Below are 72089 nucleotides of genomic sequence, written 5' to 3' on the forward strand. Positions count from 1 at the left end.
ACAGAAAACAGGCCTTCCCAAGACCCATGGGAATGAAAAGTGGCCAAGAAAAGCCAGATTTGGGCTCCCAGAACGCAATGAGAAAAATAGAGAGAGGGCTGTAAAGGATTCTAGGTGCATGCTGAGCTGATGGCGCCTGCTCTCCATGACTCTGATCCTGACATTGGTTTGGAGGCAGAGACAGCCCTTCCCTGATCTTCCAAAGCCCCGGGAGATAAAGGGACCAGGTGAAGGATGGGCTTTGGGGCATCCAAGGGCACAAGTAGGTGATGGCCACCCCTATGGAACTCAGCAGGGACCACAAAGTTCCAGCCTCAGTTTGTTCTCAGAGCAACAAGCACGGCACGGGGTCTGGGGGGGCTTCAGTTTTGGAGACAAGGGCAGGGTTGCAGGTCTGTCTTCTTGGCCTGGGAATATTTGGGATTCCCCAGCTGAGCCATCCAGATCACCCTTCTGGAATTGCCAGCTCTCTCCTCTCTCCTCAGTGGACAGGAGAGTGGGTGGGAGGGCAGCTTCACCAAGCGGGAGCCACCACCCCCTCTCCACAGGACCCCCAGCCCCTCTCCTGGGCAGGACCCCTGGGCCGCACAGGCGTGTCTAGATCTCCATGTCCACGGGGCGAATGTTGCCCGTTTTGTGCTCTCTGACCCACAGCTCTGTCTTTGGCCGGGTCCACTTTTTGAAGCAGTTGGTCCACAGGCTCGACTGTGCTTTGGTTGAACATGTCTGTCTCATGCCACAGCTGTGTGTACTGACACAGATGTTGCCGGATCATCTCCACCCTCTCCACCTCCAGCTGCTCCAGCTCCAAAGTGGTGGTCACCATCTCTTCAAACCACTTGGACTGGGCCTGGTTGTAGAGGTCCACACAGCGCATGAGGTCATCACCAGCCTGTGTGGACTTTCTCCGTGCCTTCTTGATGTCCTCCTCTGTCTTGTTGCTCAGCTTGATCTCAAGCTGCTGAGTCTTCATCTCCAGGTCTCTCTGCCGCTCTGTGAGGGCTTTCCGGGCCTTCTCCACTGACGTGTAGCGGCTGGCGAGCTGCTTGTGGAGGTCAGCGATAGGGTGGTCACACTTTTTCATGTCTTTCTTGAAGTTCTCACGAAAGTTCATTAGGGGCTTCTCTACCTCGCTGTGAAGCTTGGCTGAGAACTTGAGATGAACCTCTGCTTCATCTGCCAGACTCTTCTTCACCTGGGCCCAGGCTTCTCCCAAGGAGCCTTCCTCCTGTGCAGCCAAGGAGTTCTGAGAGAGCTTAGCCAAGTTCTTTGCATATTCTTCTTCAATCTTTTTTTTTTTTTTATTGGTTGTTCACAACATTACAAAGCTCTTGACATATCATATTTCATACATTAGATTGAAGTGGGTTATGAACCCCCAATTTTACCCCAAATGCAGATTGCAGAATCACGTCGGTTACACATCCACAATTTTACATAATGCCCTATTAGTAATTGTTGTATTCTGCTACCTTTCCTATCCCCTACTATCCCCCCTCCCCTCCCCTCCCAACTTCTCTCTCTACCCCATCTACTGTAATTCATTTCTCTCCTTGTTTATTTTCCCATTCCCCTCACAACCTCTTATATGTAATTTTGTATAGCAATGAGGGTCTCCCTTCATTTCCATGCAATTTCCCTTTTCTCTCCCTTTCCCTCCCATCTCATGTCTCTGTTTGATGTTAATCTTTTCTTCCTACTCTTCCTCCCTGCTCTGTTCATAGTTGCTCTCATTATATCAAAGAAGACATTTGGTATTTGTTTTTTAGGGATTGGCTAGCTTCACTAAGCATAATCTGCTCTAGTGCCATCCATTTCCCTGCAAATTCTATGATTTTGTCATTTTTTATTGCTGCATAGTACTCCATTGTGTATAGATGCCACATTTTTTTTATCCATTCCTCTATTGAAGGGCATCTGGGTTGGTTCCACAGTCTAGCTATTGTGAATTGTGCTGCTATGAACATCGATGTGGCAGTATCCCTGTAGCATGCTCTTTTAAGGTCTTCAGGGAATAGTCCGAGAAGGGCAATAGCAGGGTCAAATGGTGTTTCCATTCCCAGCTTTCCCAGGAATCTCCAAACTGCTTTCCAAATTGGCCGCACCAATTTGCAGTCCCACCAGCAATGTACAAGTGTACCCTTTTCTCCACATCCTCCCCAGCACTTGTTGTTGTTTGATTTCATAGTGGCTGCCAATCTTACTGGAGTGAGATGGTATCTTAGGGTGGTTTTGATTTGCATTTCTCTGACTGCTAGAGATGGTGAGCATTTTTTCATGTACTTGTTGATTGATTGTATATCCTCCTCTGAGAAGTGTCTGTTCAGGTCCTTGGCCCATTTGTTGATTGGGTTATTTGTTATCTTATTGTCTAATTTTTTGAGTTCTTTGTATACTCTGGATATTAGGGCTCTATCTGAAGTGTGAGGAGTAAAAATTTGTTCCCAGGATGTAGGCTCCCTATTTACCTCTTATTTTTTCTTTTGCTGAGAAAAAACTTTCAAGTTTAATTAAATCCCATTTGTTGATTCTTGTTATTAACTCTTGTGCTATGGGTGTCCTATTAAGGAATTTGGAGCCCGACCCCACAATCTGTAGATCGGAGCCAACTTTTTCTTCTATCAGACGTAGAGTTTCTGATTTGATATCAAGCTCCTTGATCCATTTTGAGTTAACTTTTGTGCATGGCGAGAGAAAGGGATTCAGTTTCATTTTGTTGCATATGGATTTCCAGTTTTCCCAACACCATTTGTTGAAGATGCTATCTTTCCTCCATTGCATGCTTTTAGCCCCTTTATCAAATATAAGATAGTTGTAACTTTGTGGATTAGTCTCTGTGTCCTCTATTCTGTACCATTGGTCCACCCGCCTGTTTTGGTACCAGTACCATGCTGTTTTTGTCACTATTGCTCTGTAATATAGTTTCAAATCTGGTATCGCTATACCGTCTGATTCACACTTCCTGCTTAGAATTGCTTTTGCTATTCTGGGTCTTTTATTTTTCCATATGAATTTCATGATTGCTTTATCTATTTCTACAAGAAATGCCGTTGGGATTTTGATTGGCATTGCATTAAATCTATAGAGAACTTTTGGTAATATCGCCATTTTGATGATGTTAGTTCTGCCTATCCATGAACAGGGTATATTTTTCCATCTTCTAAGATCTTCTACTTCTCTCTTTAGGGTTCTGTAGTTTTCATTGTATAGGTCTTTCACCTCTTTTGTTAGGTTAATTCCCAAGTATTTTATTTTTTTTGAGGATATTGTGAATGGAGTGTTTTTCCTCATTTCCGTTTCAGAAGTTTTGTCGCTGATATACAGAAATGCCTTTGATTTATGCGTGTTGATTTTATATCCTGCCACTTTGCTGAATTCATTTATTAGTTCTAGTAGTTTCTTTGTAGACCCTTTTGGGTCTTCTAGGTATAGAATCATGTCATCTGCAAATAGTGATAATTTAAGTTCTTTTCCGATTTTTATGCCTTTAATTTCTTTCGTCTGTCTAATTGCTCTGGCCAGTGTTTCGAGAACTATATTGAGCAGAAGTGGAGATAGAGGGCATCCCTGTCTTGTTCCGGATGAAGTGAATTTTCATCACTAACAATCTTTCAATTAGTTCTCTTGAGTTTTAAAAGTAGAGAGTGTTGAAATAGAAATTGTTTTTCACCCTCTTATATCCAGGTTTCCTGAGTTTTTTTTTTAATGTAATTAGTCAGAACATCTAGAAAAACAAAGAGTGGTCACAGTGAGCATCCTTTCTGGTGCTGGTTGAGTGAGAATTTCTCTGACTGCCACATTAAGCAGGAAGGAGTGGGGGATTTTTATCCATTGCTTTTTCTGTGTTCCGAGAGGCGATGATGTATTTAAGCCATCTTTTAGGTTGACTTAATTATTTGTACACTTTTATTTGTCCATGTAAATTTTAGAATCTGTTTTATAATTTTTAAAAGTTTTAAGTAGAATTGTTATGGTAGTCCAGAGAGTTTATAGATTTAATTAGGAAAAATTTATAACATTATAAGTAAACTCATCCAAGAGCACAGAATATATCCCCACTTGTTCAGAAAATTGCCTACATATTTTACCAACATCCAACATTTTTTTTTCTTTTTTTTATTGATTATTTAAAACATTACATAGCTCGTGATATATCATCTTTCATACATTTGACTCAAATTGTGTTTTGAACTCCCATTTTCACCCCAAATACAGATTGCAGAATCACATCTGTTACATATTCACACTTTTACATAATGTCATATTACTGACTGTTGTATTCTGCTACCTTTCCTATCCCCTACTATCCCCCTTCCCCTCCCATCTTCCCTCTCTACCTCCCCTGCTGTTGTTCAATTCTCTCCCTTTTTTTCCCTCCCCCTTGCCCCTCATAACCTCTTATAATTTTATGTATCATTGAAGGTCTCCTACTATTTCCATGTGCTTTCCCTTCTCTCTCCGTTTCTCTCCCCCCATTCGTCTTTGTTTACTGTAGTCTTTTCCTCATGCTCTTCCTTCCTGTTCTGTTCTTAGTTGTTCTCTTTATATCAAAGCAGACATTTGGCATTTGTTTTTTAGGGCTTGGCTAGCTTCGCTTAGCATAATCTGCTCTAATGCCATCCATTTCCCTGCAAATTCTATGATTTTGTCATTTCTTAGTGCTGCATAATACTCCATTGTGTATAGATGCCACATTTTTTTTTATCTATTCATCTATTGAGGGGCATCTAGATTGGTTCCACAGTCTAGCTATTGTGAATTGTGCCGCTATAATCATTGATGCAGCCATATCGCTATAGAGCACTTTTTTAAGGTCCTCAGGGAATAGTCCGAGAAGTGAGATAGCTGGGTCAAATGGTGGATCCATTCCCAGCTTTCCCAGGAATCTCCATACTGCTTTCCAAATTGGCCTCACCATTTTGCAGTCCCACCAGCAGTGTACAAGTGCACCCTTTTCCCCACATCCCCGCCAACACTTATTGTTGTTTGACTTCATAATGGCTGCCAATCTTACTGGAGTGAGATGGTATCTTAGGGTGGTTTTGATTTGCATTTCTCTGATTGCTAGAGATGGTGAGCATTTTTTCATGTACTTGTTGATTGATTGTATGTCCTCCTCTGAGAAGTGTCTGTTCAGGTCCTTGGCCCATTTGTTAATCGGGTTATTTGTTATCTTATTGTCTAATTTTTTGAGTTCTTTGTACATTCTGGATATTAGGGCTCTATCGGAGGTGTGGGGGGTAAAAATTTGTTCCCAGGATGTAGGCTCTCTATTTACCTCTTTTATTGTTTCTCTTGCTGAGAAAAAACTTTTTAGTTTAAGTAAGTCCCATTTGTTTATTCTTGTTAACTCTTGGGCTATGGGTGTCCTATTAAGGAATTTGGAGCCCGACCCCACAATATGTAGATCGGAGCCAACTTTTTCTTCTATCAGACGCAGTGTCTCTGATTTGATATCTAGCTCCCTGATCCATTTTGAGTTAATTTTTGTGGATGGCGAGAGAGAGGGATTCAATTTCATTTTGTTGCATATGGATTTCCAATTTTCCCAGCACCATTTGTTGAAGATGCTATCCTTCCTCCATTGCATGCTTTTAGCCCCTTTATCAAATATAAGATAGTTGTAACTTTGTGGATTAGTCTCTGTGTCTTCTATTCTGTACCATTGGTCCACCTGCCTGTTTTGGTACCAGTACCATGCTGTTTTTGTTACTATTGCTTTGTAGTACAGTTTGACCTCTGGTATCGCTATACCTCCAGATTCACACTTCCTGCTTAGAATTGCTTTTGCTATTCTGGGTCTTTTGTTTTTCCATATGAATTTCATGATTGCTTTGCTTTGTCTATTTCTACAAGAAATGCCGTTGGGATTTTGATTGGCATCACATTAAACCTGTAGAGAACTTTTGGTAATATCACCATTTTGATGATGTTAGTTCTGCCTATCCATGAACAGGGTACATTTTTCCATCTTCTGAGATCTTCTATCTCTCTCTTTAGGGTTCTGTAGTTTTCTTTGTATAAATCTTTCACCTCTTTTGTTAGGTTGATTCCCAAGTATCTTATTTTCTTTGAGGATATAAGTGGAATTTTGTGTTCTTAATAAAGATAATTCCCCAAATACCTTAAATCTGGTTGTGATGGGAAAGATATCTTTTTTATTGTGTTTTCTGGTTGTCTTTTTTTACTGGTGTAGAGAATGCCTTTAATTTTTGTAAATGGATTTTTTTTTCCCGGACAATCTTGCTATACTCCTATTTTCTTTAACTCAGATGATTTTTCTAGGTAGATAACATTATCTAGAAGCAACAATATTTTTATGCCATTTTCTTACAAGACTTCCACCTTATATCATCATTATAATGGAATGTCTTAATTTTTTTTCATTAAGTATTCTATTAATCATAGTTGTGTTTTTTCTGTATTAAATGTAAACTAGTAAGTTTCCTTCCATTTCTAATTTGCAATCAGCTTTTTTTTTTAATCTATTAAAGAGATCATATTATTTTCCTTCTTGTGTTTTGGTGCTAGGGATTGAACCCAGGGCCTCACACATGCTAGGCAAGTGTTCTACCACCAAGCTACACTTGAGCCCATTTTCCCTTCTTTATGTAGCAAATTAAATTGATCAATTTTCATGATATCTACTTCATGTACCATAAAAATATGATTGAATGTTTCTAGGATATTAAAAAATCTGTGACGTCATGGCCTAGGTCTAGTTACATAATATTTCTATTACCCAAAGTTAAACCTTTCCCATCCGGTACCCTCCCAGCCCCTGGAAACTCCAATCTGCTTTCTATCTCCTTGCATCTGCCTCTTCTGGACATTTTATATAATGAAATGGAGTAATACATGGTCTGTCTTTTCTGGTTTCTACCCCGTAGTGTACTGTCTTCAGGGTTCATTCATGTTGTAGCATGTTTCAGTACTTCATTCACTTTTATAATTGAACAATAATCTGTTGAATAGATATAATACTTTATTTTCTTTTTTTCAAATTTAATTAGTTATACATGATGGTTTTCCACACCTTTGCTAAACTCACTTGTGGTCTTTTACATTATAGCCATCTTACTAGGTGGAATGTAGTACTTCACTGTGGTTTTGTTTCCTAATGACTAATGCTGTTAAGCATCTTTTCATGTGATTATTAGTCATTTGTGTACTTCTTTGGAGGAATGTGTAAGCCTTTGCCCATGTTTAATTGAGTCATGTCATTTTTAAAGTATACAAGTCCTTGCCAATATGGATGCCTTTAATATTCTCTTCTTGCCGAATTGCTCTGGCTGCAACCTACAATGTAATGTTAAATAGAAATAGGGAAAAAGGACAATTTTTCTTGCTCCTAATCTTGGGAGAAACTCTTTCATTCACCATTAATTTGTGAAGTTAGCTGTGTGGTTTCAAAAGATGTGTTTTATCTGGTTTAGAAAATTCCTTTCTCTCTGTAATTTGTTGAGCATTTTCATGATAAAAGATGCTGAATTTTCAAACTCCTTGTCTCTACCTATTGAAATAATCATTTTTGTCATTTATTAATACAGTGTATTACCTAGATAGCTTTCCAAGCATGCATTCTTAACATAATTTCCACTTGACCCTGGTGAACCACACATCTTATATATTGTTAGTTTGGTTTGTTTATTGAGAATTTCTATGTCTATTTATAAATGATATGTATCTGTTTTCTTTTTTGATATCTGTCTGGTTTGGGGTTCAGAATAATATTGGCTTCACACTATGAGTTTGGAAACGCTCTTTTCCCTTTTAGTTTTTGGAGGAGTTTAAGAAGCATTGGTTATTCTTTCATAATCATTCAGATGTTTGTCTTGTGGGTTGTTAAGTGTTCTGAGGTTCGCCACCTGGAAACATCTGGCTTTGCTCCCTGATACAGGCAATGCCTCCGTTCCTGTTCCTCCCCAGCCAGTTTCTGCGCGCCTCCCCCCCCCCCCCCCCCCCCCGTGGGAAGCCTCCCCTTCTTTCTAGTAGAACCTTTGTACTTGAGCTCCACAAGACTGGCACCAAGCTCTTCAGTGGCTTCTTACAGCCTCTCCAGGTCATAAGGGGACTTGCCCCCTTTTTTTCCCTTCTATAGGGCATAGGAAAGAAAATGCTATAGTACCCCTAAACTGTTTAACTATGGAAATTTTCTCTCCTGGCCTCTCTAACCTTCATGTATTTGTCCTTCAGGGAGTGACTGTGTCCTCTCACCAGCTAGTCAGCAATTCCTTCAAAGATACTTAGCCCATCACTTTAACATAGATGCTTCCATTTTATTCTTGACTTCAGAGACTCTGCCAAAACAGACCTATTTTAACATGCGGTTACAGAGTCAGAAGGGTATTAATCATGTTTTCTAATGATAATGCAGTGAAATTAAAAATTAAGAAAATGATCCTAAATTTAAAATTAGAAAAAAAAACTATGGGAAGGGTTATTACACAGCTATGATAATTTAAACATTATAGTATTGGAACAGGATTAGACAAATAGACACATGGAATAGAACAGAGCGTGGAAAGCCATCACACACACGTGTGGGAACATGGACTATGAAAGAAGTGGTAGTTCAGAGTAATGAACCAAAAAATGAGAATTACAAATAGTGCTTGGACAGCTGAGAATCCAAATGGATAAAACAATAAATTTCTTTCACATTCCACATAAAATTCAAATCTAGGTGACTTAAAAAACAAATTGTGAAAAGCAAGACTTTAGAAGAATTAGAAGATATTTATGACAGGGTTGGAAACATCTTCAGTCATGATAGAGAGAACCCATTTCATTGTTCAATACTTCAAATTATTTATATAAAAAAAACCAAAATTTGGAAGTAAAACACTTAGTAGACAAAACATGTAAAGATCAGTCTTTAATACCCAAATAACTAATATATATGCTCAGTATCATTAGTGAAAGAAAATAAAAATTAAAACTAAGATTATACTATTATTATAGCCATCAGATTGGCAAATATTTTAAAAGACAGTAACATGTGTATTGGTTGGTTTTCTAGGATGGCCACAACAAATCATAGGAAATTGGGTAGTTCAAACAACAGAAATGTATTCATTCACACATTCTGGGACCTAGAAATCTGAGACCAGGATGTTAGCAGAATGGGTTCTCTGAGGACCGTGAGAGAGAATCTGTTCCATACCTCTCCCCTTGCCTCTGGGGGTGCACTGCGGCCTCTAGGACTCAAGTTCTGTGTCATCTCCAGTCTCTGTCTTCTTCAATAGTATTCTCCTTCTGCACATGTCTCTGTCCAAATTTTCCTTTTCAATTAGACACTGGCATCTGGATTAGAGAACAACACTTACAATAGAACCTCATCTTAATTTCATCTGCAATGACTGTTTCTAAATAAGTTCATATTGTGAGGCAATGGGAGTTGACTTCCACATATGAATTTTGAGGAGTGTACAATTCAATCCATAATACCAAGTATTTCTAGGGATGTAGATTAAAGCAAGCTCCCATATACTGTTGCTGGGAACATAAATCAGTACTATTGTTTTGAAAAGCAATATGATAAATATCTATTAAAATGATACATAACTATAACTCAGAAATCTTGCTTCTAGATGTTTGCCCTGGGGATACTTTTACACATGGACTTAAGATGATGTGTGTAAGGACACTTGCTGCACCATTTTTTGAAGTGGACAAAATAGATGTTGAAACATGAAATAACGGGTACTTTTCACACAAGGATTTGCATCAGAAACAAAAGCTGAATAAATTTTTTTTGGGAGAAAATCTACAGAATGATTCTTATGTTACAGCATTTTAAAAAGTTGTTATACTACATACAGTCTATGAATATTTGAATATGTAGGATTAGGTAATTAAACCTGGGATGATAAAGATGACACAGCACTTTTAAAATAAAGGTTTTACAGGAAGAAAGGTAAAGGCATGGGATTTGAGTTGCCAGTATGGCAGCAACTACATTTAGTGTTTGCTTTTCTGAAAAAGAAAAATAAGGGTGTAATGTTAATATGTATTAAATCTGGCTTGGGCACAAGGATTTTCATTAGTCTAATTTTCCATGTGTTTGAAATATTTTGTAAGACAAATATTTTTTAAAATCTCAGCAGGGTGGGACAAAGTACTGACAATAATAAGATAAAATTTAAGAGGGAGGAATTTTTTTAAAATCCCAGTCTTGAATCAAATGGAAATACCACCAATTGCCCCTACTGTGTAAGCATTCAATGTGGGTTAAAACAAGAATTTGTTTAAATATCTAGATTTGATATGACTATAATTTCATGTGTCAATATTACTAAGGCCTGCCAACAAATCTAATTTATCCTATAGTGGTACATTATAAATGAAAGGTTTAAAACAGAAAAATGATAGCACTATTCAATGCTTCAGTGGTCAGAAAATTTTTGTTCACACACTATTTAGATGACAATAGCCAGAATGACAAGAGGAGCTCTGAGTTGTGTCATGTGTAGCACTAGGGAATGCTTTTCTGGAGAAGATGGTGTCCAGAAAGGCCATGGCTTAGTGCTGTCCTGTAGGAGTGGGATTTGACTCATTTGACTTAAAAGTAGAGGAGATACCAAGAGAGGAAAATTGCAAGATGCTTGCAAACATTATATTATACCTAAATATAAAAAAGTCCTTGCCAATAGGACCAGCCAGATGCAACATTGTCTTCTTCAGAAAGCATGGTTTCCTAACCACTAGAGTTGCTTAAACAAAAGCCTTCACTATTTTCCTGTAAGAGGACCATTGTTATAGAACAGGGATTCTGGGATTTTGGATTTCATGAACCACAAAAATTTCAAGTGAATAACTGGAGAACCAACAGTTTCCAACTTGTTACTCTGCTAAAAAAAAAAAAAGTCACAATAAAGCAGGCAAAAAAACAGACACTACCTATTTCTATGATTGATTAGAAAAATAACATTTCACAACTAACATAATGAAATATACTATCCCAGAGTTTTATTGCTTTTCATTCCTAAGACCAGAAAGTTCATCACTTTGCACTGAAATTTTTGAAAAGTACATATTTCAATGCTTTAAAGAAATGAAAAATTTTTAATTGTTATAATTGCTTTCTTATTTAAATGTATTAGTTTGGAAATTCATGCACAGAATAATATAAAATTTGAATGTTCAAGCTATTCTTGAAATGTTTTTAGTGTCATTCAAAACACTGGTTGGACAGGGTAGAAGCAAATTCCGAATATTATTTTCATTTGATTTAGAATATTCCAGGTGGGCTGAGAAAAGCCCCAAATAACTGACAGAGCCCAAACTATCTTTCTTTCTCTTATGTTTTAGGACATAGCAGGTTAGGTTGTGAAAGTCAGGTTTACTAGGATAGGGGAGCTGGGCCAGGAGCTTTAAATATTTGCTTACATATAGGACTTCCCGGCTCAAAACTGGGAAGATTATACAGCATTCATAAACCAATTGGAACAGATATTGTAGAAAGAATGTGGCTCCAAAGAGATGTTTGTAATGAATGCACTTTAGGTCAGAAATTAATGTGTCAGGAAGACCATCCTCTAGCATATACAGCTGATCCAGGGGGGGATTGTTCTAGAACATTTCTCAACCTCTACATTTGGTTTTTGGGCCAAGATTCTTCGTCAGGATCTCTTATGCATCCTAGGATGCTTTGCACCATTTCTGCCCTCTCCTTATTAGATGCCAGAAACACTTTCCCCAATCCAATCATAACCATGAAAAATGTGCCTGGGTATGTCAACTGTATCCTGGGATGAAATTGCTCCTGCTGAAGAACCATTTCTGGAAGATCTTTAGTCTGATTCTAACATCTCCAGTGTTTAAACAATCTATCTGAAGTGCACTGAATCGTATAGAAGAGGGTTCCATCACTCATTTGTCTTCACTCCTTTGAAGCCTAAATGAATTTTAGAAGGGGAGGAGGGTGGAAAGTTCTACAGGACTCCTCCTCTTTAGTCAAAAATTCTTTGGGACATGGATAAAAATATCTGGGAACAAACTTCAGCTACACTTGAGTGTAGGGAAACTGGTGAACCTTTAAATACCATGGCTGCCCTCTTTGCATTAATCTGTTTTGATGAATGCCCTGCTTCTTTTATCTTGCTATTTTTTTTTCCAAAAGTTACCTCAAGGTATTTGAAAAATATTTTTCAAATTTTGTACTCTGGCCATTACATTTCCATCATCTACGAACAGCCATCAAAATGTTAACTTCATTATTTGAGGAAAATCCTTACTTATGTAGACTACATTCTCTCAAATGCATACATATGACTTCTCTTATTTTAGGTTTGGCTTTCTGCCTGGATGAAAAGTGGGAACTGCTTTGTATTTTCGACCCTTTTGTTTTCTAGTGTAGTTTTACAAATATCTACGATCACACACTACATAGCTGTAAATAGCCTGTTTGGTTCATCTTAATAACAAATTATTCTTTGTATGAAGGAACTAGAACTGTCTTCATGACACCTGTAGGAACAGTGAAAACTGAAGTGAACTATGTATCAATAAGTGACTACTTTGAAAGATTTGTTTTATGAACAGAAAAACAAAGGATAAGAAACGGACCTCGAGGCAAAGTACAATTTGCTTAAAGATGGTACAAGAATAAGTAGGTGTTATGGTTTTAGGTGTATTCCCAGGAATTCATGCATTAGAAACTTAATCCTCCAAGTCATATATTAATAGTATTTGGCTGGTAATTAGGAATGGATGAGGTCATGCTGGTAGGACTCCCACGACTTTAAAAGAGGAGGAAAGACGCCAAGCTAGAAAGCTGTTCTGTCTTACCATGTGATGTCCTTGGCTGCCTTGGGAATTTGCAGCATCCATACCAGAAAAAAGGCTCTCAACAGATATGGTCCCTTGACCTTGGATTCCCAGGATTCTGAATCCATAAGAAATTTTTTTTAATAAATGATCTAGACTATAGTATTCAGTTATAGCAACAGAAAAAAAGACTAAATAGTAAATCGTACAAATAAAATTCCAGTAGGCTAAAATATATCTTCATGTCTTAGTAGAGCTCTTTATGGGTTTCTGGATCTTAGGCTTGCCAAAATATTGTCTTTGCTTATACTTCAAACCCCATTTATTTTAGTAGGAGAAAGAAATACAAGGTTCCAATTATGATAACAGAGTGTGCATTCATCTCCTTAATGAACACTGAGAGGTAACTCAAAGAGAATGCAGCTGGTAGCCCTAGTTATTCTAGGATCTCCTGTTCCATAGGTTTGAAATCATTAAATGCTTAGAAAAGTAGAGCCCAGAGTGGGGCCCCCTCCACTTATGTGTTTTATTGGTAAACAGGATAAGAATTGTTTCAGATACAGATATTGCCAGAGGCAAAACGAAATAAAAACTCAAATAAGCATGCTGATCCATATTGGGGATGGGCATAGAAAAGATGGTGGAATGAGGTGGACATCATTACCCTAAGTACACATATGAAGATACAAATGGTGTGACTCTACTGTGTGCACAACCAGAGAGACATGAAAAATTGTGCTCTGTATGTGTACTATGAATTGAAATGCATTCTGCTGTCATGTATAACAAATTAGAATAAATCAATAAATTTAAAGTAGAACAACAGAAACCTTTAATACAGTTTCCTCCACTATCTGATTACCTAGCTCATTTCAACCACTTCAGAATTACAAGTGCTCTTTTAAAGAAGGTCAGTGTCAACACCTGAGATTTGGGTTGACAGAATTCTGTGTCTTATTCCCTACTCCTAGGAATTTAATGATTGTAATTTCATCTTTTGCTTTTCTGTCCACCCTTTGTCCTCAGTAATGATCTGAATACACCCCAAAGCTCATTTTGTTGCTTTACTCATATAGGCAGAAAATTTCCCAAATACTTCTTTGTGCAAGATGTCTTTGCTTTATATTTAATTCTTTCATAGTTCTTTTCAGATGCTGTGAATTTAATGATCTGTAATTGTTTTATATTTGTATGTACTTCAGTCAAGTTGCTCTTGCCCAGAAATTTAATATTGGTGTCCAGCAAGCTGTTTTTGTGACATATAAACTGCCCTTTTGCATTCCAATAAATGTCATATACCCTAATTTCATTTTTTAGTAACCATAGTATTATCATTGTATTTTTTTCTTAGGCTCATTGTAGATGAGGATAAAGACCTTTTCTGTCCTCAAGTTGGCCATGTGCTCCTTTGGAGCAAATGTTCTTCAGGCTAGAAGGTCATTGATAAGCCCAATGATATCAATGATGGTAGCCCAGAACCAATTGAATGTTTAAGAACCCAGTGTGAGTGTAGCAATAAGAGAACAGGATCACCAAGGAGAGCTGTGATCTTAATGCCTGTGAAAGTGAGATGAGAGAAAGAAAATCTTTGTGCTGACACTGGAGAAGGTTCAAGGAAGTGATAAAAATATATAGGTGAGGCCATGGAATAATCTATTCTGTGGCTATGCTTTAATCAATTTTACTACATTCAAGCATTCATTAATTTATGCTTAAATCAATGTTACTACATTCAGCTACCTTCTTATGCACTCATAAAATTTCAATTTATTTTCACCAATGTTACCTAACTTTACTATTATTTCTATTGCTATCATTGACAACACTTATTTCTATAAATAATCTAATTCTTGTGCATATTGTTTAGGTCTCACATGTAAGTTCTTGTAGGTTTTGCTTTGAGGAGTAAAATTCCTGGGTTATAGAGAAATTAGTGTCCAGATTTACATATTTGTTTTCTAAATAAGATGTTCCAAACTATATACTATATTAGAGCTATGTATGATTTTCATTATTTCCTTATCCACAGTGAATAGCATCAGAACTTTTAATTTTAGTATAATATAAATAAAATTATATCTTGGTGTGATCTCAACTTATGATTATCTGATTACTAATGACACTGAGTCAGTGGTATTCTTCATTTGAAATGCCCATTTGGTCATTTATTAGTCTTATTTGGGAAAAGGGAAGGATGTTTCTAATCTTTTTCTTGTTATTGCACAGGAATTAATTATACTAAATACATTTAGATTCAACAAGTTAGAATTTAACAAATAGCTTGTGGTTCATATTTTCACTTATGTTTTTTGATAAGTAGGTGTTGTTTCTAGTTCAGCCTTTTCTTTTTATTTAAACTTTCTCTATTCTAAGATCATAATGATTACCTTTTGTAATTTCCACTAAAAGTTTTTGCATTACAATTTTTGTCTACCTGGAATTGATGTTTACTACATGAGCAAAGAATAAATTTTGCTATTTTTCCATGTAATTAGCTTAGCTTCTCTATATCATCTTGTCATGTTGAGTGTAATATGCATTTTTCTGTTTCTGGGCTCTATTTTATTGATTATTTGATCACAATGCTTAATTGGTCTTTAAGTTAATATCTATTTTTATTGAGATAGCATTATAATCTTGTTTTTTTTTTGATGGTACAATTTTGCCCACCTATTTTTTTGTGCTTACCCATTATTGGACCTTTGCTTTTCCAAATGAATTTTAGCATTAGTTTGTGAAGTTTTTCAGAAACCCTGTTAGAATTTTTATTGGAAAACATTAAATCTTATAGTCTAACTTAAGGAAAATGTCTATTTGGAAGATCCAATAGTGAGAACATACTAAACCTACAGTCAGATTGAGAGATATTTTTACCGTAATGAGTATCCATGAGCATAATATATTTCTTTGTAGTTTTGTTTTTTAATAGTAACTATCAAACTGGTCGTGGTGGCACACACCTATAATTCCAGCAGTTAAGTTTGAGGCCAGCCTCAGCAACTTACCAATGCCCTAAGCAACTTACTTAGAACCTGTCTTAAAAAGGGCTGGGGATGTAGCTCAATAGTAAAGTGTCGCTGGTTTCAATTATCAGTACCTCTCCCCCCCAAAAAATAATTTCTTTCTTCCTGAACTTCTGTGTTACTTTAAAAAACATTGAACTCATACTATTTTTGCTATTATAAAATAATTTAAAAATATATTGTTTGTAACTTCATAGCTATTATTTATGCATTAATTTTTGAATGTTATTACATTCAGCTACCTTATGCTCTCAAATTCTAAGATATTGTTGGTAGATTGTGTTTTTATATAGAAAACAATATTTTCTTTCAACACTGGCAGTTAAATATTCATAGCATTTCTCTTTCAAATGGTTAGCACCTCCAGCACAATATAAAAGTGGTGATCTCCCCAGATCCATTTCTTGCTCATGAGGTTTAAATGAACACCTTAAATGTTCTACAGTAATATTTATTATAAGCTTTTTTTTTTACTTTTCAATACTCTATCAGATAAGCTTTAACATTTTTTCTTTACCAAGAATTGTGTTTACTTTTGTTGCAAAAGGGTGTTAGATTATAGCAAATGCTTTTTCCACATCTGTTAATGATCATATAATTTTTTCATTTGCCCTGAAAATGTTGCAGTTGACATTTATAAATACCAGTATTAAACCACTTTTGGTTATTGAGGTACATTCAACTTCTTCATGATATATTTTATTTTTAATATCTGCTACATTTAGATTACTATTTTTTAAAATTAATTGACTAATACAAATTTTACATATACAACATAACATTCTGAAATAGGCCTATGTTGCAGAATGACTAAACAAAGCTAAATAACATGCAATGCCTCATATATTATTGTGAGAACATTTGAAATTTATCAGTTTTCAAGACTATAACACACTATTACTAATTATAGTCGCTATGCTGTCCAATAGATCTCTTGGACTTCCTTTTAACTGAAATTTTGTATTTTTTTACCATCAACTTTTCAACCTCTTTCCATCCCCACCCCTGGTAACTATGGTTTTATTCCATTTTTTTTGAGTTCAACTTTTGTAGATTCCACCTAAAAGTGAGATGTCATGGTGGTTGTCTAAGTCTGGTTTATTTTACTTAATATAATGTGCCCCAGTTAAAAAAAATAATAACTATTATTTTTATGTGGTGCTACGGATAGAACCCAGCACCTTGCACGTGCCAGGTGAGTGCTCTACCACTGAGCCACAACCCCAGCCACCAGATTGATCTTTGTTGTCAAAAATGTCAGCATTTCCTTTAGTAAGATTGAATAGTATTCAATTGTGTATAAGTAATACATGTTCTTTCCTCATTCATTAATTGGTGAAAACTTAGGTTAATTCTATTCCTTGGCTTTTGAACATAGTGCTACAATAAACATGAGAGTATAAATGTCTTTCTAACACATCACTTTCATTTCCTTTGGATATTATTCCAAATTTGTTTTATTTTTAAATTATGTTTATAAATTCAGTTGGCCTATACTTTTACTATATTTATATAGGTTTTTTTTTGGGGGGGGTGAAGGTAAAACTAGACTCAAAGATTAAGAAGGTATGTCTTATTTTCTGTTGAATTTTGTAAATTGTTGATACTTGTGGCTAATTTTATTTTCCAAAAATGGTCACAGAAATGTTTCAGCCTCATAACTTCTTCCAGAATATTTTTAGCCCCGTATAAGAGGTGAATTATATTTCTCTTTCCTTTAAAACTTGATGCATTCACAAGGTTACATCAACAAATAGCATGAGATAAGGAATGATGTGTCAGACTTTTAAGGCCAACTAATAAATGCCTTAAGTAACTTTCGTCTGTCTCTTTTGGGATGCTTCCTTGTAACTTCACCACCATAATGCTTTGAGGAAGCTTAAGCCACATCAGGAGGTTGTAGATGGGTGTTCTGCCAGCCAGGCCAAGGTCTCTTCAAGTAGCCCAGCCTTAAGCAACTAGTGATTGAGCTTCCAGAGGGTTGGAGCCTCCACTCAGCTGCCCCAGGTGGTGAGCAGATCAGAGAGCAGCTATCTCCACTGAACCCTGCTCAAACTAGAGTCATCAGCAACATAAATGTTGCTATGTTAAGCCAGTAAGAATTGAGGTAACTTGTAAGTTGGAAAAAAAAAAATCTGTAAATACTTCTCCATTCCATTTGCTTCTGTTTTTCTTCACATTTTTAACCATTTATTGATTTGGGGTTTATTTTTTCCTTGTTTCTCCTCATCTTGCCCTTCTAACCTTAGTGATTATCATTTAAAAATTTACCAGGCGTACTTAGCAATTTGAAAGTCTAAAGATGGTTAGTTTCTTAGCTATTCTTATAAAGAATACAGGGGCCCTAGAGCAACTTTAAGTATAAATATAAATTGTTTAGTAGTGCATCATCTACTATAACATATGAAGAATATTCTATATCACTTTTGCTCTAAACAGTGGGCTCTATCCATGTGTAGCTATTGATCACAACAAATAAAAATGTGGTTAAAAAAGACAATTTTATTGAAATTTAAGTAGCACCTTGTAGCTAGTAGATACTGTATTTAGTATAAATGTTGAAATTGTTGTCTTTCAGAACCCAGAAGTTGGTTATTGTTGGGTTTATTATTGTACATAATTTGTCTTTAATCTACAGGTTTCAACAATTTCCTTAACATGTCTTCTTGCACTTTAGAACTGTCTGGAATCTTTTTCTTTCAGAATGCATATTAGTAAAGGTCTGTTGGTGGTAAACTCAGTTTTTATTTTAGGAAATGTGTTACTCAATAGTGTCATTTAAAAAATCTTTGTAACAGGGCAATTCTAGGCTAATAGTTATTTCACCTCATATCTTGGAGATATTAATCTAGAGTCCTCTCAGTGAAGCCACTGAGAAGTTTGCAGTTAGACTAAATCATCTTTCTTTTGGGGGTTCTGTTTTATTCCCTGCCTTTCAGTTATTTTGTGTTCTGAAGTTTTGGCATGTTTTACTTGTATATTTTTATTTGCTTAATCTGTCTGTAGATTTGTTTATCATGAGTGCCAGGAAAATCTCAGCCTAATTCTCAACTTTCCCATTATTACCTCTTTTCCATCTTTGTGTATTGCTTTTAAGGATTTACAACTAGCTGTAAGTTTGATGTTTTCATCTTAATTCCGTTTTCAAATAGGTCTTAATGTCTCATATTTTCATGTCCTTCTTTCATTGTGGCAAATTCTTCTGCTCTTGCTTCCCATTATTTATTATTATTATTTTTTCTTGTACCAGGAATTGAACTCGGGGGCACTCAACCATTGAGCCACATTCACAGCCCTAATTTTTATTTAGAGACAGGGTTTCACTGAGTTGCATAGCATCTCACTTTTGCAGAGGCTGGCTTTGAACTTGCTATCCTCCTGCTTCAGCCTCCTGAGCTGCTGGGATTACAGGTGTGTGTCACTGTGCCGGCTCTCATTGTCTCTTCAGCCATGTCTAATGTTGTCGCTATGTTCATAAAGCTTGGAATTCAATCCATTTGTTTATCACTTCTAACCTTCTACTTGATCTTTTTAAAACCAATCCACTTGGCCATACTCTTATTGGTTTTTCTTTATTAATGTGTGTTTAAAGTTCCTTAGACATTTCATAATGTGGTCATTTTCTATTTCCCACTAGGTAGTTCCAATATCTCCAGGTTTTGGTAGTTTAATTTGTTATTTCTGGTAATTCTTACTTGTGATGACCTATTCACTTATTGTTAGGTGATTTTTTTTTTTAGAAATGTGAGCTTATTTTAATTATACTTAATCTTTGATAATTATAAATGTCTTCCCTCCATATAGGATTTACATTTTCCTCTACTGGAGCCAAAGGCACAGAGACCTACAATCATTTCAGTTCCTATGGAGGATTTGTCTTAATGTTGGGCATTCTGACCTTGAAGAATGGTCTATGTGTATCTTGGCTCCAAGATAGTTATTAAAATCGGGAAACCTTGGCTTTTGTGTTTGCTTACTAGCAAAATTCCAGATTCAGATGATAAGTTCTATTTTTGTTTTGTTCTTCCACTTTCTTTTTATTTATCTTCTCCCAAACATCCTTTATTTGTCTTCATCTTTGGATATTTCCTACAACATTTTTGAGTCCAATGATGCTTTTAAAAGTAAGCTTTTTATAGGTGGGCATGGTGGCACATGCCTGTAATTCCAAAGGCTTAGGAACCTGAGGCAGGAGGATCATGAGTTCAAAGCCATCCTCAGCAAAAGTGAGATGCTAAGCAACTCGGTGAGACCCTGTTTCTAAATAAAATACAAAATAGGGCTGGGGATGTGGCACAATTTTTTTTTTTTTGAGTGCCCCTGTGTTCAATCCCAGGTACCTCCATCCCCCCTACCAAAAAAAAAGTAAGTTTGCTATAGATATGCAGGATGAAGTTGTGTTGTCAGAGCTGGGCCATATGGAACTACTATCCCATAGTCCCACAAACATCATAAGTCAGCCCATGGCATTTATTGATAGCACTGTTTGCTTCCAGGGTTTTGTACCACCTCTGAAATATGAAGTACATATTATGGAGCTTCCAGCATTGGAATTATATTGATTTGATTTATTTTTCTCATGTGCCAGATTTTTGGGGGCCTCATGAAAATTCAATTATGTTATCAGATAGCTATATTAACTTTTAATGATGTGCACAAAAATACAAAATTACATTTGAAAAGGAGAACTAGGCTTTACATTTACAAACTTCCTTGGAAAACATGGTTTCCAAGCAGGTTTGTGGGTATTTTTTCTTTTTTTCCAAATTCATTCTTCTGCCCCATATGGTCTGATATTGCAGGGAAAAGCTGCATATGGAAAGAATACTGAATTTGGGGTCAGAAAAACTAGACTATAATCTCAGTTTAGACACTAAGCATATGATTTTCAACAAGGTAATTAAACTTCTATGGGCCTGTATTTCTTCATTTGTATAATGGAGATAATTTCTATTTCACAGTTATTATGAGAATTAAACCAGTTAAACAAGATAATACATATGTAATTACCCATCATGCAGTCCAATATATAGTGGACACTTGCATAGTATAAACTAACTTTCTTATGACATCTTTGAGTTAACGTCACTAAATGAATGATTTCCCAAGAATATATCTTGAATTTTCATCAATTCACTTCTAGGGCAATGTATCAGCCTTAGATCTATATTAGGAGTTAATTTTTAAAAAAATAATGAAAAGTGTAACTCCTACCTATACAAATTAAGCTCCTTTCAAGATAAGGGAAGTTAGGTCTGACTGTAGCTAAAAATTTAAGCAATGCTTGTGTAACTTTAGTTAGTCAACATCTGGAATTGATCTCCAGAACTTTGATTAACAGAACCAGCATGATGAATCCCAGATGTTTAAACATGGCCATGTTTCCTAGACTCACTGGATCATGAGAGTGAATACATGGAAGGAGGGTAAACATTTAAAAGAACTAGGTGTCAAAATGGCTGAGGGGGGATTTGGACATTGGTGCCGTTTTGGAGAGGAGAAGTCTCTCTCAGTGAAACATCTCCTTTTAAGTTTCATACATATTACTAAAACAAAGGTTCAATCTTTGACCTAGATAGTATGTCTTAATAATTTCATTCACATTTGTTCCTGTAGAAATATATTTTTGAACATCTATATGCAAGGTCATGTAGTTAGATAAACAATGAACAGTCCCTGCTCTTGAGGCAATGGGTTTAGTGAGGGAGGCAGCATAAAACAATACCTACAATCAATTATAAATGCTATAATGAAAGGCTGAGTACAGAAAATAACCAGATCTTCCAGGGAAGATGGGCAGGTTTCATAGAAGAGACACAGGGCTCAAGATTTCTACATGCTGCTTCTGAAGGCTGAATTCAGCTGTGCTAATACGATATGCATTGTGAGTTCTGCAAATCATGGGATAATTTGTCGTGTCATAAAGCTGTGTTTAAAACGGCAAATTCTGATATCGTAAAACTATTTTTATAAACCCAACATAGAGTCACAAGGTAAAAATTTGATTAGTAATAATATGGACCTTCCATCCTTTGGTCGAGCTTCTAGAAAAATAATATTTTAGTCTTTCCCACAAATTATGCTTACAAGAACCCACTTGCTTTCTTTGACCTTTTCCTTGCTCTCATGAATGTTTTTTGTTGCAGCAAGGAGAAGAAAATCAGAAATGTTCTGAATTCAGAATTACTTCAAAAGCTTTGGAGAGGAGAAGGATATAGAGTTGTTTTGTGACATACTTTAGTTCCCATAAAATCTCCATTTCTTTCCCCCAAGGAAATCAATTCAGAGTGAAAATAAACAAAATGTGTACCCTAAGGAAAAGTATCCAAATACTCTATTTCTGGCAATTTTAGCAAGAATTAAAATATATCATCAACAACACACTTTCAGAGGTAGGAGAGGGATAAAGTATAAAATAGTAACTTAACAAGAGTTGAAAAGCCAACTGATTGTTGCACAGTGATTTTTCAGGTTCAAATGTACTTCTTTATTTTTTTTTTTGTATTCAATGTCTCAATACCTCCTTTTCTATCACTCAATTAAAACTGCCTGTCAATTCCTGTAAGTCATTTCCTTGAAATAACAGTTATACCCATTCCCGCAATCAGAGAAGACCCAACCGTTCCTTGTTCTCAATCTCCTGCGTCTCTAACCCTTCTTATCCAGTGAGTACCTACTTTCAATTATTGGATTGAATATCAGTTCTGCTAAAAGAACTCCCCTAGTTTTTTTTTTAAATTTGGCAAAATCCAGCTGCTACCTGCATTGTCATTACACTTGACCCTCATCACTTGGAATTTCATGCTCAGTGTCTGTCTTACCTGATTTAATTGTAAATTCCAGGATAATAGGAATGTTTTAGATCTTTATTTACCACTTTGACTCCAGCTCATTGTATTTATTCAGTAAATAACTTGTCAAAAAGAATATATTCAAATATCTTCATCACTGTTAACAACTCAAGCCTTTACATTGTCTTGCTGGGTCTGTTTAGAAGCTATTTCTTCCTTTGAACATTCCATAGACTATTCTGTCTGAACCAAGATTGTCATGAATAATTATTCCTTAATCTTCAGGTCTCAGCTGAAACTTCACCTCTTCATGAAGAGCTTCCCTGTCCTATCTTAGTGGAAAATTTTCTAAAACTGTACCTCATTTGTTGTCTTCATAGTGTCTATCAATTGAATATTTTTCAATAGTTAAGGGCAGTACTGCCCCAAGGGCTAAGCCAGATGTTGAATAGACAGGCATTCACCAAATATTCACATATGCAATCTCTATTTTTCTTAAAAAAAATGAGTAATCATCTACCTGTCTGAATGTATTGCAGGTTTTTTAAGGGAATTTATTTCCCTCTGGGCTTGAAATCTTTTTAAGTCTACTGAAACGAACAACAGAAAGATTAACAGGAGATGAAGAGAGAGAGCACCAATGAGGCTAAGAAGCTTATGTGTTCTTCATGAGGAGGATAAGGATGAATGTACAAATTTTAGAGGGTGTTCAGTAATTTTTAGGGGAGATGAATGGTCCTAAAGAACAAAAAATGGGACAAAATTCCTCTAGGGTTTAGATGTGGCATTTAATTTTCAGTCTCTTCCTCAGTGATATCTAATCTTCCTTGAATGCAGTTTCCTTCAACACCCCCACCCCACACCTTTTGTTTATGTGTGTGTGTGTGAGAGGGATTGAACCTGGGACCTCAAATGTGCTAAATAAGCACGCTACCACTGAGCTCCATCCTTAGCTCTTTTATTTCCAGGCAGGGTCTTGCTGAAGCTGCCCTCAACTTTGAATTCCCATGTAACTAGGGTTCTAGGTGTGTACCACTGCACCCGACATGGAATTTCAATAAGACCGAAGGCAATTGAGTGCCACTTTGGTAGATCTGGTCTTTAGGGAGATAAGAGAAGTTCAGAGAAAAGTCTCATCCCAGCATCTGCTAATCTCCAAGTGCCTTTAAAATAATCAGCGTAATAGGCACCTTACTTTGAAGTGACATTCTCTGGATTCCTTCAGTGTCTTGGGTATAGGAGCTGTCCATCTCCATTACTCTTACATCTAGCATGCTTCCTGTACATATTAGGAATATATGCTTTTCTTATATTGAGGGAATGTAAATAATTTAGTCAAATGTCACATTTCAAATCTTATATAAAACCTATCATTTGTACTCTATTAGAAAAAAACAAGTGAAATACATTTCTTATTAAAAATATAAAACATAAATTTTAAGATGTAACTACAGTGAGCCCTTTGTATCTCTGGGTTTCACATCTGAGGAGTGAGCTACACAAAAACTGAAAATATTCGGAAAAAAATGGTGTCTGTGTGGAACATGTGCAGGGTATTTTTTTATTTCCCAAATAATACAGTATGACAACTATTTACATTGTGTTAGGTACTGTAGATAATCTAAAGTATTCAAGAGAATGTGATAGAAATACCAATGACTATTTAAAATGGCATAGTATTTCCATATAAAGGATTTGAGCCTCTGCAGAAAGTTTTGGGCTTTTATATTTCTTAGTTTAAAATAAGAGCAACTGAGGCACAACAGTATAACTTTTTGTCAATAAATATTAATGTTTGATGTGCAAGGTGCTATTCTCACTGGAGGAGGGAACCTCAATTCAGGTCCACAGGGATCTTGATGTGACAGAAAATAATTTTCAGTACATCTCAACTATGAAGGAACAGATGGAATTACATTCTTAAGGGGAAAGTGCAAAATAATACTCCCTTGATCTGGGATGTTTAATATTGATGTAGGGACAGTAGCTGAGAGCTGGACTAAGGTGGAGCCGGGGCAGATTTCCTTGTGCCTGCATGTTTTCCTTGCATCATGCTGCTTTCTATGGGCAAGGGTGCAGGCACCAGGACATAGGCTGGGCCTGGGTTGTGCAGGAGTTGCTGGTTTAGCATTCAACGCCCTTGGGCATTCCCTACATTCTATCACTTCGTGGGCACTTCTCTTGATACTCAGTACATCGTTCTCTCTCTCCATCCCCCAATTCCTGTCTCATTATCAAACCTTTCTACGAGATCAATTATTAAAATGGTGTCACTGTTGTAACTGAGGTGGCTCTTTCCCTAACAATTTAGGTATGGCTGTAGATTCCAGTCCATGAACAGGACAAGATGATTGATAGATGTGTCTTCATTCATCAGCAGTAGCAGCAAGTTTGAAATCCCTTTTGAGAGGTCTCCCAGGGCTAAGGATGCAGAGCCAGATACCCAGTATCTGAAACCCAGTAGGTGTCTCAGATAATTCTAAGGTACAGAACTCAAGGACCTTCGGGCTGCCCAAGTTTACTTCCTCTTGAAGATCCTGGGCAGGGTCCCTTGAGATTTGTGAGCCCAGAGACTGAACTGGGTCTTCCCTTGAGGCATTGGGATAATGCCTCTTTGTGGCAGTTCTGTCACTTTCTTCCCGGGGAGGTTAGAATTGGAATGAACTTTTGCCGACTCCCAGGCTCCCGTCTAATGCATCCAATCTTGGAGTTGCTCATTTTAAACTAAGAAATATAAAAGCCTTTGTTTTTTCTTTCTTTCCCTGGACAATGGGGCCACTCAGTACCAATTTTTGTTAGATAAAACAGTTGTTAGTGATTGAAGTGCTTTTCTCCCTGGAGGGTGTAAATGATGAGTGGGTGCTTCCAGGATCCCCTTGTTAGGGGGTGGACCTCATTTGTTTTATATTCTTTTCCTCCTTTTAACACATTTTTTGACTGAAGCAGAAAGATCTAAAGTTTAATCTACATTAAGACAATTCAAATACAGACATCAGGCAAGACTAGATGTTTTTAGACACAAAGTAATGAGTTGTAGTGCTGAAAGGTACCAAAATATGCCACCCTCAAATGTGCCTCTGTGCCATAAGGATTATTTTGAGCTAAAAGCTAAAAACTAAGACCCATAAGAGAAAAAAGCTCTGAAAATACTGCACAAATCTTCCCCGTGTAAAGGAAATTTCATAGATTAATAAACATGTCTTTCTCCTAACAATTTTTATGAAGCACCTGATTTAAATTTGCACAACAAACCTAACTAAACAACCCTTGTTTACCAAATTTATCTGTGCCAGTTTCTACATGTTGGGTGTTTTTCCAGCTTAGACAATTTCCTCCAGATTGACAAGTTTTCTGACTGCAGGAAGGATGTCCCTGGGGTTTGTAATGGCCGGTTGGGTGCTGTCTACTGGAAGAGAATGAATTTCTTATTCCCACCTCCCTTGCTCATATCTATCTAGCCATCTACTCCAACAAGTCCAATTTGTAGATTTCCAAGCTCAAGAACCTAAGATGGGCAGGTTTTTCTTATTGCTGTGGCATAAAATTATTATATTTAATATATTAGTAGCATGTGGCATGAATTCATGGCTATAAAAATCAGGAAAGCTGGAGAGAAGCTGACCTTGGAACTCCACTTTGAGAGCAGGAATGGACTTACACATGTGGAAGGATGGCAGAGAACTCTAGGGAGATATAACAAGATGGGCAAAAGCACAATCTAAAGAAAGCATGGGGGCCAGGCTTATTGGCACACATCTATAATCCCATCGACTTGGAGGGTTGAGGCAGAAGGATTGAGGCCCCATCTCAAAATAGGAAGGACTGAGAATGTAGCAAAGTGGTTAAGTATTCTTTGAGTTCAATCCCCAGTTAAAAACAACAAAAAAGGAAAGCAGAGGGCACGAGCAGGGTAAAGAAATGGAGTTATTGCTAGAATCGGCTCATAGGCATTCTTGACTGGCAAACTATGGAGATATTAGTTAGAAAAAACATTTTTAATCAGGGCTATACACAGATGTGGCAGAGTGTATAAATGAATTCAGAAGCATGATATGAAGCTATTAAAATGTTATAGGAGAAAAGTAAAATCTTAGAGGAAAAGTGGTAGAACAAAAGATGCAAAAAGCAGGTTAGATCAAAAAAGGTTCAGCAGGGCAGGTACCTAATACTGGGTATGAGGAGGGAGCAGAGTCAAACAAGCTGCTGGAAAGATTGGCTGGGGCCACAGTGTCACCCCCCAGGTGTTGAGTTTTCTTTTCATATCCCAGGGAGCAACTATGTTTCCAACATCTCAAAAATAAAATTCCAGAATTTTTTCCAGAGTTAGAATATAACAACTCAAAACAGGTTCAGCTGTACAAGGGGCCACCATGAGTGTCCATCCCATCTGGTGCAATGTTTTTGACCCCCAAATCAAGAACTCCTTTGAGACATGTATATGTAAGAATCATATTTACCCATTTTCTTATTAATTAGGAAAATAGTTCTTCATATGCAGCAGGTGCTAGGAGCCCAACACTTTATAAGTGGCTTTCACATACTTGTTCTCATGTCATTCTCATCAGAACACCATGAGAAAAGCTTTGCTGCTTATGCAAGTGAGAGGCAGTGTGCATTGTTTATTTGTTTTATAGGTAATTTTGATTCATCTAATGATGAAAAGCCATCCATGAGCAGCAGGGATGACTGTGAAAACCCATGGGCACACAGGTGCATCTGTAGTTTTAAAGACCATGAGGCAGGAACCATCAGTGCACCACTGCTTGAGAACCCGAGTTCTATTTATAGTTTATTTCTAGAAATAAAGCTCTTTGCAGCAATTTCCAGGCTTTTGATCTTGGGAAAATTCCTTAGCTTTTTGAGCCTTCCTCATCTATATAGTAGGTTTGGATGATCTTTTTCCTTCTATGAAAAAAAAATATACACACACACATCAGTAAGGTCTAATACACTGCATTGCTTGCTTGTTAGTGAATGTCTGGCACTTAATAGTTTTACATGTATTCTCAAAATAGCCCTGGGGTAGATGCTGGTAGTACTTTTATCTTAAAGAGAAAATTGAAGGCCTGTAATATTAATTTGCTTTGAATACAAAGCTAGTAAATGCCCAAACTGGGATTTGAATCTGTTGGCTGATACTAAATGGATGCTTTTAAGCATTATTCCATTCTGTCTTTGTGTATGTAAATTACTTAATATGGTATCTGGAATGTAGTAAATACCAAACAAAATGTTACTATGAGATTTTTTTTTTGTCCTAAATCAAATTACAGCTTCAGCGGTATAATAGATAGACTTTGAACTCTGTTTTATGAACCTAAAAATGTGGAGCAGAGCAGAATCAGAATGAAAGCAAGTTTTTGCAGTTTTAGTCTAATATTAAGATCCAAAATGGACTTCAGAATAGATTGGATGTTTAAATGAGGAAACTGAAGAAGATCAGAAAAGGAGCATTGTCATGTTAGCTTTTTTTTTGTTTTGGCCACCTTTCCCAAATGCACTGGGGATGAAATGTTTGCAGCAGACTGTCCATAGGTGTAGGAGTGTATGCCACAGGCAAGAAGTGATGAGGCTACCATCAGAGGAATTACATCCACCTTTGCTACCAGAATCCTGGCAGGAGGCCAGTATATTATGATTAATTTTATGAAAATGATTAATTTTTATAATTGATATGTGTTAATAAAAGAACAAACAAAAAAAAAAAAGCCTGGGGTTAGGGAGAATGGTCGATTGTTTTGCTTAAAATAGCCACCGCAGGTACTGTAGGATTCTTGCTGATGTGATCCATGCTCCAAGGCTCTGTGCAGCAGGCTGTGGTTTGAAGGGCATAGTGGACTACAACTGCTATTATACTGCTGGGTGAGAGAAACCTTGGCTTGGGAAAGGACTACTGTTGCTACAAGAGGCAAATGGAAATTGGGGGCTTGCAGTTGATATTGATTAACAGAGCAGGACTACAGGAAGCTGGCATCCAAGAGCAAAGGTTTTATAGCACCTCCATGTTGTCTAAAGAGACCACTGGTCTGAAGGGTGCCTCTAGTCAGGTACTTAATGCCAGATGGTTCAACATTAGTGCCGTATTTCCTGATTCCAACTATGTTCAAACATCTGCATGGAATCACCTTCAAAACTAAGCCAGATTTCCAAGTTATATTCATTTTCTTGTATGACTTGCTGTTATCTCCTGAAATGTCTGGAGCTCATGGCTTCCCAGGAAAAAACCATGCTTCTGAGCCAACTTCAAGACAGTTGTAATGTTCAGACCTACCTTTGTCTGACCAAACCCAGCTTCCTTAAAGAAAAATGGCACCAGATGAAACTTAAACTTTATTGAAAGTGATTAGTCATTCTCAAAAGTATAGCTAAATCCATACTCAAGAGTTTATGATAACGATGCTTGCTCTGTGCTACTTTGCCATGGTCTTTAAGATGATAAAAATTAAATTACCTGGGAGATTGTAGATTTGTCTGTTTATAAACAAGTTTGATTTGCATGGTAAAACAATTGTTTCACTAACCTGACCAAAAGTTTGACTAATTTAACTGAATGGACCAGTAATTTTCATGCTATGTTGTCTGTGGAAATTGTGCACATAGGCTGTGGACACAATTAGTGTGCCTTAAGTGATGCTGGCACAAACAAGCAGAGAATATGGCTGTTCCACTAGTGGAATTCACATTATTGTATGTGTTCATCAGTATTATCCATATTCAGAACTTTTAAAGCAGAGTAAACACCCTCATTGGAAAAACCCTTTTGCATGCTAAATTTCAATTAAAAATGCAATTACTTTTTAATGATTCCTATGGGCAATCTAATATGGTTAACTTTTTACAAAGGTCTTCCTATGACTCTGGGTCTCCCATCTCCTTGCTTTCTAACAACAAGTGTGTCTGAGTGCCACCTCAAATAATCAATTTGAGCTGTAGAAAATACTGGAAAATTTCAACTCGAAAGAAAATTTGGGGCAAGTTTTGAGTGAAAACAGAATTATAATAGAAACCATTATGCATACCTCTGCTGCTGAGAACAGATCTCAGATTTTCACAGTGTTAATGCAGCAGGAGGGCCTGCCTCAGATTCTTTGTGTCTCCAGACCACTTTATTTTTTTTCTTCTCACAGTAGGAAAATGTTTGTTTTTCCCTATGTCTCAGTGCCCATGAGACAATATTAGTCCGTCTAGCTCTATTTATTGCTATTTATCTTTTTGCTTTCTTGTATCAAGCCTCATGTTGTATTCTTTGTGCTTCTCTGTAAACAAATAATCAAATGAAAATCCAAGGGAATAGTTAATTACCATTTCCAACCGCAGGTTATGACATAGAAACAAAGTGTGCAAATCATCTAATAAAATAACACTGTGTGCATTGTGTTGACATGCACATTTTAAAATTGTGTAAATGGAAGTCTCAGAGAAAGGAAAACCTTGAAGGTCATGCAATCAGTTTGCAGCACAGTTGATGGACGACCTCAGGACTGTCGCCTTTCAAAGTTGTTGCTATTAACTGTGCTGTGTTCTGTCCACCTGGTCTAGTTTATTATGGATTACCTGCCTCATCAAGGGATACCGATGTTTCAGTGACAACCATGAAACTTTGATCTTTATCTTGGAATAGATTTCTTTATCTCAGTATAGGTTGTTTCTTTGATTTTGCTACCTCTTGCCAGCCTGTCTGGAAACTATAGCTGTAAATGGGAGCCCATTAGGCTGCACACTCCTGTCTGACTTCAAAGATTCTACTCTATTGCACTGCTTATCAGCATAATTAATCAGTTATTGCCTCTCTACCAGGTGCTGGAGGCTACAACAAACTTTGATTCTCAGTGGCCGAGTTTCTTGGAAATCATTTCAAACTTATAACTGTTTTTTGAATTTACTTCAAATACACCTCAGGGCTCTTTTCTGCCTCAGTGTTGGTGGAGAGGTAGCTATCAGTCAGAATATAGTTGTAAGAAATTCACCCATGTGAAGCAGAAAAGGATTCAAAACAAGGAAAATGTAGCTGCTTAGGTAAGTCTTCCAGGAACTGACAACTAGAGTGAGCCCCAAGGTGCTGATGCTGATGGATCACCAAGGTGGGTTCCTCTGCCAAGTCAAGAGCCAGGAATCACACCTATTGCTGGGTATTCCTAGGGCAGAGATCGGGCTCTAGAGCATCATTTCAGAAAGAGTCAGCATCCCTGACTGTAATTGCCCATAGAATGCAGAAGTAATGTGTTGACCTCCAGTCCATGTCCATCTTTTAGATCTGGAATGGGGTGATCTCATTGGTAGAACCTGCTGGGCAACTAGAATCTTAGCTTCAAGGGAGTTTGTAATTTTTCACTTTTTAAGTACCGGTCACACAGAACTTCACTTTAGAAAGCAGAGGGAATAGAGGACCAGTTAGCCCCTTTTTATTTAACATAGGGGGCTATGGTGAATATTATTGTTATTTTTGAGGTACTGGGGGCATTGAACTCAGGAGGATTCTATCTCTGAGCTAAATACCCAGCTCCCCCACCCTGTTTGTTTTCAACATTTTGTTTCAAGAACTTCCTAAGTTGCTGAGGCTGACCTTGAACTTGTAATCCTCCTGCCTCAGCCTTTTGAGTAGCTGGGATTTCAGGAGAGTACCATGAAGAGAAAAAATGAAGAAATTTTGGCAAATCTTAATACAATAACATGAGCAACAACAATAAAACAAAGCATGAGTTTCCCTATCATCTTGATATCTTCCCTACTGGATAGGTACTAATATTCATGTGTTAATGATGATAAGTTCGATAAAGGAAAACCTTTTGTCAGTTATTAAGAATGCTCTTAAAAGGAACTTTTTATTCATTCAAACTTTATGTAGAGTGACTGAAAATGAAGAATTTAAGGTCTACAATCCTTATTGCCTACAAAAACTGAAAGAAAATGAAGAATATTATGGTTTGCATGTGAGGAGTCCCCCAAAAGCTCACATGTGAAACAATGCTAAAATGTTCAGAGGAGAAATGATTGGGTTGTGAGAACTTTAACTTATTCATTGAATGGATTCCCTGATGTGGGGTGTGGCTGGAGAAGGTGGGAATTTGGGTGTGGTTTGGGGGTATATATTTGTAACTGGAGAATGGAGACCTCTCCATTTCCCTCTGTCACATTCTCTGTCACGGTGTTCAGTCTCACTTTGAGCCCTGAGGAATGGAGCCAGCTTTCTATGGACTAAGACATTGAAACTGTCAGCCCTCAAATAAACTTTTCCTCCTTTATCATAATTCTGGTTGGGTCTTTTAGTCACAGCAGCAAAATAGCTGACTGAAACAAATAACTTATTGGAAAATGCTAGATTTATGCAACATTATAAGAAATCATCAGTATTACAGGGAATCCAAAAATTCAAAACAAACTAATCCATTCTAGAGAAGTCAAATTAATTGTGGAATCGTTGAGCAAAAACAAAAGGCTAAGGTTATGTATTTAAAAGCAAAAATCTTTTCTAAGGTTTTAGAAATAGTAACATTAATAACCTCAATGGCAATGGTATTAAAATTTACATATAAACATTTCATGTCTTCAAATGAATTGTGAAACTGGATGTCCCGTAATAGAAGTTAGTAATAGAATAATGAGACATTTACCACAAAAGTGAGATTTTGTTTTTCCTCTTGGAATTATATTTGGCAGTATTGGAGATTAAACTTGGGGAGTGCTTTACTGCTGAGCCATATAGCCAAGCACCCCTGCTTCATTATTATTTTTAATTTTTAGACAGGGTCTTGCTAACTTGCCACGTCTGTCCTCAAACTTACAATCCTTCTGCCTGAGCTCTCAGGTAGCTGGTGTTACAGGCATACTGGGCTCCTAGAATTATTTTTAATCGAGTTCTTAAATTGGTCATCTCAAACAGCTTTATTAAAAACATATACTGAGGCATAAAACAGATAAATTATTAATCTTTCAAGAACAACCTAGATTTTAACTGAAGTCTAATTACAACTTTTTCTTATCTATACTGTATAATATAAACTTCTAATGTTGGTTCCTTTTTCTACCTTTTTAGAGGAAGATTCCTAGTGGCAAATATTCTGCTTTATTTTATAAAAGCACTTTTTAAGAAGGCTTTCATATTGAGTTCTTAAATGTGAATGGTTTTATTTACCACCAGCGTAGTGAGTTTAAGAATTTGAGTCTTAAATTTGATTTTTTTTAAAATGTGGTCTATATAAATACAATTGCTAAGCTGGTTATAGTTGATTTCATCACGAAAAGTTTGTGGTAAAGTTGTTTCGTCAGGAGTATTATGCAGTTATATGTCTGAGTGGCACTAATGTCTGAAAATACCATAGAATCTACCTTCTGGACTTTTAAACATGCAATTATTACTGCCACAAATAATTGGAAGAATTATTTCCAATAGAGTTACAAGGGAACATGGCTCTAACAGGTTTAAGTTGTATTCCCCAGAAAGAGCCTCAGACAAAGTTTCCAATACAGATTTATTGAAGCAGCGCTCTTCAGCAAAAAAATTGAGGCAGAAGAAGGAAGGTGGATTAAGGGGAAAGAACAGTAAACTGTGGGGTGAGACAGCTCCAGTCAACCAAGGACAGTTCCTCAGGTGGGAAGACAGTGGAAAGTCTCTAGTGGCCACACTCACAGGGAGTTATGAGAAGGGTCCAGTGGCCTGCATGGGGTTCTGGGTGAAGGCCACCCACCGTTGCAAAAGGGAATAAGGATCTATAGGAAGCTGCTAAGCATTCAGAAATGGCTGCAGAAGGGGTAAGTCTAGGTCTTTTCATGCCATGGAATCATGTACGACCTCCATAAAGCTAGGGGACCAGGGGTAGGCCTCAAAGAGCTGGGCTGCTCAGATTCCTCCATTTGGATATTTGAAATAGGCAGTAGTGGGAGAAGGTGAAAGGTCAGAGGCCACCATGATCTCATGGATCAAATGTACAGGCTGATGTTGTAAGGGAGGCCAACCCCGAGTAACAGCACCCATGAGGTGGGAAAATGGTAGACAGTAAGCAACCCTTTTGGCTGGAGAAATGGTGGATGGTGAAGAAAGCAGAGATAGAGTACTTGAATCACACTGGTAGAAACTTGGACCAAAGAACTTTTTATGTGTGTGTGGCGGGGGGGCTGGGGTGGAATGAGTTTTCAAAGAGCATACTGAGGAAACTCTGAACTAGATTAGTGTTAAATTGCTCTGTAGATGCTTTGATTTGCGTGACCTTATTTTATGGAACACTATTGTGTCTGTTTATGCCTGAAAGTACAATTGTTCTGTGTTAATAGAATTGAGAGAATCCTGAAGGCCAGATGTTTCTGGAAGGAGAATGGTAGAGAAAACTTTGAAAAAGATACGAGAAAGTAGAATTTATATGTTAGCAATAGTGTAGTGTGTGACATAAACGTATTTTGACCACTTCCTCCATCAGCCAGTTGAACTATAAAGATGAGGGAATAGTGGATATCTAAACCACATGGTGTTACTTGGCAAATGCTTTGAGAGAGGGACAGCCAGGAGCTATACTCAGGCCATTGTTCTAGACTCTAGGGAGAAAGCAAGCCCCTTGAAGTGACAGGCCAACCTAACTCTGAGTACATGAGTCCTGTAGTGCCCGTCTTGAATACAAGATCTTAGATTTCTCATCACCCTCCGTCATGGGAGAGAGCATTTTAGTGGTGCTTCTCAGGGTTTAATGAGGAGTCATTTCCATTATGCTACAGCAATTCTGAAACAGTGATAAGGTTGGGAGGGCAAGAACCCAGTTATCCCAACTCATCCTTTATCACCTCTAAGAACCTTCTGTGACAGATACTCAATGTATAAAACTTGAGGTTGAGCAGAATGGCAAACTCTCTAGCACTTCTTATATCTTCCTTAGCAATCTTTCATTTGACCCAAGAAAACACTGTGTGCATAAATGAACACCCATAAACAATTAGGTTTATGAGAACATAGTTATAAATCCACTTTCATGTAGTGGAAAAGATTGGAGGCAGATTATTGGTTTTGCATTTGTTCTTTGCACTTCAGGTTTGGTCAGTTGTTTTCCAGAACACGGCATTAAAACAGGTCTCAAGATAAAGCAGAGGCTATAAAATGTGCAAGAAAATCAAGTAATAAAATAACAAAGAAGGGGTGGCTGGGCTAGAAGAGATTCCTGGCATAATGAGCCTTCATTGTATATGACAAGGGAATTTGTGTGTGAATTTTTTTGTAATTCTAAGCTCCAAAAAAGTTTAATATCGGTGCAGCAGAAACTTCTCAGTAATCATTGATCTACCTAGCTATGAATTTCTTATATTCCTCTCGATTGCACTATATAAAGGTACCATAGATTCTTCCTCCCTGATTTCTGGATAATATCTAGGAGACAATTTCACATCTTTTGGTGCTAAACAATGTTAACCGTAGATACCCAGAATCTGTCATTTGAAGTGGAAAATTAGCTGTTCCCACTGAGGGTTGTCAAAAATGAAATATAATCACTACAAGGAAAAGTATTAATCAGATCAGTTCAAGGTCAGAACTTCAATGGAATTCTCTAAAAATCAAAACAGTGTGCCCCTAATGTGATAATATGTACTTATAAACAGAGCTTTGTGGTTGATGCCATCAACCACTTTGCAAAATCTCGCCAATAATTTTATTGCCATAAAAAATCAGAGTTGATTAGTGGGTTACTTAAAAGTGTAATCTTAGCCTTTAGTGGATTTATTTAAATCTAATTTTAAAAGAGTTCCTTAATATTTATTTTAACAAAAGTTTACTTAGAAATTCAAGATTAGAAAATAGTTTCATATGAGTGCTGCTGAAACTCCGAGTAGTTGAGTAGATGGCTTTTTTCCAAGGTGGTCGTATTTCCCTCAAGGCCAATTTGTCATTGATGAAGCATCTGTCCAAAACCATCCATCTGTGTTTTGAGAACCTAGAATCAATCAAACTCTATTTGGATAGTCAACTATTGTTTTCTAAGTAAAGATGGATGATGATAGGTGAATATAATATTTTTAGGTTTAACTTTAATGATGTCTATTTTTCTTGAAATTGGAAAAATAGCAGGGTGGTATTTTGGACTTTTGCCTTATCTCAAAGTTAAGTGCTTACTGGAACCTCAGAAAAGGAAACAGTCAAAGGGTATTTAGATGTCTTATGAATTTTTTCATTTTGTGCTAATGGCACTTCCTTATGTAACTGTTCAAATATGCTGCTATTGAGCGAACTGAGTATTTACCGAAATAAATTACTGAAGATTTTTCTATTTTGAATCACTTTTTTTTAACAAGCATAAAAACCACGATGTCATTCTAGTATTCGAGATCTGCATACTCTATTTCCTACCTCTCAGATCTCCTTCCCCATTCTAGCCACAGACACATAAGAAATTGTCCTGAAGTATACATGAACTGAAAATTTTAGCTTTCATCATCATAGAATAAATGATAGCTTTAAATTGGAATCTCTAGAAAGAGACTATAGATTAGCTTTTCATCTAGCCATTTGCTTATGTATTCACTAAGTATTAATTGACCATCTGCTCTCAGGCACAGTTTATACCACACTATAATTATGTGTTTGGTGATCTCTTTCTTATTAGACTATCTCAGTGGTTAAATTAATGGCTAAGATGTCAAACATGTGAATTTAAGTATTCAAAATGATTTTAAAAAATAAAGGGAAAAGAGATACTATAACATTCTCTATTAAATATTAGATATGAATTACTACAAGAACACTATCTTCTTTTAGTCAATTACTAAAGTAAACCTTTGAGGAAATATAAACAGAATCAGATTTAGTGATTTGCTCAAACCATTGGGTTGTTCATTCCAAGCTGGGAGTTGAGCTCATGTCTGCATGATCTTAGGGTCCCTGTGTTGAGATTGCAGCAACTGGCTGCCACAAGAACTCTTAGAACCTGATCAGATTAAACAATAAAATACTTTGACCTTTGCATTACATTTAAAAGGAAATTTAATAAGCTTCAAAATGAAATCTATTCATATCATTTCTTTAAGTTAACAGGTAACATTACATATTTTTGTAATGTACAACAGATTCTGAAGTATGTATACATCTGGGGATGGCTAAATATAGCTATCAATTAAAAAAAATTGAAAGCTTTTCATATCAAAAAACTCATTTTTTGTGTGTGGTAAGGACTCTTAATATTTACCCTCTGCAGTTTTCAAGAATACAATGTGTCATCATTAACCATAGTTATTATGCTATATAGTAGATCTCTTGAACTTATTTTTCCTAAGTGTAATTATATGAACTTTGACCAGCCCCCTCTTTCAGTCACTCCAGCCTCTGCTAACCACCATTCTACTCCCAACTTCAGGGAGATTAACTTTTTAAAATTCCACATAGGAGTGAGATCATGTGGTGCTTCTTTCTGTACCTGGGTTATTTCACTTAATATAAATGCCCTCATAGAGCACTTATTCTAATGTAGTAGCTACTGTTATGATATGGAAGAAAAACAAGGGCTAATAATTTTGTTTTAAAAGTTTGGGTCAATTAAAAAGTACACAAAACAAATTATAATAGTAAATATAGGAAAGTAAGAAGATACTATTTGATGTTGATGTATTTCAATACTTAAAAATTTTTAGTGGTTCTGGCTATTTCTAATAAAACTTATGTGAATTAATCTAAGTGGCCAGATACATGATGCATATAACAGGAATGCCCCTTAATTCGTCCAACAAATAATATGGCATGAAGTTACTAAATACTAGGGATACAATAGGGAATAAGAATGGTGTTTATTAAACTGATACTCCAAAATGAAGGGACAATGGTATATGTAATAGCAATTAGTACATATAAAAGTAACTATGGCATGTAAATACTACATAAGTGCCTCACTCATACATTCCCAAATACATAAAATTGTTTTTTATACAATAGCCTATAAGGTAGGTTCTATTCTCCCCATTTTGCAGCTGTAGACCTGAATCATAAGTAAGGAATTTGCCCATGTTGCAACAAGGTGGTGGAGACAGGTTTCGAATCTGGGAAGTTCATGCTTCTGTGTCGGATTTAATTAGTAACAGGAAAAAAAAGTAAAGCAGAATAAGGGGTAGAGTAGGTCAGGAGTGCTGTTTTATTTAAGATGTTGAGCAATGGTCTCTAGGAAGAGGTGACACTCGAGAGACTTGTTTCAATTTAGCTATGAAGGTATTTTGGAATTAAAAGTGAATTTCAGGGAATAATAGGTATAGAAGTCCTGTGGCTAGAACATGCTTGACATGTTCTAAGTATAGCAAGGCCAGTTATCAAGGAGTTAAAGTAACTAAGAGGAGAATGGAAATGTGGCCAGATAATTTCTGGCCACAATAGAGAATCTACAGACCATATGCAAGGACTCTGGATTATTCTGTTAGAAAGGAGAGATTATGTCAGATTTAGCATCAAAATCTAATAATTTAATGCTTTAAGGTCTATTCTAATAGACTATAGACTTGCAAAACCGGGAGAGAGGTTTGATAGAATAGTACAGGGACCAGGCATTTAGAAGTCTGTAGGTTGGATGTATATATTGAAAACAGAAACAAGATTTACTGATAGGTAGGCTCTGTGGCATGTGAGGATAGGCAGGATAATTACACATATTTTGGGCTTTGTAATTGGAAAAATAGAGTGGCCATTTACTGAAAAGGGAAATCTGGAGGAAACCACATTGAAAGGAAGAACAACTAGGAACATGCCTGAACAGTGAGTGTTTAAGTGCTCCTTAGACATCTAAGAGGAGATGTTGAATGGGTAGTCACATACATGAGTCTTAAGACTGAGGCTAGAGCTACATGTTTAGAAATCACTAGATCATGAATTATTTTTAAAACTGAGGTCACTTAAATGTGATTATAACTACAGAAGAGGATAGAGAATTGAATTATCAGGAATTCTGACCTTTAGAAGTTAGGTACTGAAAGATCCAGCAAAGAATTATGGGGAAAAATAATTATTAACTAGGAAAGACTTTAGTCATTTTTGTCCCAAATGTGAGGAGGGAAGTACTTTGGTAGAGGGAGTTCAACATTATCAAATGCTGCCAGTGGGTGGAGACTAATGAGGTTTGTTGATGAGCTCACGGGTAACTTCACAAGAATGGCTTTAGTTTATCATTATCAGTCAAAGTTTCCTGGAACAGGTCCAGGAGAGAAGAGGAGGAGGGAAGGAGAAGTGAAGGAGGTTTTGGGTACAGTCCACTCCTAAATTTTGTTCTAAAGACATGGTTTGTGAGAAGACATTAGGAAGGAATTTTATCAGATTAGAGATTACAGCATGTTTACTGGCTCATGAGGATGACTCGGCAGAGAGAAAGAAATTGATATTGCAGGAGAAAGGAACATCACTAGAGTGGGGTTCTTCAGGGAACAAGAAAGCATGCAACCTAGTCCACTAGGGGAGCATTTGGTCCCATAAGGAAGTGCATACTTTTCAATTGTTGTCATAGGTAGGGAGTTATGAATTAAAATATGGGTAAGTTGACAGATCTGTATGAACAACAATCTACAAGTTTACATTTTCTAGAAAAAAAATAAAAAGCAGAATCATTAATTCTGATGGGAAGTGAGATGTTATGGACTAACCTGTATTCTCCCCACCAAATTCATAAACTGAAACTGTAAGCCACACAGTGATATTATTTGGAGACAGGACTATGAGACCTACTTCCGTTTATGTGAGGTCATGGGGCAGGCACCCCTTTGTTGGGATTATTGCCTTATGGGATGAATTGACAGAGAGCTTGCCCTTTCTCTCCCTCTGTCAAGTGAAGACACAAGAAGGGCTGTCTGCAACCCAAGGAAATGTTATCACCAAGTAACAAAATAGGCCAGCACCTTGATCTTGGAGTTCAAGCCTTTGTAAATGTGAGGGAAAAAATGGTTGTTTAAGCTGCCTAGTTTTTGATATTGTTTTCACAGTCCAAGAAGACTAATGAGAAGAAGTTACTGAATAATATATACTAGGAAAGTGAATTGACCATGGAAATGGAATAGCAGTTTGGCAGGCAATAACTGAAAGCTCAGTATTTTTATTCATAAATTTGAAATTGGGCTGCTCAGCATGGGTTCAGGTTTTATTTTAGCCATATTCATATTGTAGAAAGCAATGCTGGATATCTAGACTTGAGGGGGATTGGGAGTCGGGATGTTTATAACCATGTAGTAAGTACATTGTGTAGAGGTCACACTGATGATGGCCAACGCATAAACAATTATCCGTGATATATGCACTATCTGTTAACAAATCAGAGATGTGCTGGGCTTGCAATGCACCAAGGCTGAACTACTCTCCCCCATTTCCTCTCTTGCATATTTCCTGTTGGAGTGAGTCAATAGACTTTTTAAGAGGCTACTCATGAAGTAGAATTTAAGCAGAAGCCATCGTGTAGTTTACACACCAGGGCACTATCTCAAGCTTTAGTGAGGATGGCAGCTGGGTCTACAGCTTCACTACCTTACCCTGGATCTTCCTCCAGCTTATTTTCTTGGTAGGTGTGTGTTTAGCTACATGCATAGGAATGCCAACTTTCTGTGCAGGAAACCCACCTCAGGATCTCAGGCAGTGAAAATTGACACTTGACTTGATTGTTTCCCCGTGGTTTCCAAGTGGTCCTTGACCCTCCCTAGGCTCCATCCATATTTTCCTTGTAACTTCTTTCTGTATGAACTTCAAGCTCCAACAGTTGATGAAAGACAGCAGCTTTATGGATACTGCTTAGTCAGCTCCCAAGACTGGATAATATTCAATCTGGTAACAGAGTGGTCCTGCTTCTCTGATAGAAATCTGACACCAGAGATTTGGAGCATGTCCTAATGTAAACTGAGAAAATGAACTCTTGTACAAGTGTCAATTTTACCCAAATTCACTTATGATTTTAACAGCCCTGATATAAATCCAGCTGTACATCTCAAGAGTAAGGATGGGACAGCACAGAAAGCCTCTGCATTGAATCCTGAGGAGGCCTGATTGGAGAATTAGAGCATAGAATTGGATCATGCTTTGAAGCAATATACACTTAAATTCGTCAGGTCTACAGCAAGAATTCACAAACTAGAATGCAAGATGTTCATTCCAGATGACAAGAATTAAGTGGAATAAAATTGTTACAGTTAGCACTAATGGTTTGTAAGCATGAGACAGAGTGTTACCCCCGCCCCCAGTAATCATTATATGTAATCATTACAATAGTCCTATGAGGTAGGTAGAATTACCCCTAATTTACAGGCAAGAAGATGGAATTGTAGATTAAGGAACTTGCCCGCAGTCCAACAGTGGCTAATAGAAGTGAGAATTCCTGCCCCACCCCTCTTGAATCTCCCTATTTCCGTATAAGCTCTGATATCAGAGAAATTATTCTGGAAGAACAAAGGCAAGAAATGGAATGGGTTAATACCTAACAGATACTCTTTAGAGGAAGGCAGCAGTAATTAACCACGAAATAACTGAGTGCCCGTGGACTACTAAAATGGGGGAAATTAGCTGCATGATGGAGTCCAGTAAGAACGATTGACCGATCCTTATTCCTGTGAGTGACTGGAATAAGGCTGGAGGCCCAGGATAGGCCATTGACTTTAAGGAGCAAGGTAAAAGCAGATTAACAACCTGAGGGTAAGTGGGGTGTTTTAGTGCACTACAATAGAAAGAGGCTACATAATTAATTGCTATGCCAAGGTAGGTTGCCTCAGGTGACAGGTCAGCAATCAGAATAGGGAGAGTGGAGGTCAGGTTGCTCTAGGCCTGTAGCAATCTATAACATGTCTATCTCTGGGAAATAAGGAAAGGGTTGGGGTGTGCAGGATGGGTGTGAGGGATTACTGCTTTACATAAAGTCCTATAAGGTTTCTAAGTTTTCAATCCATGTGCACACATCTCTCTGAATTTTATAAAAAGCACAATAAAAGCTATAATGGGATTCAGTTCTTTGCCTGTTAAATTAACAAAGATGCTAGTGAGAGGAAAACACTAGTCAGTGTGATGGAATGCACCATCATTACTGCCGACAGTCAACAGTATGACCTTCCTGAACAGCAATCTATCATTAAGAGTCTGAAGCAGTCTGATGTCCTCTGAACAGTAAATCTATTCTTGAGAATCTACCATAATAACATAAGGCCAAATACAGAAAATATCTTTACATTCAAAGAAGTTGATAGGAATGTTATTAATGTTGAAAACTGGAAGCAGGATGTCTAATCATAAGAAATGATGACACATGTTGGTATATCCTTTCAAAATACTAGATGCCACTAAAAATATTTGCAGTGATTACTTGGAAATGCTAATAGAATAATATAAAGTGAAAATGTGTATGTATGTATACATAGTATATAACTTATAAAATGCAGATGTTTTGAAGTGCACTTATTTTTGTCAGTCTTGGAAGACAAACATCAAAATTGACTTAAAAAATACTTGAAGGTTGCTGGCAGGAAAACTGATTTTCCCTGATTGCTACTTGTGTGAATTTTCAAAATGCTTGTTGGAGAATGTTTTGAATGGGGAAAAAAAGGAAATTATGTGCAATAACAGTAGTATAAATTTAATTGTCAGAAAGAGGAATTGTAGTGAACAAGGCTGAGCCCATCCAATCCAGCATCATTAAGGCCAAAAGAAAGTTCCAGAACTTCTAAAATATAATTTAATGTTCTATTGAAGCTGGTGTAGGAACAGCTTTCAAAGTAAAGCCCATAGTAGAAATTAAAATAAATAAATGTTCTGGATATGTGCAGAGCTTGGTTTATTTTAAATCAATTGGTGGGAAAACTTGTTTTAATTAGCCTATGTAGGCTGGAGTTTCACTTAAATCTTGGTTATATTGTGTCCATTTTACTTATTCCACTGTAAAAACTAATATTGTATTGAGAAAGACTGGGGAGAAAGTAATGAGAAATTATAGACAATGTGTTTTAGATTAGATAGCATTCTAGACTATGACTCCAATATGGAATTGCTCATTGGCATGAATGCTTCATTTCAAAATTGTTTATATTGCAGAAACAAATGTGTGTGTGCACACACGTATGCCAGGTTCTCTCATGTTCTGTTCTGTCCTGTTTCTGGGTACTCGCTTGAACTGAAGTTTGGATTAGGAGATTGCAGCCAGGATTTCTAATTTGTTACCCCATAACATTATATTTTCCTTTTTAAATTTCTTCTGAAGAACTTTTCAGAAATGTTTGGGAGCATAATAAATTGCATTTCTTGATTATTGCCTTCAAACTAAACTTTTCAAAATTTTAAAGAAAGGGAAAACAGTAACACTTTCGGACAGAAATCTAAATTTTACTAATGGACTAACAAGATATTACAATGTATTTCTTTCACAGAAGTGGAATTGGTTATTCTTTATCATAACAGATAATAGTAAGGAAAATAGGGTGGTTTCTATGTATATACAACATCAGTTCACTGCTTCTAACTCTTTTGAATTCCCAGTGAGATAATTATATTACAGTACTATATACATTCTGTCTATGCTAAAAACTATCTACTATTTTTACTTTTAAATTTCTACCTTCAGATTGTGCAGTATTTGGCTAATATCATGTTTTGGCTATGTCAGAAGTTTTTGTTATACATAATTGTGATAGATTTTGTTATTGATTCCAGATATGTTTATATGTCTTCCTATTTCTGTTTCTTGAGGTTAATCTCTCTAGCATTGTTCCCTCTCTGGCAGAAAGGAATGTAGGAATCTTTGAAAGTTGGAAGAAATGGAGGAAAAGAAAAAACTGCATGAAGTTTCAGATAAAAAAAAAAACCTACAAAGTGACTGGAAGGAAAACCTTACTTAGCTATGAAAAATTAAGTGTTTTTATATATATTCCCTTCCCATTCTTATCAAACTAAAAGTGTCCAATGATAGACTCGTGAAATTGAACCTCACACTATTTGGCCAACAAGTACAGCATAGCCAAAGTGGCCAGAGCAGTAGCTGCAGCATTTTGCTCGACTAATCAATATGATGGACAGTTGGACACAGAGGTTTATCTTGAGCTCTTTCATCCAACCACATTTTTACAGAAAGGACTCAGTTTTGATCCCTGTCCCAAAATAACCAATATAGTAATACACATGAATCACAGGATATAATCTGAATAACCTCTAATTTTAGTTGGAGAGAGCTTTTGTTTCTCCATTGGATGAAAATTCAGCAGATCCCCAAATGTGGATGATCATGCTTAAGCTATATAATTACTTTAATAAGTTACTTGAATAAGTTTTGAAACAGTATTCAAGCATACTTTTAAAAATCCATTGTAAGATTAATTAGCAATTCATTCTTTAATCAACAAGTTTAGTTCAGGCCTGTTAATGACAGGCTAAGACATTTAGGGAAGGTGCAGAGAGAAAGAGGAACTCATCAGTACCTTGTCTTGGACCCTGAATCTCTAGCTGTAATTCTGGATTCCACTAGGATTGCAGAAGGACATTTCTTCCAAGGTGGTGACAACAAAAAACTGTCCACGAAATATCCTATTCAACATGCTACAACCAATGATCATTTTCTTAATCCTTGATTTGGCTAAGAAGCTCATGAAGTTTGGAAACAAAATTGTGTCTAGATTTTAGATTTGTTTATATCCTCATTTCCATTTTGCTGTAATGGGTTCAGGACACACTATCCCTAAAATATAGCACTTTAAATATCATAAGGTAGAAGAATTTGAAGAAAACAGAAGTTGGAGGTTCTCTCTGGTCCTTCCGTGTCTTTTCCTCTGGGTCAGTACATGAAATCTAGTAAAGATTTCCAGACTTACCTCTGAGGCAGAGTACACCCTCCTGTGAGAAGTGCCAAGGATCCACCCAGAGGAAAGGAGCAACCTAATCCCCAAAGATACAGGGACAGTGAAGAGAACCTGAACAGGTCTTTCGAAATTTCCCATTTGTTACAATTAGTTCACACGGTTTGGTACCTATGTTTTTCCAAGACTCTTCATTTTCCATTAAATACACAGAGAAAACATGCAGGTTTAACTGTTTTCCTTATGAGGTGTTCTCTTGTTATAGAGAACTTGGGCACGGACCTAGTATGGTTAGAAGGAAAGACGGATTTCCTTCCCTACAGTATTTTGGACCAAAACTTTCAGTCAAAGTATGGTTACATTGGTAAGAATTCCAATGACAGGCATGTTACTTTGACCTTAGCCTGACTGCCAAATAAAATATGACACCCAGTAGAAAAAAAAATCTAATTTCAAATAAATAATGAATTATTTTTAATATATGCATATTCCATGTACTATTCAAAACATAACTTACACTAAAAATAATTCATTGTTAATCCAATTTAAATGGGCATCAGTATTTTATTTACGAAACCTGGCACCCGTATTATAGCCAAAGCCATGTAAGGGCAAATGAAAGACATTTTGATTAACATTTCATTTTCTGAAAGTGTTTGTTTCTCATGTCCAAATTGCATAATCAGGTGTAACCTGTGCTGGAAGTATATCATAACAAATCCTTTTAATGGCACTATGCATGATTCTGTTTCTGAGTGTGTAGGATTTGCCGTCTTCCTGGATACTAATTTGTCTTATACCTATAAATATGTAATAAATCTTCAGGGTGGAAGAAAACCTGTTTTATTTAGTCATGTTGAGAAGTGGTTTTGGGAAGTTTCTTGTATGATGAAAAGCATTTCAATAGAGAAAAAGCTGTTCTATTGAATACTTCTTCACTGCTAGCATTGATTCTATAACTCCAATATTATTGATAATGTGTCTTGTAAGGAGCTCAAAATGTATCATAAATGTATCCTGTTAAGGCTATCTGACTTCATTGTAGGTATTGTGCTATGGTCACACTTGTTATGACAAAGGGATTAAGCAATAAGTTTACAAAAATCATAGAGGAAGGCATATGCAAAAATCAAGCCTTCTACTCCACATTTTCCTTTTACATCAGGGGGTTCTTTGATTTGGGAAGAAATGGTCACTGTCCTTTGACGTGTCCTTGAAATTTTGGTTCTGTGGTAGGTAGAGATTTCCAACATCAAAATTACATTTCAAGTGTTGAGTGCCTGAGGGGAGTTTGGGAAGGCATGTTATGGAAGATGGGATCCTCTTTGGCTGAAAATTCTGAAGAAAATTTAGAAGATAATATGGTAGAGAAAGATTTTATGGAAATTCCTGGATGATCCTTTAAAATACACCACGTGTTTCTGATTATAGATGACTCAATGTATTTTCATCTCCAGCCTGAGTGTTCTGCTACAATGCTTCTCTGTTTCTGAACCTCAGAGGACAGGGCCTCAATGAATATCTCAAGTATGTGAGAAAAGCATTGGATGAAATGGAAGAGAACTACTTAAAAGAAGCCAATGTGAAAACAAAATCTGAACATTTTATATCACTATAAATTCACAAGTTAATGATGTGATGACATTGGGTAAAATATTAATGTAGTTTTGATGCTTGATGTGATAACCTTTGTTCATTTCTGGATGAAATGGAGGATAGTAAAGACTTTATTATTTAATTTACTACCTCCCCATAAATATTTAGTGTCAAAACAGCTAAGTTTCAGCCAATCAGATAGGCAAATCATCACAGTATGCTCAAATAAGTCAGATACAAATCTGTAGCCAAACAGGTGATTTCTCTAATTGTTTTTGTGTCTGGCCAATAACAGCTCATCCTGTTGTAAACAACTGACACTGGTCCTGTTTTTAGTGCTGCCTGATTCATGAATTATTTGCTTTAATAAACTTTAGACAAATTAATTTTAGCACAGTTTCACAGTTTAGAAGGAGCTCTTCAGTGATGGAGCAAAAGTACCCATCAGATCTGTAGTTATTTCATAGTAACTAGAAGTTATGATTAGTTCCTTCTTGGATTCTAGCCCATGAATTTCCATTTTGAGCTCTATTACTTTATTTGGGCAATTCTTGGACTTACTCCAATACTGGATTGGGATTGATAAAGAAAATTAACTGGAAATACTCGGAGGCCTCCAGTAAGTAAGATTATTAGAAGACAGGGAATCATGGATTCACCCAATTCCAATAAATTTAGAACTCCATCTGGAACTCTTGCTAATTTAATTTAATGAATAAGAACTATGGACCCAAAATCTGTACTTGAGAGATTTGGGTCAAACATGACAAAGATAAATTATAATGGAAACAATAAGGAAATTCCTTAGAAAAGGCAAACACATGGGTGTCTTAAAAGCTATAAAAGCTCTAGAGATAAAAAAGACCTCATACATTTTAAATTCAAAACTTAGGTGTCCCAAACTGAAGTGTTCCCTGAAATGACTACCCTTATCATAAATGGCCAAGCCATTGGAAAAGAAATTGTCTACTTTTGCACCAATCATCTGATGGACCTATTCCTTTTCTCCTAGACTGATTCCTTGGTAGATAAAGATCCCAAATGTAACCAGGATGTAGAGATTGCTTTTTCTAAGGACATAACTGTATAGTTGGACTTGTAAAATATAACAACTTGATATCTCTGCCTCCATTTTGCATTTGTGTCCTTTTCTCTAAGGAAACAGTTCCAGGAACATGTTGATTAATAAACATCTGGTGATGAGTTGAAATTTTCCCCCAGCCAACAGCAACTGGCAAGACCTGACCAATCCCGAGACAACGATGAATCAGACCACAGTTTGACCAAGACTGCTTTACTATGCATATTTCTGGTCCCCCTTGTCTATAGAATCTGGAAGCTCATGTCAGTATCTCTGAAGACAGGAATGGAAACACCAGTTCCTTTGTCTTCCCAGTATAGATATACTGATTAATGTTCCTTTCCTCCCTTTTCATCATTACTTTTCCATTTGGTCTTGGGGCAAGTGACTGAACCTGATTTGTTGGGCCCCCCTGTGGGTATTAGCTACTTTCAGCTAGCTGACCCCAGAATGAAAAGAAGGCAGAAAATGAGGGTCTGAGGTGGCTGCCAAAATTTCATTAATTTCAAGGTACAACTTGTATTTCAGGACAGCATTGATTACTTGGGGCTCTGTCCTTTCGGAATCTTTTCAGCCAATTCTGGCTTTTGCTGTTGTCTTAGTACAACAAATTTTTCCTTTAACTGGCAAGGATAGACTGTAAGGTACACAGAAAAAAAGGATGTTTGTGTTATGATTTGTATTAGAATGAAAGTGCTGTTTCTATCCTGGACTGCCCTAGGGAGACTCCTCTATTTATAGCTACTAACCAATGACTAAGAAAAACATAATTTATTATAATATGGGATGGCCTATGTATCTGAAAACTCACTTTACATATTCTTTTGTTAGTGTGTCTGTTTACAATGATTGACTTAATAAATGCTAAAAACAATATGATGGCTTCAGCAATAGTTCTATCATAGATTTACCTACATGAACATCTTGACAGAGGCGTGAGGGGAAAATGATCATCCCATGAGAGCCATAGTCTCATCGGATTCCATTTCAGAAGAACATATTTCTTTCCTGGGTTGGAAGGAACTCTACATGAACCTCTAGGAGGATCTGTTAAAGAATTGGTCATTCCACACTTTCAGCCACCCTGAACCCCTTGGTGTTCAGGGATTTCCAGAACAAGTCAAAGGGGGTACCTGTACCATGGCTGACTGGGAAGGAATCTTTTGGGCATACTCTAGAATCAACTCTTACTCCAGTCCACAGACCAGCCTCTAACAAAATGAATTCTAAACACTTTGGTATTGGCAAAAGTTTACCCCAAATTAAAGTAGCTGTGGTAGCTTTATTCTTTGGCAAGAACTTCTGCCTTTTTGAGATCAGTTTTTCTCGTGAATTGAGTTTCGGGGTCTGCGTGCTTAAATTAATATATTTTTGTTCAGATTGAAGGCTCTTGATTTTTATCTGTTTTATCTCCCATCCCCTGGTTATTTACTAAGAAAAGAAGTTCCTCAAGGTGGTTATCTGAAGTTGTCCTAGTCAAAATGCAGGTGTTATGGGTTAATTCTCAATCTCACTTAGGGCTGTCAGGTAGGAAAACAAAAGGATAAAATGTGTATAATTATGACTGGCTTCATATAAATTTTGACAATTGGAAATTTTTAAAATTAAGTTCTTTCTAAATAGTCTGTTAAAACCTGTGATAAGTTAAACAGTAAGCAAAAGTTTTAGAAAGCCCAAAGAAAGCATTCCAGGTTGGATGGGCATAGGGAGAACTTTTTGTTCTACGTGTTGAAGGGCTACCTCTGATGAGAGAACAAGGAATTTAACTACATAGCACTCCAAATGATTCTCTTACCCTTACAAATGGAAATAACTTTTACAGAGTGTCTTCCTCTCTATTAGCTCTTAAAATAGGAAAAGATGGAGTCCACATAACAAGTTTTACCTTTAGCCCCTTCTGCTTTCACTGGACTTTTACTTACACATTTCTTAATGATGTTGAGGCTCATTTCTGAGATGACACTTAGGGTTATGAAGGGAATCAGCAGATTAACAGTCTAAAACCTTTGAGGGTTTTTGTTATATTTGTACGTTTTAGTACATGTTCGTATTGTGTTTTATAATGACATAAGCACACGTAGAAATTGTTTGCATGATACGCACTCACATAAATTAAAACTGTTACGTTGGCACAAATCTTTTGGCTCACATGACTTAGATAAGTCTTTGACAAATAGGTTAAGCTTGAAATAAAGTCTTTAAAATTGCTAACATGTTTTTCTGCCTGTTTTGCTTGCCAAACAGGATTATAATTGTCTGTTAGATATTTAAGATGTTCATTACTTTGTTTCAAGAACAGCAAGTTGTAGAGTTTATTTGGCAAAAAGAAAAATAAAATAACCTAAAATGTTAACTATGCAGATCTGATATCTCGGTTTTCATAAGTAATCTTAAAAAAGCTGTTAAAATATGTGGGAGAGAACATTTGTAAGAATATATGATGGAAAAATAGCACTTGCAAGTTAAAATACTGGAAAATCAATTGGTAAATATTCAAATATGCTTGGCTTCTCAAACTCCAAAAGGATAATATATTGGGGTATATTTAATATGGTTTTGTAAATCATGAATAAAAAAGATTGCTTTATTCCTTGATTATCTTTAAGATTACTAAGAGTTTAAATTATTTTTTTCCATACAGAATATTTTAGAATTTTAGCTTTTTAAAAAAGGAAAACCTAAGGCAAAAAGAATTGGAAAGAGAAGGAAATATACTTAAATTTTATTTTATTTTTTAAAGAAAGGATTTTGTATGGTAAAGTAAAATTTTTGTCCTATAGTCCACAATGGGAAGAAGACAGGACATGAAATAGAGCTGTAAACAAGTTATAAGAGGGTTGAAACAGGTCACAGTTAGTGGAGTGTTATAATTTTTATTTGATATCTGTGGCTATAACTTAAAATATTTAAAAGGTTTCCTTTGACCAGCATTGTGGCTCAGAGGTAAAGCGCTTGCCTAACATGCATGAGGCGCTGGGTTTGATCCTTAGCACCACATTAAAATAAAGGATTGTGTTCACCTATAACTAAAAAATAAATATACAAAAAATATTTGACCAATATAAAACCCTAACCTAATTTTCAGATTAAAGCAACAAAGCTTTCTTAAAATATTGATCTGCTGTTAGTAACATTTACAAAGATCTAGCTTAAAGAGCAAAGTTTTTTTCTTGTTTGTTTTATCAAGACAATTTGTGTTTTCTGCTATTTTCTTAAGTAATGGAAACCAAGAATTAAGGTTTGTTTACTTGAAGGCTAAGTATCTGAGCTTTGTCTGAAAGTTGTACAAAAGTTTGTAGAATTAATATATGTGAGCCCTAGATTTAATATAAAAGTTAACTACTAGTGTTCCTTTTATACAATATATATTGCATCTGGGCCTTAAACATATATAGCCAATGAAACTTTCAGTGTTTCTTCTATTTATATGCTGTAGCATTCAGATGTGGCAAGCCTGTCATTTGTGTATTCCTACCCTTTAAGTCTTGGTATGCATCTGTTGCTTTGAATAAGTATTTTGTTATTGTGTATATGAGATACACTTGTACATCTGGTAATAAGTCAACTTGTGGTCACTATCACTGTCTCCTAAACTTGCAAACAGTCTAAAGCCATACTTTGATTTTGTCAGTGCTATCAACCTATGTACACTTATGAAAGGCAGAGCCACATAAAGTCATCCCATTAAACCAGATTAAATTTCACTTTAAAGATAAAAGCTAAGTGTATGTGTATACCCAAATGTGTACACACATATTACATATTTATATATAAAGTATTTCTATGTAGCTATGATACTTATTACTGATTTCTTAGTACATTAAATGTATTTCTGTTACCCAAATATAAGTCTTTTAAAATACAGAACTTAGGAGAGTACTGCTAGTAGTGATAACAGTTTTTCAGGTTTATGTTTCCTTTGTATTATGACTTGCATCTTTTAGTAAAGATAATTAGATGTGTTGAACACTTGGCATTACAAGAAGTGCCACTCTGATAATTAAACTGGTCATCTAGAGATGTAAAAAAAAGTTCTGGACATTTGATGCAATGTCCAGAAAATGGAGCTTTTGAAAAGTGATTGGATCACGAGGGCTCTAACCTCATCCATGAATTAATCCTTTGATAATTAAAATGGACTACTGGGGCATGCCTCAGGGACTGTGTCTTGTCCCCTGATCTTTTCTAGTGGCTTCCATGAACTGATGAGTTTTCCTTGGACATGCCCTTCAACCTAATATTCTGCCTCATCTCAGGTCCAGAGCAATGGAGCAGGCCAACCATGGAATCAAACTTTTTAAATAGAGGAAAAAGCATTTGTTTTGGCTCTAAGTTGTTTGCATCAGGTATGTGGACACAGAATGAAAAGCTAATACACTTGACAATGGAAAAAACATAGAAACATTTTTTTTTAACAAAAGAGCTGTCTTAACATTTAAATGTAATTTTTCTAAAAAAAAGGTTATGTTTACTGATTTTTAAATAACTTCAGGAAGTTAATTTTTGTATACTCTTAAATAGAATGGCACTTAGAGAGGGTTAAAGATTCGCTAGAAATAAACACTTCAGTTAAGATGTGTCAAAGGCCAGCCTCACATGCAATAAGGCTCTGCCCTTTGCCCTATTCCATGTCAGGATGACCCCCAATGGGGGCCAAAATTAAATCCATTTAAAATGTGTTTAAAAGGGCAAATTTTTGTCCTACATTTGTGTGATCCCCAAATAAAAAATGTGATATACTAAACCCCTTACTTAATTCTGTTTCATATTATAAAATGTCCTTAAATTATAATAGGATTTTAGAAAGAAGTATAACTTAGAGTTTGTGTCATCAAGTTGACAGATTGTTTATGTGGTTTTCTAGAGGCTAAGCAGGTATCAAAGCCACATTTTTGTTCCAAAGAATGGAAATGAAGGGAGACCCTCATTGCTATACAAAATTACATATAAGAGGTTGGGAGGGGAATGGGAAAATAAACAAGGTGAGAAATGAATTACAGTAGATGGGGTAGAGAGAGAAGAAGGGAGGGGAGGGGAGGGGGGATAGTAGGGGATAGGAAAGGTAGCAGAATACAACAATTACTAATAGGGCATTATGTAAAATTGTGGATGTGTAACCGACATGATTCTGCAATCTGCATTTGGGGTAAAATTGGGGGTTCATAACCCACTTCAATCTAATGTATGAAATATGATATGTCAAGAGCTATGTAAAGTTGTGAACAACCAATAAAAAAAAAGACCCTGAAATAAAAACCCAAAGGATGAAAAAAAAAAAAGAAATTGTTTCTTTCAATTGGATTTTTTTGGTTAATTTTAGTTTTTGTAAAAAAAAAAAAAACTATAGATTGCTATAACTGTCACCTGTTAACATTCTGCAGAAGTACAACTTCTAACAAAATAATCTCATTCAACATTTTGAGATGGTAGATGGGACAGAGAATTACACTTGATCATGTACTCCAGGTAAGCTTACCTAATTCTCACCCTTTCTCAACATCTCAGGTGCCCGAATTTGAGTATATGGGTCCTTTAACCATCTATCACTTCCCCTTTGACGTGGGGCCAGATCAGAGAGAATGGGATGAGTTCATCCACCATAAGGGACCAACACCCTGGATGATTAATAAATAACTCCCTGCCCCTTTGCCTCTGAAATTATCGGAATGAAAAGGGAGTCATTTGTATCAGCTCTACATAAAATAAGTGAAGCTGAGAGGTTATGGAAAGTGTTCTTATGCATGATACTAAAGCCCTTCCACCAGAACATGGAATGCATAGCTTTGACAAAGGCCCTCTATTTATGTAAAGGAAGGAGAGAAAAGAGGATTCTTATGATTTTATTCAGTTGGATATTTTCTGATTTTGGCTCCCTTTTGGATTCTACTTTAAATTTAAAATGGTACTTTTGAAGGAGGTCCCAGTCACTAACCTAACCAACTCCATTTTATCTCTCTTCGGAACTTTTTTCTTTTGCAGTCACCTTGGATTCATCTGTGTGATAAGGGACTGAGACTACTTTCCAGCAGTTGTGAGTTTCACAGAAAAGATCATCCCACAATGAGATTTCATGAGATTAAGCAGTCATTTCATGATGACACTAACTTGCTCCCTCAAGTGATGACTTATCCAGAGTTTCACAAAATCCGTCCTAAGATAATGATGTACCAGACAATGACGTCACCATGGTAGCCCACCCTCCCAGATGTACAAGCCCCCTATCCTGGCATTTGTTCCCCCCTTTTTTCTTTATCTTTCATCATTTAATTTTTTATTGTTGGTCGTTCAAAACATTACATAGTTCTTGATATATCATATTTCACACTTTGATTCAAGTGGGTTACAAACTCCCATTTTTACCCCATATACAGATTGCTTTATCACATCAGTTACACTTCCCTTGATTTACATATTGCCATTCTAGTGTCTGATGTATTCTGCTGTCTATCCTATTCTCTACTATCCCCCCTCCCCTCCCCTCCCCTCCGCTCCCCATTTCTCTCTCTACCCCCTCTACTGTAAATCATTTCTTCCACTTGTATTATTCTTCTCTTACCCCTCATTTCCTCTTATATGTAATTTTGTATAACCCTGAGGATCACCTTCCATTTCCATGCAATTTCCCTTCTCTCTCCCTTTCCCTCCCACCTTTCATCCCTGTTTAATGTTAATCTTCTTCTCATGCTCTTCATCCCTACTCTGTTCTTAGTTACTCCCCTTATATCAAAGAAGTCATTTGGCATTTGTTTTTTAAGGATTGGCTAGCGTCACTTAGCATAATCTGCTCTAATGCCATCCATTTCCCTCCAAATTCTATGATTTTGTCATTTCTTAATGCAGAGTAATACTCCATTGTGTATAAATGCCACATTTTTTTTATCCATTCGTCTATTGAAGGGCATCTAGGTTGGTTCCACAGTCTTGCTATTGTGAATTGTGCTGCTATGAACATCGATGTAGCAGTGTCCCTGTAGCATGCTGTTTTTAGGTCTTTAGGGAATAGACCGAGAAGGGGAATAGCTGGGTCAAATGGTAGTTCCATTCCCAGCTTTCCAAGAAATCTCCATACTGCTTTCCAAATTGGCTGCACCAATTTGCAGTCCCACCAACAATGAACAAGTGTACCCTTTTCCCCACATCCTCTCCAGCACTTGTTGTTGTTGGACTTCATAATGGCTGCCAATCTTACTGGAGTGAGATGTATCTTAGGGTGGTTTTGATTTGCATTTCTCTGACTGCTAGCGATGGTGAGCATTTTTTCATGTACTTATTGATTGTATGTCCTCCTGAGAAGTGTCTGTTCAGGTCCTTGGCCCATTTGTTGATTGGGTTATTTGTTATCTTATTGTCTAATTTTTTGAGTTCTTTGTATACTCTGGATATTAGGGCTCTATCTGAAGTGTGTGGAGTAAAGATTTGTTCCCAGGATGTAGGCTCCCTGTTTATCTCTTATTGTTTCTTTTGCTGAGAAAAAACTTTTTAGTTTGAGTAAGTCCCAATTGTTGATTCTAGTTGTTAACTCTTGCGCTATGGGTGTCCTATTGAGGAATTTGGAGCCCGACCCCACAGTATGTAGATCATAGCCTACTTTTTCTTCTATCAGACGCTGTGTCTCTGATTTAATATCCAGCTCCTTGATCCATTTTGAGTTAACTTTTGTGCATGGCGAGAGAAGGGGATTCAGTTTCATTTTGATGCAAATGGATTTCCAGTTTTCCCAGCACCATTTGTTGAAGATGCTATCCTTCCTCCATTGCATGCTTTTAGCCCCTTTATCAAATATAAGATAGTTGTAGTTTTGTGGATTGGTTTCTGTGTCCTCTATTCTGTACCATTGGTCCACCCACCTGTTTTGGTACCAGTACCATGCTGTTTTTGTTACTATTGCTCTGTAGTATAGTTTGAAATCTGGTATCGCTATACCCCCCGATTCTCACTTCCTGCTTAGCATTGTTTTTGCTATTCTGGGTCTTTTATTTTTCCATATGAATTTCATGATTGTTTTATCTATTTCTACAAGAAATGCTGTTGGGATTTAATTGGCATTGCATTGAACTTATAGAGAACTTTTGGTAATATCGCCATTTTGATGATGTTAGTTCTGCCTATCCATGAACAGGGTATATTTTTCCATCTTCTAAGGTCTTCTTCTATATCTCTTTAGGGTTCTGTAGTTTTCATTGTATAAGTCTTTCACCTCTTTTGTTAGGTTGATTCCCAAGTATTTTATTTTTGGGGGGGATATTGTGAATGGAGTAGTTGTACTCATTTCCATTTCAGAGGATTTGTCGCTGATATACAGGAATGCCTTTGATTTATGCGTGTTGATTTTATATCCTGCCACTTTGCTGAATGCATTTATTAGCTCTAATAGTTTCTTTGTAGACCCTATTGGGTCTGCTAGGTATAGAATCATGTCATCTGCAAATAGTGATAATTTAAGTTCTTCTTTTCCTATTTTTATGCCTTTAATTTCTTTCATCTGTCTAATTGCTCTGGCCAGCGTTTCGAGAACTATGTTGAACAGAAGTGGTGAGAGAGGGCATCCTTGTCTTGTTCCAGATTTTGGAGGGGATGCCTTCAATTTTTCTCCATTCAGAATGATGCTGGCCTGTGGCTTACCTCAACATTATAAAAGCAATCTATGATACGATCCTGTTACCCCTAATTTTTCTAGAGTTTTGAACATAAAGGGATGCTGTACTTTGTCAAATGCTTTTTATGCATCTATCGAGATGATCATATGGTTCTTATTTTTAAGTCTATTGATGTGGTGAATATCATTGATTTCCGTATATTGAACCATCCTTGCATCCCAGGGATGAATCCTACTTGATCATGGTGTATAATTTGATATGTTTTTGTATCTGATTCGCAAGAATTTTGAGGATTTTTGCATCTAGGTTCATTAGAGATATTGGTCTGTAGTTTTCTTTCTTTGAAGTGTCTTTGTCTGGTTTAGGCATCAGGGTGATGTTGGCCTCGTAGAATGTATTTGGAAGTTCTGCCTCTTTTTCTATTTCCTGAAATAGCTTGAAAAGTATTTGTTAGTTCCTCTTTAAAGGTTTTGTAGGGCTGGGGATGTGGCTCAAGCGGTAGCGCGCTCGCCTGGCATGCGTGCGGCCTGGGTTCGATCCTCAGCACCACATACCAACAAAGATGTTATGTCCGCCGAGAACTAAAAAATAAATATTAAAAATTCTCTATCACTCTCTTTAAAAAAAAAATAAAAAATAAAGGTTTTGTAAAACTCTGCTGTATACCCATCCGGTCCTGGGCTTTTCTTAGTTGGTAGTCTTTTGATGGTTTCTTCTATTTCCTCTATTGTTATTGGTCTGTTTAGGTTGTCTATATCCTCCTGACTCAATCTGGGCAGATCATATGACTTAAGAAATTTATCGATGCCTTCACTATCTTCTATTTTATTGGAGTATAAGGATTCAAAATAATTTCTGATTATCTTCTGTATTTCTGAAGTGTCTGTTGTGATATTGCCTTTTTCATCCCGTATGCTAGTAATTTGGGTTCTCTCTTCTTCTCTTTGTTAGCATGGCTAAGGGTCTGTCTGTTTTATTTATTTTTTCAAAGAACCAACTTTTAGTTTTGTCAATTTTTTCAATTGTTTTGATTTCATTAATTTCAGCTCTGATTTTAATTATTTCTTGCCTTCTACTTCTTTTGCTGTTGTTTTGCTCTTTTTCTAGGATTTTGAGATGAAGTATGAGATCATTTATTTGTTGGTTTTTTTTTTAAAGGAATGAACTCCAAGCAATGAATTTTCCTCTTAGAATTGCTTTCAATGTGTCCGTGTTTTCATTTATCTCTAAGAATTTTTTAATTTCCTCCTTGATGTCTTCTATAACCCATTGATCATTCAGTAACCTATTGTTCATTCTCCAAGTGATGCATGATTTTTCCTTCCTTCTTTAATCGTTGATTTTCAGTTTCATTCCATTATGATCAGATAAGATGCATGGTATTATCTCTACTCCTTTATAATGTCTAAGAGTTGCCCTGTGACATAATATATGATCTATTTTTGAGAAGGATCCATGTGCTGCTGAGAAAAAAAAGTGTAACTGCTTGATGTTGGGTGGTATATTCTATATATGTCAATTAAGTCTAGGTTGTTAATTGTGCTATTGAGTTCTATAGTTTCCTTATTCAACTTTTGTTTGGAAGATCTGTCCAGTGGTGAGAGAGGTGTGTTGAAGTCTACCATGATTATTGTATGGTTGTCTATTAGACTCTTGAACTTGAGAAGAGTTTGCTTGATGAACATAGCTGCACCGTTGTTTGGGGCATATATATTTATGATTGTTATGTCTTGTTGGTGTATGGTTCCCTTGAGCAGTATGTAGTGTCCCTCTTTATCCCTTTTGATTAACTTTGGCTTGAAATCTATTTTATTAGATATGAGTATGGACACTCCTGCTTGTTTCCGCAGTCCATATGAGTGGTATGATTTTTCCCAACCTTTCACCTTCAGTCTATGTATATCTTTTCCTATCAAATGCATCTCCTGTAGGTAGCATATTGTTGGGTCTTGTTTTGTGATCCATTCTACTAGCCTGTGTCTCTTAATTGGTGAGTGTAAGCCATTAACATTTAGGGTTATTATTGAGATATGGTTTGTTCTTCCAGCCATATTTGTTTATTAATGTTACTAAACCTGATTTGTTTTCCTCTTTGATTATTTTCCCCCCTTTACTGTCCTACCTCCCACTGTTGGTTTTCGATGTTATTTTCCATTTCCTCTTCCTGTAATGTTTTGCCAAGGATTTTTTGAAGAGATGGTTTTCTAGCTGCGAATTCTTTTAACTTTTGTTTATCGTGGAAGGTTTTAATTTCATCTTTCATCCTGAAGCTTAATTTCGCCAGATACACGATTCTTGGTTGGAACCCATTTTCTTTCAGTGTTTGAAATGTTATTCCAGGATCTTCTAGCTTTCAAAGTCTGTGTTGAGAGATCAGCTGTTATCCTGATTGGTTTACCCCTAAATGTAATTTGCTTCCTTTCTCTTGTAGCTTTTAAAATTCTCTCCTTGTTCTGTATGTTGGGCATCTTCATTATAATGTGTCTAGGTGTGGATCTCTTATGATTATGCACATTCGGCGTCCTGTAGGCTTCTAGGATTTGGGATTCTGTCTCGTTCTTCAAGTCTGGGAAGTTTTCTCGTATTATTTCATGAAATAAATTGTTTATTTCTTTGGTTTGGAGCTCTGTGCCTTCCTGTATCCCAATGACTCTTAAGTTTATCCCATATTTCTTGGATGTTCTGCTCATGGTTTCTTAGCAGTCTTGCTGAGCTGTGTATGATCTTTTCAAGTTGAAATACTTTGTCTTCATTGTCTGATGTTCTATCTTCTAAGTGATCTACTCTGCTGGTAGTATTCTCAATTGAGTTTTTAAGTTGGTTTATTGCTTCCTGCATTTCTAGGATTTCTATTTGTTTGTTTTTTATTACCTCTATCTCCCTGTGTAATTGATCTTTTGCTTCCTGGATTTGTTTATGTAGTTGCTTGTCAAAGTGATCTTTCATTGTCTGATTTTGCTGTCTCGTATCTTCCTTGAGACTCCAGATCATCTGAAGCATGTATATCCTGAACTCTTTTTCTGACATTCCATCTGTTGCAGCTATTACCTCTTCTAAAGTTGAGTTGACCTGCATTGCTTGTGGTCCTTTCTTTCCTTGTCTTTTCATACTGCTCGCGTTTCTTTCTGCTTGGTGAAACTGTTGTGTTTTTGAAATTTTCCCCCTAATTATTTATAGTGCTCTTGTATAGTTGGGAGATCTCCCTTGCAGGGTGGGTAGTGGCTGTGCTCCTCCTCTAATTAGGGTGATCTGTCTACCACGCTGGTCGGTCGCAGGTCTGCCCACCCTGCGGGCGCGGGTAGCGGCTCTGCTCTGCCCGCACTCCAATTGTGGTGACGTGACTACCACGCCCTCGGGTCGTTGGTCCTGATCCGGATGTGGGCGGCGGCTCTGCTCGGCCCCTACTCCAACTGGTGTGACGTGTTTACCACGCTGGCAGGCCTCTATGCCTGTTCCGCCTGTGGGTCGCAGGTCTGCCTACCTTGCGGGCTTGGGCGGCAGTTCTGCTCAGCCCCCACTCCAACCAGTGTGACGTGACTGCCTCAGTGCTACGTGTCCACCACGCTGGCAGGCTACCAGGCCTGTCCTGCCAGTGGGTTGCAGGTCTACCTACCTTGCAGGCTCAGACGACGGCTCTGCACAGCCCCTACTCCAAATGGGGCGACTTGGCTACCGCGCCGTCGGGTCGCTGGTCCTGTTCCAGGCGTGGGCGGCTACTCTCTTCGGCCCCAGCTGGAGTTGGGGTGTCATGATACCACGCCGGCGGGTCACTTGGCCTGTTCTGGCCCCCCACAGCACCCAGCAGGACCCGGACCGAGATGCAGTTACCGCGGGTTCCCCAGCCCTGGGCCAAAGCAGCTCCGGGAGCCTGAACCTGGCCGCTCCGAGCACGCTCTGCTAGGAGCAGGTTCCCAGAAGCAGTCTCTGTGGGTTCCCCACATCTGAGCCAAAGCGGCACCGGGAGCCAGAACCCAGCCGCTCTGAGCTCGGTGCACGCTCTGCTAGGAGCAGGCTCCAAGAGTCAGTCTCCACGGGTTCCCCAGCCCTGGGCCAACGCAGCTCCGGGAGCCAGAACCCGGCCGCTCAGAGCTCGGTGCACTCTCTGCTAGGAGCAGGCTCCAAGGAGCGGTCTCCGCGGGTTCCCCAGCCCTGGGTCAAAGCAGCTCCGGGAGCCAGAGCTCGGCCGCTCCAAGCTCTCGGAGCTCGGTGTATGCTCTGCTGAGAGCAGGCTCAAAGATGCAGTCTCCGTGGGTTCCCCAGTCCTGGGCCAAAACTGTTCCGGGAGTCAGAACCCAGCCGCTTCGAGCTCTGTGCACGCTCCACTAGGAGCTGGCTCTAATACGCAGTATCCGCGGGTTCCCCAGCCCTGGGCCAAAGCAGCTCTGGGAACCAGAACCCGGCGGCTCAGAGCTCGGTGCACGCTTTACTAGGAGCGAGCCCCAAGGAGTAGTCTCCACAGATTCTCCAGCCCCGAGCCTGAGCGATCTGTCTGCGAGACTCAGGCAAATACCAGCCTGAAATCACCTGTTCCGTAGCTGAATGAGCTGAGATCAGTAGAAAACAGGGATGATTACATCAGCTCTCCAAGATGGCAGCCGCTGTCCTCCTCCGTGGTCCGACCGGTGTCGAGAACCGAACTGGACCGCTTCTCTCCTCCGTCTCAAAGCCAGAACTCAGCACGACCATTGCACCACTGGCAGGAGCCCCCAGAATCCGCATCGCTGCACCCCCGCTCCGGCACCTCACCACTTCCCAGCGCACGCTGCAGACTCCAGCCGTGGGGCGATCCACCGATCAGGCAATGCCACCCTCCGTGCGGAGAAATCGCCCGTGTCCAAGCCCCCGCAGCTGAACCTTGCGCGATGGAAATCCCTCCACTAGATTCTGGAGCACCTCAATTTCGCTGGAAATTCCCAACAAGACAGCCTTCAGCTGTTTCACCTCGTCTTTCTCCCGCACAGTGACGCGGCACACGGGGGTGATGCACTACCTTCGCCGCCATCTTCCGCTCCCCTTTGTTCCCCTTTTCTAAAAAACCTGTATGATAATGTTCTTTTCAAATACTTGAATACAGCCTTTTGGTCACTATAGTCCTAAATCTGTTATTCCTGGCAAAATCATGCTGATTAAAGTTCCTTTCCTGCCCTCACCACTCCTTCTGTCTCTGATTGGCATAGGACACACTGAAGCCTTCCCCCTAGGATATCAGTAATATTTTCCCTTTTGGCCTTAATCATATGGATCTTTACACAATTGCTGAAGCAGAAAAGTTCCAGCTTGTTCCCTTCTTGCTAGTTTACACCATGTTCAAGAAACCTGCCAAGCCAGTTGGAGAATGGACAAAAGGCAAAGGTGGAATTGTAACCAGGCCTTAGGGACACTGACTCTTTACTTGGGCTTGCAAATATAAAACACTTGGAACCCTGCCTCCATTTTTGCATCTGTCCCCTTTGTCCTCAGTTATTATATTCCTGGAAACAATATGTATAGTCAGTAAACATCTTGTAACAAGTTGAAAGTATCTCCCCAGGCAAAAGCAATCTCTTTATCACCATCAACCAGAACTGACCAATCCAGAGATCATGATCAACTGGACCACAGTTTGACAAAGGCTGCTTGATCATTTATTCTGCTCTGCACCCCTGTCTATATAAGCTGGAAGCTCATGTCAGTACCCCTGAAGACATGGTTGGACACACTGGTCCCTTTGTCTTTCCAACTTTACTAGGAATCAGTTTTACTTTTAATCAGCCATACTGATTAAATTTCCTTTTCACCATAACGTTTGTTTGATTTTTGGGTCAAGTGACTAGACCCAAGTTGTTGAGACTCCCCTGCCCCCTAAGATTTGGACCTCTGAAAAACCCAGTGTCTTCAATACTATGGCAATAACCAGCATTTCTTGAGGGTATTGGAATATTTCTAGGGTGGGGGTTTCAACCCAAGCCCAAATATCTGTGTCCAAGTCTGTTCAACCTACAGACAATTTTCAGAGAAAACGTAAGAATTAATCTTATTTTCTCTATTCAATCCTGCTACTCCCCTGGGAGCCTCTCAACTGAAACCCCCTTCTTAATCTCCTGCTGACCGTATGTTCTGCTGCCTGTCCACCTCTTTTTTTTTATCATTCATTTTTATGCCTCAGAAACTCCTCAGAGGAAAAACTCCCAACAGTTCCATCATTCAATTCTTAAAAACTAACCTATGAGGATAAACTAGTCTATGACTATCAGGAAAGACCCAAAGTATTTATGCCAAGTGAGGAATAAAAAATGCTTTTGCTATTCCTCAAAGGGACATCCTGAACTCAATTATCCAGTTGAAAAGCAAACTGGACTAGAAAACTGATGATCTACCTGAATTAGTTTCTGAAATCTACCTTTCTGGCATTAGGACTTTTTAGCTGTTCATTGAGGTACTTTTATAGGAGAAATTTATATCTACAAAAGAAATCTATTTGTAAGTGTCTCCCTCTGGTACTATGAGGGAAGGAGTGTCCCAGTAGAAACTCTTACAATGGAAGCTTCAAATTATATCACAAGCTTACCTTATTAAGTTGCTTTCCTGGCCATCTTGTTTTAATTGGACCTTTACCTACAGGTTTCTTGATTTAGAAAAATCAGTTTTAAAACCTGATGTCTGGTGCATTTTAGATAAAAATATCTACCCTGTCTTCTGTAGGACTTCATAGTTATCCCTTTAATATGCACGTTTCTCGGGATAATGGCTCATCATCAGAAGAGAAAAGTAGATTTGAAAGCTGGGCAAGTATAAATCTTTTTCTAGTTTAAAAATCTTGTCCCATTGGCCAGAAATACAGTTTGGCTCTATTTTAGTCTGCTGCTATGACTAAAAAACCTGACAACAATATTAGAGTTTATTTAGGAACTCATGGTTTCAGAGGTCTCCCTCTATAGCAGGCCAGCTCCATTCCTTGGGGCTCATGGTGAGGCTAAACACCATGGAAGAGTGTGGCAGAGGAATGGTCTCACATCAAGATTGGGAAGCAGAGGGAAAATCCACTCACTAGATAAAAATTATAAATCCCAAAGCCATGCCCCCAATGACCCACCTCCTCCAGCCACACTCCACTTGCCTTCAGCCCCCACCCAGTTAATCCCATCAGAGGATTAGTTCACTGATTGGATTAAGGTTCTCACAGCCATATTATTTCACCCTTAAAATCATCTTGCCCTGCCTCATATCCAAACCATAACAGGATCTAGATATTCTTTAACAAATTAGTGAGCTTTGTGTTACTGACCTGGCAAATGGCTGAAATTATGAGATCAAAGTTATAAAATCTGCTTCTGTATGTTTATGAATGTCTCTTTTTTTTGCCTTCACATGATGCTATGGAAAACTAAACTGTTAAAGAGCTCTATTTACTTGGCCAAAAGAGAAACAAATATAAATTAAATATTTACATAAATTCTTCGAAACCAACCCAAAATGATTCTGAAGTTCACATGATCTGGGATAATTTTCATCAAATAAAAGCTACTTAAAAACTTGTTTGATTAACTGGGAATGTTTTAAAGTTTTTAGCACTAAATCTAATACATATGCATAGCTTTTCCTATTTACACAAGATACCTAGTTCTTTGCTCATGAAGATGAAACATTAAGCATAATTTTTAAAAACAAGTGAGATAAAGAGATGTATTACAACATTCCTATATGGATGATGTGTTCAACACTAGTAAGTTTTAATATTCTTGTCATTAAGAAAAACTTGAGTCTGAAAGAAATGTGGCCGACTATTCCTCTCCATACCAACAATAAAAAACAATAACAAAAAAACCTAAGGGGATAGAGATGAATTATTCCTCCTCCAAAGGGTTCTTCATAAAGAGGCTAGGGAAGTTGGAATATCAATAGATACATTATGTGCCACAGTGAGAAATGGTACTATAAGCCCACGCTGCTAGATATTTTGTACATTTGTCAACCTAAAGAATGCTGGTATAACAATGTTACGATGCCGACTTCTTAGCATTCAATAGAAATGAAGATTAGTAAGGTTTCTGAATTTTAATTGATATATGTAGCTAATATTAGTAGTAATAATAAGGGAAATATCCCTATATACAAAAGTAAGGAAGGCAAGACTGGTAAGGAAATATATGAGGATAAGTTTTGTTAAGGGAAGAAGAGTCATTTCTTAAGATAGAAAGATTGGTTGTCCTAAAAAGAGGGAAAAAGTATAGAGCAAAAACTAAGTGGATATGAGAAAATCATAGAAGTTTTGTGCAAGAGGAATGTTTTTGTGTGATCAATCTGACTAAGATGTCAAGGAAATTATTTACTTTTTTTCTAAAAATTGAGCAGTAATATTAAGAGAAGTAATAAAAAGAATACACTGGTAAAAATCTAGTATTTGGTTCTCTGTTAAAATAAGGTTTTAAGTAATTAGCCTATGAGTCTAAGATTCCATGCTTTAGCAAGAAAATTTCCTTTACGTTATTATTGGGTCTTTTTTTGGAGAGGGCAGGTACCAGGGATTGAACTCGGGGACACTTGATCATTGAGCCACATCCCAGCCCTATTTTGTATTTTCTTTAGAGATGGGGTCTGAGTTCTTTAGCGCCTCACTTTTGCTGAGACTGGCTTTGAATTCTGGATCCTTCTGCCTTACCCTCACCAGCCACTGGTATTTTAGGACCACCATACTGGGACATATACTAGGTCTTTTATTACTTAAAATAATAAAATTCTATTAAAGGAAACATTTTTTCCACAACTATGTATCTTTCTATATTTTCTCTTGAGGTATTTTAATTTTTACTGTAGTTAATGAGCATTAGCTGATGATTATCTGTGATCCTATTTTAATTATTGTTTTAAACATTTTGAAAACTTCAACATTAAGACCTCCTGACCAATTAACTGAGCATTTTCAAATGGGCCGTAGGGATACCTCAAAAAATTTGTTCTAAGAAATATATGTTAACGTAGTTGACAATGCTTTCTAACAAATGAATCTAAGTGATACTGGACCTTAAGTTACATTGTCCAGATATGTTGTCAACATAGATTTCATAAATCATGAAATTCCTATAAATTAGACCTGATATTATGATTCTGGTTATTATCTTAAAATATGTCAATATCAATTACATTATAATGAATCCTCATCAGGTCTCTAAACATGCCCATTTGAAGTTTTATCATCTATAGGAATTTATATTTTTAGGCTGGTACTTTTATGAAAGTGAATTTAAGCAGCCATAAATTAAAAAGTTTCTTTTCTAATGAAATTCATGGAAATGAAGCTGTTAAGTACAGATTCCTCTTTAAGATTGTACTACTAGAGAGGGTAAGAATTCTCAGAACTCTAGTGAAAAAACTGGTTCATAAAACTGCTAACCCAAAATCAAGAATTAATTGAATACTAAGGAAATGCCTTGGCAGATTTTCATGCTGACAGCCAGTACTGAATTTACTAAACTATGCAATTTTAATAAGCTCCGTAAGATTGATCCAAGTCAAATGACCTAGGATAACTTATTTTTAAAATTGCTATGTGTCCAGCTTGAGAAACAAAACTGGTATTTACAAGGAAGAAAATGTGGGTTCTACTTAGTTATACATGACAGTAGAATGCATTTATGCACGTTGATATACATAAATGGAGTATAATTTCTCATTTTTCTGAATGTACATATTGTAGAATCACATCGGTCAGGCAGTCATGTACGTAAGGTAATAATGTCTGTTTCATTCTACTCCTTTCTACCCTCATGCCCCCTCCCCTCTACCTCATCTGAAGTATCTATTCTTCCAACTCCCCCGCCTTTATTGCCAATTAGCATCCACATATCAGAAAACATTCAGCCTTTAGTGTTTGGGAATTGGATTATTTCACTTAGCATGATATTCTCCAACTCCAAAAAGGATAGAAATGTAATATGATGCATGGGCTTGTGGAGGGGCAGGACAGCTACCTGGTCCTTTTCAAGTCATTAAAGCTTCACTTGTTAAAATCTGTATTCCACAACTCATGGAGTAGACAAAATGATAGATGGGAAAATCAGTGTGGTAACTACTAGAAAATTATTCACATGGTTAATAACTCATTTTTGGTTTGTTAAACGTATGATTTCAGTAAAACCTGAGGTGGCACATTTCTATTTTTTTTTAACATTTACAGGTGGATTTTATTCCATTGCTACTGCAATGGTTATCAAAATGTTCTTGTTATCAATATGTTGTCTGGATGGATAGAATCTTATGCAGGAAGGCTGATGCTTTAACAGTAGCTGGAATCTTGTGTGAAAATGTATTTTTTTGTGGGGCATTCCTAAGACATGTCTAGAAATAGGTATTTATTCCATTGGACAAATTATAAAAGAAGGTATTATGATACAATAGCATTATCATTGTTCCTGTCACTCAATCATCTGAGAAGGTCAGAAAGACAAGTGGCCTTTTAAATCTGAAATTGGCAAAGCTAACAATCAACTAGATTGATTTGGCCAAAGGTATTACCATCAGTGTTGATGGCAATTAGATTCTCCCCTACTGAAAAACATAAAATGAATCGCATATCTCCTGTGCTTTTGAATTGATATGACTAAATACTGAACGACTTTAATGCACTATGTCATAGTATATTCTCACTAGGTGAAATAAGAAACAGAGAACAACCTAAAGCCTAGAGATTGGGTCTTTTTGAAATAACATTAGGTAAAGACGGCCCTTGAACTCCGATAGATGGGACCATTCTAACCGCTTATCAACACCCACACTGTAGTAAAATTTGGCAGTCTCAGGTATTGGGTCCACGTCTCTTAAGATGGCACCTCCAGATTCTGGGACCTGTACACCTGTTGGAGGCCTCAAAGTAAACTGACGAGGGAGTTTTTTTCCTCAGAAGTAGATAACATCCAAAATAGGGACAGCTTTCCCAAAATCATGGATCAAGACTTCTTTGTCTCCCCAAAATCCTTGTGTCTATATCTTTTGTTTACAGTATAGCAAGATGTTGTGATAATTAAAGCTCTACACCAATATCTTCCACATGGAATACAATTAAATAGTGGATATGTCATAACTTAAATCTGCACATAACACTAGAGATCTTGAGTTCATCTTCTTACAAATATTAATATCCAAAGTAGGACTATTTGTTCCAGTTGCACATGTGGGCCTTTCTGTAAGATTAGCCTTTCAGCTTCATATATTCAGGTTTGGAGGATTTTGTTTTGTCTTTTTCCTCTTTGTGATATTGGTGATTGAATCCAGGGACATCTACCATTGAACTACAGCCCCATCCTTTTTTTTATTTTGTGACAGGGTCTTGCTAAATTGCCAGGCTGGCCTCAAATTTGCTGCTATCCTCTTGCCTCTGTCTTTACAGTCCCTGGAGCTACAGATACACACCACCATGCTTGGCCTCAGGTTCCTTGTTTAACAGTAGGTAAAACCTATAGTGAGGCTTTTGTGGCTAAATTGTGCCCGGTAAGGACTGGGGGTATTGCTCAGTGATATGTACTTGCCTAGCAAGCATAAGGTCCTTGGATTCAATCCCTAGCACTGGAAAAAGAAATGCACACAAAATCAATAAGACAACCAAAGTTTATATAAATGATTAGGGTTATAAATTTATCTACAAGCTATCAAACTCATATTCAGTTACCTTTAACCATACAGTGATTCAAATAGTGAGGTTTTAGATCAATGTTACTAGTGCTTTCTTACTAGTGACCCCAAATGCTAGCATCCCACAAGAAACTGTTGTTCGCCTAATTAGTTTTATCTGTGCAGCATTTACTAATCATTCATGTATATGAACAACCATGTCTCAGTAAGTAGAAACTAAGGGACTGATGTGGATTAGGGATTCTCACAGTACCATTATCATGCATGCCTAATAAGCACACATTTTAATTTGCACTAAAGTGGAATTTTCCAGAAGGCATATAACCCTCTAAATGAACATCTTTGATAGTTCTTTTTGTGACTTGGCATAAATGTAAATGAGGTCATGAGGGAGTGTGTTTGATAATACCACCTCTTGCTGCACTTCAATAAAGGGTTTTTGTATAGTAGAATTCCTCTTTTGGATCCTATTTTGATTTTTTTTAAAAAAATTAATTGATTTATAGGGCCTCCTTAAGGAGTGCCTTCCAGTCTTAGTACTCTTATAGTTATCTCCCTGGTGCACTACGTTCCCTCCAGAGGCTTAAATGTTTGTAGCCCACTACTGTGCATCAGATGGAGTCACCCCAGTTGAAGTGACAAAAGAATTATTGAGGTGACTTTATGCTCTGAATTCCACACCAAGACAAACAAGGGCATTATTATAAAATGGTATCAATGCCCAAGGGTCATCTGGTTCGATCTCTCAAGATCAAGAGGCTGATTAGGTGAATTGTTAGAGCCTCAAAGTATAAAGATGGCTAATGGCCTCTAAGTAACAAACTGCAACCCAGTTTAGTATGAAAACATACTGAATCCTAATTTGGGCATATAGCAACCAAGTTCCAGTCAGTCTTGAGAAGCTAGAGTTTGGCTGATCACAGGCAGCCAAATAATTGTGCCAGGTACAAATAATGCCCGTCTATAGCCAGTTTCTCTAATTTACTTTAGCCTGTAAAAGCTCTCACTGTTGAACCACTTCTAGTTCTGAGTGCTATTCAATTCATGAAGTGTTCTTTGTTCATGTAAACTCTACTATACTGAAGGTTTTTTTTTAAAAAAAAACAAAAGATGAATTAAATTGAACACTCTCCTCATATTTAGAATTGTACCTTACATAGAAGTTGGATAGACTTAAGTTTCAGAGTGTGTATCCACACTATCAATGACAAGGAGACAGTTTCAGTCATTAGTTAGCAAATAGAATGATCTAAAACTGGTAGCAAATACTCTGAGAATGAGATTCCTTAAAGTTCAGATAATCATCTTTCAAATCTCTACCTTAACTTGGTAGTTTAATATTTCCAACAATTCATGATATTCTTACATAATGAGTGAATATATTTAAAATTTATAATGCTCGCTATCTTTCAGGCACTGTACTGAGGGCATTTACACATTCATTCAGAAATTATTAGCTGCTAGGTGCCAGTTTTTTTTCTAGACCTACGAGTTCTATCAAATTCATATTAGCACAGTGTGTTATTCTATGTTTTCATCCTAAATGGAGAGTAAGCAGGACTACAGCAGTCAGAGTAAGGCTAGAACAAGACAGCAGCATTCATAAGGCCTTCCAGACCTTGGCTGGGCATTTAATTCTGCTTTTGAGCAAGATGAGTAGTTATTGAAGGGATTTTGCCAAGCAGTACATGATTTTATGTAGTTGTTTGTAAAGAGTGGATCATAGGGAGGAAGAGGTATGGGAAGCTTTTGCAATGACTCAGAAAAAAAAAAATGAGAGAAACTTGTATCAAGTTGGTGGCAGTGAAAGTTACAAGAAGTGGGTAGAGTCTGCATTATTCTGAAGGCAGAGATGGCAGAATTTGCTGAAAGATTGGATGTGGGTGTGGAAGGGATTAAGATGATTTAAGGATTGGAGCCTAAGCAATGGAAATACTAAATTGGCATAAAATGCAGTGAATCCATCTTAAAATTCTTTATTGTAAGCCCCATTTTATAGACAAGAAAAAAAGGGAAGTGCAGAAACCTGCCAGCATTCAAAATAAGATTTGAATACAGGAACTTGATTCAAGACATATCCTTAATGAAATCATTGTATGACAAAGGAAGATAGCAAAGAGGAAAAAAGATCTACAAACAATTACAAAGTAGCATTATTAAGTTTTTTTTATAATAGCTACCTTTTTTATAATTTCTCTATTTAAAGATAAAATTTTTATCCATTCATCCATTCTAACTATGTGCTACCCACAAAAAACTCTCTTAAGTGGTCAGAAAACATGTAGATTGAAAATGAAGAGATGGAAGAAGATATTTTATGCAATTAGAAATAAAATAGGGTAGAAATAGCTATATTTGTATTAGAATAACTTCATTCAAAACTGCACAATGTGTGCTAGGAGCGTAGCACAGAGGTAGAGTGCTTGCTTACCATGCATGAGGCCCTGGTTTTGATCTTCAGCACCAAAGAACAAAATGTAAATTGTAAAATGAGACAAAGTAATATGATAAAGGGGGAAATTCAATAAAATATAAAAATTGTAAATGTACACATGCCTAACCTTGGAACATATAAATATGTAAAGCACATATTACTAGATTTGGAGAGAAAGACAGATTTTAATATGACAGCATGGGAATTCAATAACCCACTTTCAGCAATGAACATAATTTGGATGGACCTCAATAAGAAAACATTGAACTTGAACTACACTTCAAATGGAACTGATTGGTATGTATAACACATTCCATCAACAGCAGCAGAATATACATTTTTTTCAGAATATATCATATTTAGGCCACAAAACAAGACAATAAATTGAAGAAGACTGAAATCATATCAAGTATCTTTTTAAGCCATAGTAATATAGGATCGGAAATCAACAGGAATTTTGGAAAATTCACATGTGGAAATTAAACAACATGTTCCTAAATAACCAATAGTCAAAGAAAAAGCTGAAAGGGAAATTAAAAATCTCTTGGGACAAACAAATGGGCACATAACCTACCAAAACTTATGGGATGCAGCAAAGGCAGCTCTGAAAGTATTTGAACCTCATAAATGAAAAAAAGAACCAAAATAAACAACCTGGTTTACTCCTTAGGGGACTAGGAAAAAAACAACAAATGAAGGCCAATATTAGCAAAGAGAAAGAAATAAGATCAGTATAGAAACAAATAGTGGCTAGAAAAGCATTATAGAAGGGAACAAAGCTAAGGAGGTTTTAGAAACAGTTATAAAAGCACCCTTTAGTTGACCAAGAAAAAATATTCAAAATAAAAGAGGAAATATTGCAACTAATAACAGAAATAAAAAGGATCACAAAAGACTATAAATGACATGACAGATTAGCTAACCTAGAAGAGGAGTTTGAATTCCTAGATAATACACCAAGACAAAATTATGAAGAAAAAAATATCTGAACACACCAATAACAAATAAGATTACATCTGTAAAAAAAAAAGTTTCCTCTCAAACAAAGCTTATTACCTGCTGGTTTCACTGCTGATTTTTTTTAATCAAGTATTAAAAGAAAAACTGATACCAATCTCTCCTCAACTCATCCAAAAAGTGAAGGGAAGGACATACTTGCAAACTCACTTTGTAAGGCCAGCATTATCCCTACTGTAGAGCCAGGCAAAGATGCTGCATGAACATTACAGAACAATATCCCTCATGAGCTTAGATGCAAAAATCGTCAGCACTAGAAAACTGAATTCAAGAACATATTAGAAGTATCACCATTATAAAGTGGGACTTTTCCACCCCCTGGAGTGAAAATGTTGCTCAATACGTGCAATTCTATAAATGAGATAAATTACCAGACTGAAGGACTACAGTGACATCGTTATGGATGCAGAATATACATTCAATCTGACATCCTTTCATGATAAAAGCTCTCCAAGAACGTAGAAGCTGAAGGAATGTTCCTCAATACAATGAAGTCTGCACATGGCAAGCCCACCTAACATCACACCCAAATGGTGGGAAGCTGAAAGATTTTCCTGTAAGATCTAGAACAAGACAAAGGTGCACATTCTTCTCAACTCTATTGGAAATCCTAGACAGAGCAGTTGGGCAAGAGAGATGTAAAAGTCATGCAAATCAGGAAGTTAAATTGTCCCTGTCAGAGATGACAGGCTTCTTTCTGTACCCTACACCTGAAGCTCATGTTGACAGCTTCAGGTACTTGCCTGAGATTGTTCAGAGCGTGGCCTGTAAAAGACAGATGCTTTCTGTCTGAACTCCATGAATTCTGTCAGTTATAACTCTACTGCTTCTTCTGTTTCTACTGTTTCTCAAATTGATGCAAAAGGAGAATTGCAGCAAGTAGACTTCTCTGGTGCTACTCCTTCCAAAGGTTCTCAAGTAACAAGAATAACTGAAATATTTTTGAATAAGTTTTGGCAGGAAATATATTACCGCCTGGACTGAGAGTTTCTGGGCAACATTTCCTCATAATGGAAATCCTTTATAAGTGTATTTTATTTAAGTTGTTTTTCACTTAAACCCAATATAAGCAAAAATAAACACAAATAAGAAAAATAGCAGAATACTATTGCCCTATGGCCCTGTACCTATGAGAAGCCTCAGGTTAGTTTTGCTTTTAACAACACTGAACCACATTGGGTCTCAGAACCATTCTTTTTGTACTTTTATATTGTTTGCAACCCATGAAAGAACCAGTGGCTTCCAAGTCAGGAGGTGGAATAAAAATAAGTTATTACAGGAAGATCAGAAAGTTCCATGATAGCTCAAGAAACACTACTGTATATGGACTAAGTAGAATTTAACAGAAAACAAGAAACAGTAGCAGCCTTTAAAAGATTCTAGGAAAAATTATTTACAGACATAATTTCCCCGATTTTAAGTTATTTCACT

At 37.1% G+C, this 72089-nt stretch overlaps 1 pseudogene across 1 annotated transcript; it reads right to left on the reverse strand.

Moving 5' to 3' along the window:
• Window positions 1-597: 597 nt before the first annotated feature.
• Window positions 598-60605, reverse strand: LOC308633184 (growth arrest-specific protein 7-like; annotated as a pseudogene). The gene is made up of 2 exons: window positions 60594-60605; window positions 598-1288 (listed from the first exon to the last, which is right to left on the reverse strand). The product of its transcript is annotated as a growth arrest-specific protein 7-like (transcript).
• Window positions 60606-72089: the final 11484 nt, after the last annotated feature.

Source organism: Spermophilus citellus, assembly GCF_964194105.1.
Source record: "Spermophilus citellus genome assembly, chromosome: 14".
NCBI lineage: Eukaryota > Metazoa > Chordata > Mammalia > Rodentia > Sciuridae > Spermophilus > Spermophilus citellus.